Genomic DNA, 72,089 nt, shown 5'->3' with positions numbered 1-72,089 from the left:
TTTTTTTCTGATATTCACCTTAAACCTCCTATGTTCCAATTTGTATCCATTACTCCTTGTCCTATCACTGGTCATCACTGAAAAAAGCTTAACTCCATCTTCTTGACACTCACCCTTTACATATTTGTACACATTGATGAGGTCACCCCTCAGTCTCCTTTTCTCCAAACTAAAGAGACCCAGCTCCCTCAGCCTTTCCTTATAAGGGAGATGTTCCACTCCCTTAATCATCTTTGTGGCTCTGCGCTGGACTCTTTCCAGCAGTCCCCTGTCCTTCTTGAACTGAGGGGCCCAGAACTGGACACAATACTCCAGATGCGGCCTCACCAAGGCAGAATAGAGGGGGAGGAGAACCTCTCTTGACCTACTAACCACACCCTTTCTAATGCACCCAACACAAAGCAAGTATTTTGAAACATTTGAGCAGTCTCAGACCTCATATCCAGTTTACATTGTAAGTGGATAATTGACAGTTAATTCTTTTTATATTTCATAAAAGCTTATAAAAGTCCAATTTTGGCTAATAGGATGCATATAAAAGGTCATAACTACAATGGGACTATGCATACCTGTTATTATTAATGGGTGTTTCATGTAAGCTGTCTCATAGGTCTCTCCCAGAACACCAATCAGAATACAAAATTTCTCCACCACTGAGTACTATTTATATATCTTCAGATGTCTATTTTACTGGAATCTGAAACGCTTATGTAAGACCAGGTCAGTGCTCAGTGGTTAATAGGCTTCTACAGAAAAGAAAGCAGGCATCAACATTTGAATGAAATACTTTTTAAAAAGAACACTATTAGAATTTGCATGAGACTTTTTATATTTTCTCTGAATATTTGATAAGCTATTGTATACAGGACATCAGGCTCTGTGAGTCTCATGACCAGATTTCAGAGGAAGCTAGCTGTTCTGTCCATCTGCAAGGCAGTGGGCTCAGAAAGGATACTGCATTTCTGTGTCGGTATATATATATCTATTGAATGGAAAAGTTCACTTCCTGTGCTATAAAGTATAAGGGATTTTTATACTTTTTATAATAATTTTTATGTTGTGTGCCTCAAGTATGTGTAAATTTTACTCAGGTTCTACTCTGCAAGTATTTTTTTGTAGTTTTTTGTCCACAACTTTTCCACAGAAAACATGAACAGAGACATTAATATAAGTTTTTAACAGGACATCTTTTGCATATTTTTAATAAAGGGCTCAAGGATCATCTTTTTTCAAATTCATTATGGCTCTCAGTGTAACCTAGAGGAAGAAGTTCCTTAGACAGAATTTTAATATTTTGGAGTGTTAAGGACACAAGTGAAAGTAACAAAACTATTTGAAACCTTATCTGTTTTCTGTATGGTTTCTTACCATCCTGAACAAGAAAATCTTAAGATATTAAAACTTTTGTGATAGTTATTAAAGCTATTCTCAAAATAAACCAGTGATAAGGATGAACAACTTTTGTGTTATATCTTAAAACAATAACAGTTGCTACAGTAAACCTTGAAAATTGCATTTTAGTAGAAACACCAATTGAATTCAAGTTTAGTGCAGGTTGTGCATTGAGTGCAGGACAAAAAGTGAAAAATTTCTTAATTCTAATCTTGGCTTTTAAAATGTCTTTCTGTATGTCTTTTGATAAGTAACTCTGCCTCAGTAGATTTACATTTTCCTACTACCTTACAAGTTTCTTCTGAGTAATAATTAGCCACCATCTACAGAACATTTTAAAACTATAGGCTACTACATTTGTTTTTTCCTGGTAAAGCCACCTTTTCATTATATAGTATGATACCCAGCTGTATAACTGTATTTCCAGATCTGAACAAGAGATACATAATTTCCACTAAACAGTGAAATTAGCAATTTATCTAACCGATTCACCACTTGAAATGGCATTAACTCACTACAAACTCACTACTAACTGCAAACTCACTACAGAAAATATCCTTTATCGAATGCAATTTTTTGTTTTGTTCTTGAACAGATGTTTGATACTTCCATATATTACAGTTCCATGTGACACTGAGATCAATACTGTCATTTAATTACTCTACTACACTCATCACAAAACCTTCTCCAGACTTTGGGTTCTAAATATGTGTCAGATATTCTGTAATTAAATGTATGACTTTTATGCTGTTCTGTGATACTCCCTTACTATTGGTTTTGTAGTGCTCAATACAAGTTTTTGCCTACTACAAATGGGAAAAGGATATGTACTTTCTTTACTTTCCTTCCTGATTAAAAATATGCAAATTCCTCTTATTGAAAATAACACTGGCATAGAATCACAGAATCATAAAATGGTGAAGGCTGGAAGGTTCCAACCTCCCTGCCATGAGCAGGGACACCTCAAACTTGCCCAGGCTGCACAAAGCCTCATCCACCCTGGCCTTAAACACCTCCAGGGATGGGGCTTCCACAACCTATTCCAGCCCCTCACCCCCATCACAATGAAGAATTTCTTCTGATGTCTAACCTAAATCTACCCTATTTCAGTTTAAAACCATTATCCCTTGTCTTATCACTACCCTTTCTGGTGAAAAGCCCTTCCCCAGCTTTCCTGTAGGCCCCCTTCAGGCACTGGAAAGATAAGGTCTCCCTGGAGCCTTTTCTTCTCTAGGCTGAACAGCCCTAACTGTCTTTGCCTGTCTTCATAGCAGAGGTGCTCCAGGCCTCTCATCATCTTTGTGGCCCTTCTCTGGACCCTCTCCAACAACTCCATGTTTTTCCTGTGATGAGGGCTTCAGAGCTGTATGCTGCTGGCCACACTTCTTTTGATGCAGCTGAAGATGTGGTTGGCCCTCTGGGCTGCGAATGTACGCTGGTGGCTCATATCACCTGGGGTTATGTCATGTTTAGGACAACCAGCATCATTTATTGCTAAAAATAAACAGAGGCTGAGCAATTTAAAGGACAAAATATTTTACAAGGAAGTTGACCCATTCTTCCTCTGTGATTATTGCTTTTTAATTAAAGCCTCTAAGAGCTTGATCCTAAGCCATTGAAGTTAATGGGAATTTTACCATTAATGGTTATAGTAGAAATTGATAACTCTGAGGGAGCAAAGTACTGTTCTTTAAAATGCATTGGTGAGTAAAGTTGACTCTGGAATTTGTTTGCTATTGATGAATAATATTTATTAATTATGACAGTTTCCTGTAAAAGTATATTGAAAGATAAAGTTACCATTAAGAATAGGTAATTTAGGTTCACTGTTAATTTGGGGTTCACTTTGGCAGCAATGTTTTGCCAACTCTTTAGAAGTCAAACTCTGTGCAGCAAACAAGCACAAACAAATTCATATCCATTTCTCCCTGAGATAGACCACCACTCTAGCAATATAGTGTGTCACATCTCACAAGGTTCCCAGGGGAACCTTGGCTTCCCAGAGGAGGAGGCCCCAATTAAATAACACGTTCCACAAGGTGGGTAGGGCATATCGCACAAAGTGGGCATGGGTAGAGTTCCCCAGAGGTGGGGTCAACACAGAGATTTGGACTGGATGCCCTTGCTTTCTAACCTTCTTCTCAGAGAGGAGCCTAATTGTGGCTGGACCCAATCCTCCTCACTTAATTAATCTCTTTAAACAACCCATTAGGTGAGATTAACTTCTGGAATTCTCTGTGTGGTATTCTAAAAGTAAGACCATTACCCAAGAAGCTTATGCAAAACATTGCTTTCCTTAAATTGAATAAGATTATCAAGCTTTTAAAAAAAACACATAACAATCACTCTCAAAGCCACAAATTACAACTAACAGAACTTAGCAAAATTGCACTCTCAAAACACCAGGTTTACAACTGGAAAAAAACTTAGCACAAATAGAAATTATGTTACCTTTATGTGCTGAGAATAAGATTAGGAACAGAGAGAGAGAGGGAGAGAGGAAGAGAGACAGAGAGATGAAGAAAGAAGGGATAGGAAAGATATCACCATCCTTGGATGCAGTGATGATCTCAGCATGATGTTGTGGTCCTAGCATGGCAAGTGAGTGCCCAGAGCATCTTCAGGCTGCCTCTTTTATGGCACCTGGCCCCATCTTTCTGGGTGAGGTTTGGCCTACTTTGTTCAGACTCAGTGTTGGATTTGGGAATGTTCTGGAAATGAGTCAGTGGGGCACGGGGATCCAGGTGATCACTTGCCCTCCCTCTCCCAGCAATGACGTTTATTTGCAGGCATACACTCTGTCCTTAAACAGGACACTGGTCTTTCACAAGATGGCACTGTGCCTCCACAGGGCTTCTCTTGCTGGCAGATGTTCCTTATCAAGTAAGGACAGCGTCCCATTTATCAGGGTGGCTGCCAAAGGAGGGGCTCCCCTTCCAAGGGCAGGGTCCAGGTGGCCTATCAAATGAGGATCCCACCCGAGCACAATGTCCAGTTTTTCAGGGCAGCTGTTTGAGACAATTGTTCATTTCAGGACTCTACATAGTGACTTCAGGGCAATACTTTAGAGCAGGAGGAAGACAGACATAAGCCAAGACAGGAGTATGCTGACAATAGCCTGAAAATCCTTCCTAACAAAAAGCTCAGGAAACGTCAACTTGTTTTTGTCTGTTCTGATTTCTAAGTTTCTCAGAATCACAAAATTCTGAATTTCTAATTATCACAAAAATGTTATTTGTAAAATGAAATGTGGAGGTCCTTTTTCACTTGAAAGATACCTAATACCAATGACAGACCAAGTCAGCTACAGCTTTGTCTAGGTGAGTCTTGAAAAACTCCAGGGATTGATTCCCCAGCCTGTCTCGACAACAATTTCATCACCCTCTGGTAATGAGCTTGTTGCTAATGTCCACTTGGAACCTTCCAAGCAATAATTTGTGTTTGCCTTCTCTTGCCTGCTACTACTGAGAGAAGTTTTTTCTCTGTCATCACTCCTCAGATATTTGTAAGCACCTATTAGATGACCCTGTACCCTCCCTATCTGTCAGTCTAAAGAAGACTATTCCACCCATCCTGTCTCCATCAGACATATACTCTAGATTCTTGAACAACTTGCTATCACTCCAATGGGAACCTTTCCAGTTTGCATTTCTCTTCAGTTGGGGCCCTACAACCAAGCACATTATTCCTGGCGCAGCCTCACTAACACTGACTAAAGGAGGATGATAGCTTCTCAAGATCTGCTGAACACAACCCCTCTAAAGTACCACAGTCTGTGGTTAGTGTTATTTGTGGTGAGAGCACACTGTTCATTCATATTCAGCTTTGGATGAACCAAAACCACCCCCAACTACTAATGCCAGTAGTAACACTCAGCAAGCTGGTGCATAGGCTAAAGTGAAGCATGATGCAAAACCTCCCCAATTTCTCTTTTCAGACTGTGTGAGGTTTCTGTTGTGTCAGTCCTAAAGTTTATAAAGGTCACTGTATTTTTCCCTGTTATTCCTTCCAAATTACAAGCAGTTTAAGGACCACAGACTAAACAGAGGAAAGTAAGAAAGTTTTGCTGATTAACATGGCCTGGCTGAAATATCTTTAGAGGCTGTCCTAAAAGCTGTTTTTCAAAAGATAAATGTCACTTATATTCTGTGGTTAAAATTTCCCCAGATTTGCAGCTTTCTTTACTAGCTACTTAAAGCCTTTGAAGAATGCTCAGCATGAGACCTTGGAAAGTCCTTTTAGCACTTTCTGGAATTTTGAACTCTGTTTTTTCCTTTTAAGACTGACTGCAAAAGGGCTTACTCTCAGAGTGCAGTTGGGAGGTGTGAATCTGAGTAACTCAAACAGTTGCAGAGGGTGTATGAGACAAAGTGGTTGTAAAATCAGTGAAAATAAAAGACAGTACATTTGTAAAGAATGTAACTGGAACAACTTAAAATACAAGAGAGTATGGGGAGTATTCTATTACAAAATAAAAAATGAAAGCCATTGGATCTAGGCTTTGTAATTCAGACTATTAAATGTTCAAAGGAAACAGAGTGTTAAAAAGAAATGAGGTGACTTAGAGTCTTATGCTTGATTTAAACTCAGACTACTAAAGCTAGAGAGAAAAATAAGACCACATTTTAGTGAAAAGGAATATGCCAGTTTGAAGCCAAGAGCATTTAATAAAACTTCTTGAAAGAGAAATCTATCAGACTGCAGAAAAAAACCTCCCAAAGGTAATAAATGCCAGAAACCCCAGTACATCAACATATTAACTGATCCCAAACTGATCAAAACATTTGTGAATTAACAATAAGGATCAATCCTGAATGGACAGAGAGGCAGACTAGATAACCTAATAGGTCTTGTCTTTCTGTGAATTTATAGCAAATTAAATAAAGCACTGGGACATGGTCCCAGCACTCAGAAAATAGCATGTGAGGGAATCAAGCCACTAACCTTGAAAGGAGAGAACAATAGAGAATAAAATGTCCTAGGAAGTTTGTAAATACAAAGTTTCAACAACTAATATATGCTAAGCTCATTATAGGAGAAAATAACATTGAATATTGGCACCACGGATGTGCAGATATGGGATAAATATTTTCAAAACATTATGCAATTTCACTAGAGAGCAGGGGTATCACTAGGAAATGTGTATGGAATGAGGGGGAGCACTTTGGATTAGACAACAGACTACTTTATGAGAAATAGAGCTTAAAAGAAGTTTTGAAAACAGCATTTTATTTTTTTCATGTGAAAATGTTATCTATGATGTACTGTTATTTATATTAATACAGCACTCATTTGAGGTATCCTGACATAACTATGAAAAAGGTTTTATGAGAGCATTGTCATCATGTAAAACTAATACTGTGTACTATTTTATTAAAGATAGGTTTAGGTCCAAAGGTCTGGAAAATATATAAGAAACAGAAGGAGGTAAAGGAAGTAAAAATGAAAGATTAAGCTTTACAAAACCATTTTGTCTCCTTTGGGCAGTGGAGAGGGAAGAGGACTGTGATTTCCAAATATTTAACTTCAGAATGTTCTGAATACTGGAATCTTTCTCTCAATTTCTAACAACAGTTTTTCAGTCCTGAAATCTTGTGCCAGTAGCTGACATCAAACACCTCATTAAAACAAAATAATTTAAAAATATCTTAAAAATCAGCCAGTTGTGAGGTGTAGACTATGCAGAAAGTTCTATGCAGTTACCATAGTATCCACTCACTTATTTTCCAATAATTAATTATTTATTGGGGGTCAAAAGTTAGATAAATTTTTTCTCAACTTAGTTTTGAGGAGTTTTGTGTTTGTTTGTTTGTTTTGTCTTTTGTTTTTTTGCTTCCCCCCCCCAATTTTGTATTTTATTTTGTATTTTGCCCAGAATAAGTAGTACTGCAAAATAAATATTGGCATAGGGCTGCCATTTTTTCCCCTATACACTGACAAGCAGATTATTTTAGCTTTAAAATTCATAATCTGTTTCAGTCTTTCCATATAATTCAGGATATTGAAAAGAAATCTCGGCAAATATTGACACTGCTAATGTCTGCTGCCTTGGGAAACAGAGGATACCAGTTCTACATAATACATACAATTTTTATTCAGGATTCAATACCTGCTCCCACTCATGCCAACAAAGAACATATTTAAAATTTCAGCTACTTGTTTTGATGTTATGTCATGGTTTGCTGCACATTTGATAGGATGAACCAGAGACAGGTTATTAAATGTCACAAATGTGAAGGCATCAGAAAAACAAGTTCTGTACCTGCTTTCTCCAACATATTTAATTCATTGAAGAAAGTATTTGAAATCAGCCATAAATAGTTTATATCCCTGAGAAACAGCAATGGTTTTGAGACTGTGGAGGGGTGCTGCAGAAAACCTGAGACACTTAGAAAGATTTATTCAGAAATGTAAATTGTGAATAATAGGGCATTCCAAACTACACTGCTGAAGTTTTTTTACATACAATTCTGAAACTGGATTTCTAATTTCTCATTGTCAGTCTGGTTCTATTCTGTTTCTTATTTGCAAGACAATCTATCAGTCACAGACTTTTAGGACTAAATAAGGTCCTGTTAACACTAAAGAGATAGAGCATTAAGTGGAACACCAGGAATTTCCTATTTGGACTTGTCTTTTAAATGAGACTTATGTAGACATCAATACACCTTGGCAGTACAGGGTGACACACTCACTGAGCTGCACAATTAGTAGACTATACCCAGATGGTTAAATGAAAATTAGTGCTTATGTTCATATTATTTTATTACAAAAACGACAGATTACAAACCTAAATCTACGTGGAAGACACATTAAGAAAAGCTGTTAATTTATGGACCTTCAATTTAGGGTAACATTCTAGCAATACATTCTCTGTTCCAGCAGCAGCCTTGGTGCCATGCTTCTTTTTTTCTTTCCTTGCTTTCCTTGGTAGGGACATCATATATTCTTAAATTACTGTATCTGCTCCTTGAATGAGAGCTCTGCTTCTTCCCCACACTTCTGAACAACACAGCACTTAGCTTTTTTCATGTCCAAAGTCACCACAGATGTGCTGTTGTTTTAACTGAAGTGACAAAAGTGAAACAATCTAAACTGTTCTAATTTCTTCACCCTCTCCCTTTTGTCACTACACTTCAGAAGTGAATTTACGAAGTACTGCACTGCATTTTTAATGTGCACTTCAAATTCTAGAAAGCTGTTCAACTGAAGCCTTTTCAGATTCTTTTAAGAGTGACTGTGTTGTCTCAAGGTATATGTGGAAGTCTAAACTATTTTCCCAATTCCATCTCCTAGAAATTGTGCAGTGGGGATTACCTGACCAGCGTTCTTTAATTTACATCCTGCAATTAAAATGTGTTTTAATTTTTCATCTATAAGCCAACCAAAGTGTTGATTTCAGTGCCTAAAGCCTCCCAAAGTGTACTGGAAACATGATTCACTTTGACAGCCTGATTTATTTTAGTGTTATAAATATATATGAAACAGAGAATAAAGACCATCTAAAAGACAAATTACAAGAAATCACCCTTTTTGGTAGTGGTAGCCTGCATAGACCAACAAGTAGATGCCATTACCTGGCAATTAGCAGAGCCTGGACAATCTCATGAGTTTCTTAATTATATTTTTACATTGATTTCTATGAATAAGGTTCTATGAGACATACCCCCAGAGCAAAAAAAACCCTTATGTACCATGAAATTTCCAGCATAGCAGCTCTGCCTCTCTTTTCACAAATAATTAGCTGAAAACAGTGAGAGCTGCAAGTATATCTATGGTTCTCTGAAAATTCTGGGCACTTTTAAGCAGTCTACTTGTATATTCAAGAATGGACAAAATGCAGGGGGTCTTAACAGTACTAAACTAAATCTTTAGTGTCTACATATGTATGAAAATGACTGGATCACCAGGAACATTTTCTTCAACTGCTAAGTTAATTCAGGTAAAGTTTCTTCTCTGTAGACTTGCAATTTTCTCCTTTTTACCTAAAAAGTAAAACCTAGCAAGCTCTATAGTATAGGTCAGAAGTTGTAAGAATAACAAGGCTTTCAAAGACTTTCAGTGGCTGATAGCTTTTCAAATCAACTTTCTGCAAAATGATCTTTCAAAATTAAATTATTATAACTTCAAAATTTACTGTTTCTATATTGTATTTATGTAGTAAGCTGTTTAATGAGATTATGCTTATTCTTGGTTTAAGTCTTATGTCTGATTAGTGGTATTGTTAAAAATCTCCACTGTGTATGATCAAACTCCTTCTCAATACCAGTGTCAGTACCATATTTTTTTAAACATAGACCATAAAAATGTCTTTCAGATGTGAAATTGTCTGTCTAAGCTAGAAAGCAGTGAGAGTTGCTCCAGGATACAACACAATAAAAAGAAGAAATCCTGAACTATGAGATACCAGTAAGTCTCAGAGGAGATTCAAACTGGGAACTTGCTCCTTCTGTTAGACAGGGAAATAAGTAATTTTGCTTTCAACATTTTTTATCAGAAAAACACTTAATATTTAAATTTAGGAGCATTAGAAAAAAGACACACTACTAACTGAAGATTTTAGTAAAATCTGGAGAAGGCCTTTCAGCATGAGAGACATTTTATAGCATATCTTTTCTCCTAATGTGCAGTCATTTACAACTACATATTGCAGTTCTGATTTGTTAGCAGTTTGTAAACACCCTGTAGAATGTAAAATAGTGAACCAAACTGTAATCTAGTGAACAGTTGGATCCAGTCAGGGTTTTTAAAATTAAGTAAAAGACATTACTGTCAAAAGTGGAATATAAAAGGTTTTTAAACTTTTTCATGCAATGTAACATCTCCTTTAGCAGACGTCTAAGCATAATCAAGGTGAGACTTAGTCAAACTGCTAGTGGGCTAGAGGAAGCTGTATATTTGCTGATCACTAAGCAGGTATACAGCATCATAAAAGCCCTATATGCCTTTAATATTGAGCCTCATGAATCTACCTGATTTAACCATTTATCGGTTTGCTGTGTCACCCTGTCCTTCTTTAGCTTGTGTCATCAATAGATTAAATACAATTATTTGACTATGAATAAATTGGGTGTTAACCTCCTCCCACAGTGAAATACTCTGGAAAAGTTGTCACAGAAAGTAATCCCTAACGTGACCTGAAACTCTTCCTTCTTGTTAATTTTAATTAACTAAGATGCCAATCAGATTCTCAGTGCAAGATTGTTTGGGGTTTTTTCCTAGCCACTATCACTGTTTTTGTAGATCTTTATTTTAATCTATGTATTAGTATCTTTGCCTAGCTGCCTCTTTGTTTATGTGTATGTGCATTTTCCTTACTGGTTACCCAAGCAACCTGCAAAACTGTGGAAGATCAACAATGCCATCTGCAGGTATAAGATAATTCCTGATCTGGAGACAAGTTTAGCTTTAGCTTTTTTGTTTCCCTTTCTTTGAATAGGCTGTTTCTTCTAGAGCGAAGACAAATGATGCTCATACCTCAACAAGTTTTGGTCAGACCAAAATTGTGTAGGTCTGTTTTGCCGGACAGGATCTATATAAGTTTTTTGCTTAGATCCATTTATTATTAGCCTATACCTGAATGTTTCTTTGAACCTTATTCAGGTTGCTTAAAAATATCGAACCTGCAAAATGAAACATGGGAGCCTGTTAAAGACTATCTTTCCTGCTTCCTAGCATTTTCAGTTTTTCATCAAGTTTGTGAGCAGAGCTAAGACTGATTTTCTCATTATTTGTCACTTTCTCTTATTTTCAAGTGGAGCTAGTAGCAAACCCTAGAAGGGTAAACATGCTTTAGTTATTCTCTATTGCTTATATTTTCTTGTTTTCCTGGCATCCATTCTGTGCAGAATTTCAGGCATGGAGGTTGAGGTATAAATCTCACAGAGTTGTAAGTAGTGTGATAGAGTGAGTGGACTACTGTTAATATGTGATTCAGAGTATATCATCTTCATCTGTTCCAATGTTCAGTTAGTAAAAGCTAACTTTCTGCTCCCTATTGAAGACAACGATGACTCAGAATCACAATAAAGTGAAATTTAAAACTGTGAGGAAAGGTGTATACTAGTCATATAAGTGACAGGCTCTCTATGAACATCTTACAAAATGAAAATAACTCCTACCATCAGTAGAGTGAAAGAAATTCACCAGTGTTCTTTTTAAAAATTAAAAGATTTTTTCATCTAGGTCAGCATGTTATTAGAATGATGTAAAAATTAGGGTCAGAAACAAGAAACTTCTGAATAATCTTCTGATTCTTTGACTGACTCAGTGGCCTTGGCAAAAATAAATGTTTTTGTGCTCATTCTCTGCATCTGCAAAATTAGAATACTAGTGCTTACCTCTCACATGAGGATTGTGAGCTCTTAATTAGATAATGCTAGTAAACTGTTTTGAGTCTACAAGTAGCAAAAAATTATTCTTAAAAGAGCACTCAGTTATAAATCTACTTAGACAATGTAAAATGAAGAGTCTTTTAGAAAGGTTCTAAGATCAAGTGCTTTTGTGAGTGAAACTGTTAATATCCTTCAGTAAGCCAAATCAGGTGAAAGGTTTGGCTCAGAAAGGAGACATTTACCCAAGTACAATCCATTCAGGAATCTCCTCAAAATCTAAAAAAAAAGCAATTTGATCCTTTCAAAAGAACTGACTTTCCCCCACTCCCCAGTTTATTAATATTAAATAGAAATCATATTGCAAGTGGACTTATTTCAAACTCCCCCCCCCCAAATTTGACTATACATAACTTCCTAACATTAATAACTTCAGAATACTTTAAGAATGGACATTTTGGTTTACATTGATTTTAAACTGTTGCAAAACAGAAGGATGTTTTGCAACAATACCTAAATGAGGCTTGTGATAGGAGGGGTGTCAGATAAACATGGATACACACACAGAAATTAATAAGCTGCTTTTTCTGACTTCAGAAAACTGCGTTAGATTTTAAAATGCAATGGCGAGAAGTTTCTTGGTATTTCTGTTCTTTCGTAATATTTGCAGTTAATATAGCTTGAATTGTGTTCCTGACTTTCACATAAATGCTGTTCCTCAAGAAAGCTAAAAAGATGCCAACATTTCCAAATTATTTGTTTGAAGTACTGATATTAATACAAGTGAAACAGGTGGACTTCGAGGTGTTTATTAAAATTTCTTTGAACCGATTTTCATTTTGCCTGTGTTAATATCAGGCATCTTGCCTAAGGGTTTAAAACAACTGTCTGAAGCAAACTGAAACCACTTTTCCCCTTTACTTCATATACATAAATACCCCCTCTCCAACCAATACTGTTTCTGGGGTGTAGCATGGAATACTGTCCTCCTCTGATTCATAGGTATTGCTGAGTACCTCAACCTGCTTTGTGAGAGATCAGTGCCACAGCAGGGTGCCTTCTATATTCCTAAGGATGAAAATATACATTATAACTGAAATCCAGTATTTGGGAAAAATGTTTTTTTCTTGTCCCAGTAGATACAGCATCCTCTGAAATCTGCCTTTGAAGGAGTACTTCATGTAAAGGAAGGGTAACAATATTTACCTATCCTATTTCTGTACTATTTCCTCGAGCTCAGGATATTTCAGTTGGACAACAAATCAGCTTAGGAAAAGATTTGCTCACTTAATTTTCTACCATTGGGTAATAATTTTCATACTACCAAATAACTCTCATGGCGGCTATTGTCATAAGAATGACTATTACTCCACAGTCAGATTTGAAAAATAAAGCTTTATTCATTTGTAATCTGACTTCAAAACTTTCTTCAAATCTTAACCCTAGTTCCTATATAGTTCTCCTGGTTGTATGACCTTTCCATTTGGATGGAATCTACAAAAAATCAAACAAGAATTGGCTCAATATCTGTCTTAACCTACTTAGCTGAAAATTACAAATAAAAGCTTCATGTAACATATACTTTTTTCACTTTAAGAGATGTATGGATTATTATTAGTGTCATTATTATTAACTGCAGCAGTTAGATGCTATCATTATTTTACTATCTTGTAATCTTTTTGGATTTATACCTATTAAGCTTCATTGACTCCTCCTCCTCCTTCCCTCAATTGCAACACTTTAAAGACAAGAGTGAGCCCACCTACAATTCTAGGTTAATAAGCCAGTTCTTTGTAACTTAAGAGAGCATTGCAAAAAGCCTCATTATCTTCTACATACTAATCTGTCATACTGCCAGTCTTCAGTAGTCAACCTGAAAAAGCATAATTTCTAGTTGAGTTTTTTCAAAGCAGGTTTCAGGTTGTTAAAAAAAAAAAAAAGTACAGTTTCTCACATAAATTACACTTTTTCATTCCTTTTATGGTCATTTTACCTTTATGTACAATGGATTCAGATCTGCTAAACCAAGTTGGATGGAAGGGATAGATTCTAATAGGGTATTAATTGTTATAGAAAACATTTACCTGTATGCAAGCAGTAGAAAACAGAGAGTCAAGACACTTCTAACCTAGTTTTATATTTGTTAATAATGTTTTTGTTATCAAGAAATAGTCCTCATGTTTTTTTTTTCTCCATAATTTCTTCTTTTATACAGATCCTGGAAAAAAAAACAACAAAACACTCAGCCCAAACAAACATACATTGTCTCATTTGATATACTAATCTTTAAACTAAGTGCGTATGTGGAAAAAACTGATTATCTGAGTCCTCTGTTCTTGCTTCAGCTCATAAGTCAAACTATTAACTTCTTTGAGCACATTTCAAAATAGCACAGGAGTGCAATTCACAGGGAATCATCCATGGAGCAGAACCAGGGCGATGCAGAACTGTTTTTATGTAAAGGAAAGCTGGTAAGCTGATGTGTTTCTTTTATTCTTTTCCTATTTTTTGTTTTGCTTCTCTGGTGTCATGAAATAGCCTGGAAAGTGAGGGACAATTTTCAACAATGCTTCCTCACTTGTTTTTCAGCTAGTGAAAAACAGTCAATTTCTTTCTCTGTGAAACTGCTTTACACTTTGCAGAAATGAAACGTGTGAATCACAGCATATGAAGGAGATGCTGATTAAAGTATAAATTTTGCTTGCTGCAACATTTTTTTTTTCCTTGCAGACTATGTCTTATCTTTGTCATCATCATATTCTGATTCATACTGGAAAAAGCTTGGAAGAAAAATGTGGGTGTGTTTAAAACTGGAAAAATACAGATAATAAAACATAATTTCAAAGGCAAAGAAAAGACATGGACATTTGTCCATGAAGGATCACAGAATTCTTTCATGAAACTCAAACTGAACTTATTATATCTTTGCAAAAGCTGTAGAAGCCAAATACTTCTGAGGGACCTACTGTGCATGGACATCTGAGTAAAGACAGTAATTCTAGCATGTCCCAGATGCACTGATTTAACTGAGCATACACAGAATTATTACATTGCTAGTAGGGTTGGCTAAAATTAATCAGAGTTTGTAAATATGATAAATAATTGTTACTTGATACTTACTTGTCCAGGAACTCTGGACACTGATCTTTCAGATATGTCGAAATCAAATAGCACTGTGTGAAATGGTATTATTTGCCAGTGTGTAACGAACTTTAATAATATTCATTTAATGAGCTTCTTCCTTGGGGGAAAAGAGAAAGAGGAAAGGGAAACAAAGACTTCCTTAAATAAGCCAATGCATTTGCTTACCTGAAATAAGTGCTGTTAGGAATTCACAGGTCATACAGAGATTTGACACCTAAGCTAATACCCAAGGCTACTTTTACACCTTTTTGGGGAAAACAGGCACCTCTAGAACATAAAATGTATTGTTTTACAACAGATGCCTAAAACACATTGGTTTAATAGAATTTAAAAAAAGGTAAAATTACTTCTGACTGTAAAATGTTTACATGGGTCAGAGATGCCCACATTGCAATGTCTATAGCTAGACAAGAAGAATCCCACCCAAATTAAGTATGTACTGATTGCTCTTAGTCTCCAAAGCTTTAGTGCCTTACAGATTTTGTGCAGTCATGCACTGTCTATTGTCTAAAATGATACGTTAGTGTTTATAGTCCTTATAATTAGCAAACATGCTGGGTAATTTTCCAAAGTCAAAACCTAAGGTAACATGGAACACAGGTATCAAATATCATCAAGAGCAAATTTAACTTTTTTTTTTTTTTTTTTAATATGAACAATGAATAGGAAAGCAAGTTTTAAAATAGATTTTAATGCTTCAGTATTTTATATTCTGTCACGCCCTATACTGTTAGACCAAAGAATCACAGAATCATCATGGTTGGAAAGGACCTCTACGATCACTGAATCCAATCCGTGCTGCTGAGGTGGGTATTCTGTATATTAATAAAACATTTGTTTTAATTTGCTTTGATATAAATCCCATTTTTTCAGGTGGGTATCTATGAATTAGTTTTATCTTCTACTTATGAAATACCTGGTATTTTCCAAGTCTAGTACAGTAGACAAAGAACATTTTTTATTTTTCTGAAGCAGTCAATTTACTTCCTGTTAAAGCTAACAAGATAATCAATTTGGCAGTCTCACAGGAGCATTTTGGAACTGAGCATCAGGCTTATCACTTTAAAACTAGAGGTCAAGTTTTACCCTCAACTACAGTCAACCACATTTTAATCAGTGAGCTTACACTCATGCACTCAGCAGCAGGAACTCTTAAGAACACTTGATTTTCTAAAGGTCATGGTCTAAATCCAACAATGAATCTCAGATTTTGTGACACTTTTTACTGTAGTGCCAAAAAGTTAAGCACCAAGATTCATCACACTGACTTTCTAATTTCTTCTGCTGAAAGTAAATATAGAGGTCCAAGTTGGGTATGATACAGCTAATTTAGTGTCTTAGGTAAGTGGTCCCTGCTTCTCTCACACCTGTTCATCTTTCTCCTGACTCCAAGAACAAAGCTAAAGAAAGAGTATGAGCGAATTTCTTGTTGTCCTGAAAAACAGATAAACTACAATCAGCTCTACTAAGTGGATACCTCCTTGTGGAATTGATGTTCAAGAGGTGATACATGAGACAGGCAGTGGGGATTGCACACGGTAGCTTGCAGTGTAGGGTGTATAATGTGGAGTTTTCACTCCTTGTAGGTATAAGCTGTTTCAGCAATGCCAAAAGACACATTTTGATCTAAATAATTTCATCCTTATATACAGAAATATGAGTTTTGAGCTTCTTCAAGAAGATGTAATAAGAAGAAAGGTGAAAAAGGGCAGCTGGGAAATAATTAAGCTCTCCATGATGCACCATTCTGCACTCTGTATCTTACATGGATAAGTAGTAAGACACTTCTTGAGACATATATATTTTAAAAGAGGCATTGGTCTCATAAAGAAACTTCACTGAAAGCAGATGTATTATTCTATTCTGTTCTATTCTATTAATTTCATTTAATTTCATTTAATTTCATTCCATTCTATTCAATTCCATTCCATTCCAGTATCTGAAGGGGGCCTACAAGAAAGCTGGGGAGGGACTTTTTTATCAGGGTATGCAGTGACAGGATGAGGGGTAATGGTTTTAAACTGGAAGAGGGTAGATTTAGGTTAGACATCAGGAAGAAATTATTTAGAGTCATAGAATCATTAAGGTTGGAAGGGACCTTAAAGATCATCAAGTTCCAACCCCCCTGCCGTGAGCAGGGAACCCTACCACTAGATCAGGTTACACAAAATCTCATCCAACCTGGCCTTAAAAACCTTCAGGGATGGGGCATCAACAACCTCCTTGGGCAACTCATTCCAGTTCCTCACCACCCTTATAGTAAAGAATTTCTTCCTAATATCTAACCTAAATCTCCCCTCAGTTAAAAACCATTACCCCTTGTCCTATCACTATCTTCTCTGATGAAAAGCCCCTCCCCAGCTTTCCTGTAGGCCCCTTTCAAGTACTGGAAGGCCGCTATAAGGTCTCCCTGGAGCCTTCATTTCTCTAGGCTGAACAGCCCCAACTCTCTCAGCCTGTCTTTATAGCAGAGGTGCTCCAGGCCTTTGATCATCTTGGTGGTCCTTCTCTGGACTCTCTCCAACAGGTCTATACCTTTCTTTACTGTTAGGGTAGTGACACACTGGCACAGGTTACCAAAGGATGTTGTGGATGTCCCCTTCCTGAAGGTGTTCACGGCCAGGTTGGACAGGGCTTTGGGCAACCTGGTCTAGTGAAAGGTCTCCCTGCCCTTGCAGGGGGGTTGAACTAGATGATCTCCTAGGTCCCTTTCAACCCAAGCTATTCTATGATTCTATGATTCTATTATTCTATTCTTTTATTGTTGTGGAGTTTTTTGGATTTTTTTTCAGTTTGGGAATGATACTTCATTGTTAAAATGGAACAAAGGGAAAGGATTTAGAAAAGTTAAAACAATTTGCTGAAGTTAATGTCAATCTCCTGAATACAGGGGGATAAAATCCGTTTCACAGGCCTGATTCTGATGGGAGCTGAAATTTGTGTGTCTGGCCTGCAAATGTTGTCGCAAACAGTAACAGTATTTGACAAATGGCCTAATCACTAGAGTGTAGATCAACACATTTTTCTTTGCTGTAATAAAGTGTCTTTCCTTAGAAAGCATAGGGATTTATACTTTTCCAAATTTATATAAAATCTCAGATACAAGCTAACCTCTTTTTAGTTTAAAAAAGCTGAAATATTTCACAAGACAAATATCCATACTTTTTTAACAATAGGTCTATACAGGTCACACACTACTTTCAAAGGTTTAAGCATTTATAGTTTCTTGTCTCTCTTGGGACATCAGTCTTGATTAAAAACAAATTTAGACTCCCTTCAATCAAAAAACATGCACAGGACAATCAATATCAAAAGCCAGCCTATTACAAAAAAGCTTGCATAAAGCTTAATATCAGCCTTTCTCAGGTGGCAGTTGGGATACCAACTGTATAGAGAGTCCAGAGAGCACTCATGCCAGATTATGAACATTCATGCTCCAGCATAATGCATGTAAAGTGGAAAAAGAAAACAAGCTTTCTGGAATAGGCAATTTCCATCATTAAAAAAGAAACTCGGCTAGGACTTTTCACATACCTATTTACAATCCACAGGACATTTGGCAACACCTAGTAAAATTACTAGTGCACCATTAATGAATCTGAGCACTGATGCAGACTTCTGTGTGAAGTTGAGGGAAGACACTTTATATGGTAGCTTTTTGGTTTATTAGTATTTTAAAAGTCTGAAATACTATTTGTTTCAGAGGAAGTTAAAATTAACTACAAAAATTAGGTTGTGCCAGTTATCCTTGTGAGTGTCTGAGTAGATGTTTCAAAAATTAATGTATTTTATTGTTAATTTATTTTCAAATATATACAATTAGTATGTTATGAGATTTTTTAATTATTATTTTTAATCCAGAGCATTGGAATTTAAAAAAAAAAAAAAATCTCGGATCAAAATGTTCTAATTAAACTGACAAAGAAATTCTTGGCTTATTTTGGTAGTGGAATGCTAATTGCCAAATAAAATTTTATGGACTGAAATTCATATAACAATATAGTATTTCTTCAGTATGCAGCTTTCTATGATGTAGACCCATGAGTGATAGCACAAACTGTAGCTACATTTCCCCAATCATACAATGTAAGTGACACCTCTTTGTAAAATATGCTTTGCATTTCAAACAATTGCCTTATATTTCAAATTTCTCTGTGGTTAATGCATAATGAAACTTGCTCATCTATTTGTGTTTATTCATGAAATAAATACGATTTTGCTTATAACCCAATGTAACCTGTGCAAATAGGACTGAATGTGTTTCCTGTAATTTCATTACTCTGTGAAGGGCAGGCATCCTTTACACTGGAAAATAATAGTGATAGTCATAATTAATAATAATAAATATAACAACGGACACCCAATTTATTTCAGAAAATGCTACAGTATTCTTGTTTTATAAATTACCATTGAGATGGCTTACATTTATTTGAGTATGATGTTCTCTTACCAAAAGGAAAACAGGTAATCTTTTAGTAATACATGCACATACATACATGTGTATATGTAAAGAGAAGACAGAAATGTATGAAAAGAGCATGAATAGCACATTTTTCTTCTCTTTTAAAGTACAACAGTGGGAAGGGGAATATATAAACACACTATAATTTGATTTTATGTAGCTGACTCTTGAATAAAGTTATATGAATTTTTCATAGCCTTCAAGTTTGTTAAGAAACTAAAAGTCTAATTAAGTTAACTAAAATTATGGTAGGGAATGTTTCATGTAGAATTTAGCTAAAACAAAAACTATAATTGAATAAAAAAACAAATCACAGAATTACATATTTTTCACTAAATCATCCATAGAGGTTGCAATATTTTTAGGGAATGTCTAGAACTTAAAAAGGAGCTTCACTTGATTTAGGGTTTTTAATTCACATCATGGCAAGACATTTGCTTTAGTGCAATTATCTTATGAATTGTATCTGGATTATAGTCACTTTCTTTACTTTTCATTATTCTCTTGCACAGAATCTCTAGCTTTCATTATGTGGATTCAGTATAAATCCAAGGTCAAATTTACATTACAAGAGCTTCACTGAAAGGCTACATAACTATGTAATATTTCAGCACCTATCTTTTGAATCTTTTGAAATCTATGAAGCATGGTGAAGTATGGCAAACAGATAAGATGTATCTCATGTATTTGTTTTCAAATTTGAATTTCAATAGAATTGCAAAAGAACAATATCCACATGGTAGATACGATATCTGAAAAAAGATTTACTGCCTAATCTTGGAAAGATTTTAAGCGGCATAATGCATAGGTTGCAAAATATCCTTAAATTCAAAGGATCCAAGTGTTTGGGTTTATTACAGTAGTTCAAAGTGGAAGAAGATTTTTAGGCTTCCTGTCCTCTAAATTATTGCTTGGCTGTTTGGTTGTTTTTCTATCTAATGGTGCGACACTGACTACAAAATTCAATAATGTGATAATTTACTATTAAGCTAATAATTACATTGTGAACTGTTATGAGATATGGATATTAATAGTTTTTCCCATGTTTAAAAAATAAAAGTGTCCCCCACACAGTCCTCAAGAATTCATACATGGTGTTTTTGAATGCCTACTCATTACTTAGAAGAATCACCAAATTGTTCTGCTTTAAGAAGACCTTTAAGATCAACGAGTCCAACCGTAACCTTACTCTAGCAACCATTAACCTAACCCTACCAAGTCCAGTGCTTAAACCATGTTCTAAGCACCACATCCATACATCTTTTAAATACCTCCAGGGCAGCCTATTTCAGTGTTAATCACCCTTTCAGTGAAGAAGTTTCTTCTAATATCTAATCTAACCCTCCCCTGGAGCAACTTGAGAGTATTTTCTCTTGTCCTATCACTTGTTACTAGGAAGAAGAGACCAACCAGCCTTGTTACAACCTCTTCTTGGGTAGTCGTAGAGAGTAATAAGGTCTCCCCTCAGCCTCATTTTCTTAGAACTTAGAAGTTGAAAAGCTAAGCAAATAAATTACAACAATCTGTTTGTGAGTAAATCCTGTTTTATTTCAATTTATTCAGTCAGATCAGCTGCTGATCTTCCTCTGCTTATATGTTAGTTCAGTACAGTATTCAGAAATAATCATATGAGAAACAAATAAGAAATAAACAGAGAAGGGTTTTGTCAACATCCACTTGCATAAAGGTAGGTGAGTGCTTACTAAACTTGCAAAACTGACCAAGATTTTGCCATAAAGCATCAAAGGAAAGGTTCAAAGTGTCTGACTTTCAGAATGAATTTGCAGTCCTTAGATGTTTAATCAGGCTAATTACATTAATTTGAGAGCTTTTATTTAAAATATTATTATTAATTTCTATCTACATTTCCTTTATTCCAAAATCTGTCATATGTTAAAGATTAAATGTGAACAGAACAATATTACTCCATTTCTTTTTGCTACAAAATGAATAAATAATGCTTCTGACAATGGTCCTAAATATTAACTTGCAAACGCACTAGCAGTGTTTTCCAGCAATGCTTGACTGAGCGATCATTTTATGATTCATTATTTACCAACTTTCTGCATACTGGAAATGAGCTTGCAGTATCAAAGTAATTTTTATTTGTGTTAACAGCAGACAGAAACCCAAGGTTGCATCTTCACCAGACTGTAGCATGACTTGCAGATCGTGTCACTTCTCCAAGCCACGTCTCATCTCTGAAAGAGAGATAATAGTTCCCTTTCTTTCAGACCTGATGTATATTATATTGGGTTCCTGTTGGGTTTCTTCACTTCTACAAAATTCAGCTACAAGTTTCTACAAATGAAATACTAGTGTTTCAAAAAATAATAATTTTACATAGTTACTTTAACTTATTGGTATACTGAACACCTTAAATAGCACTGTGAATCAAAACTTTGTATTGACATCAAATATATTTGCATAAATTCTGTCCACACACATTACAGAGACAAATCAGTTTCCACAAAGAAGTTGTGTTTTTTTTCCTTAACCACCATGTAAACATGGCTCAAGTGGGTCGTTCGGGGATCACAGTATGTAAAAAACAAAACAGAACATGATTAGATCAGTACGTGTATTTACACAAGTATGCTACAAAATAAATACCACCTCAGTTAGACTCTATTTACATCTTAATTTTTAATTTTCTATTTATTTATTAATTTCAAATATCTAACATTTATTTTTTCTTTTATTTTCTTCCTTAGGAAGATAAACAGCATATTCCAGTATTTCAAAACATAAAAAAGTAGGAGACCTTGGTAACTGCAGACAGATCCCAGGTCTAATATGACTTCGTACCTCTTTAACATTTCAAAAGTTTGTTGGCTGTAACTGCAGGACAGGATGAGCCCTGTGGGTGGCACTTGACTGGTGCCAGTCCTTGGTATAGCACAGAAGGATACAGGAAGGACAAGAAAAGTCAAATGAATTGCCAGTGCAGGTGTTTACTTAACTTCCTTAACTTCAATACTTCCATCTTAAACATATGTATTGGATTTTCTCCTAATATTGTTACTTGAATATATTATATTATTTCAGACTTTCAGTGGTTATAAATCTGCTGATTTTCAATCTTGATATAAATTGTGTGCATTTTAAAATCTGTATTTCTTTTGCTTATTAGCCCCTTGTATTTTGGGCTTATATCTTTTTTCTAACTTTTATTTGACATTGATTTCTGTGATACACTTTCAGAGAGCAGTCACACATTATCTAAGTCTATGGTTTGCCTAGCTCTCTTGTTCTATTTCATAAGCTAGTCTTTGCTTTTTTGTTCATTGTAATAGCCCTTCTGTAGATGTGCTGTTGACAGACTTAATGATGGCTCAAGTGATGATGTAGCTGTCCCTTCCCTCCCCTTCCCTCCCCCTTCCCCTTGTCCTTCTATTTTCCCTTCCCCCTTTTGAAAATTATTGTACTTTCATTGTGCAGAAAATAATTTATTTCATGAACTAATATGATCCATACAAAATTGCATAGCAGTTGTTTGTTTTTTTTTTCTTCTTACAACAACTAAAATTATTAAACAATTCTTCTGAAAATTTTAAAAGCCATCGTCATTTTACAATAATATGAAATCCAAAAATGTCACAAAGCATTGACTGATTGACCTTGTCCTCATAAAATTTCCTTCACATAGTCCTTGGACATACATAGCGAGGCTTCATTGAGTGAGAAAAGATAAAGATTACAAAAGAAAATGACCTGACACAGGGAATCTTTTTCCCATGAAAAATTGGAAGTACTTTTTTGGTAAGAGATAGATAGAACAAATTATTTTTCATGCAGTTGGCTTGTGAGAGAGAAGGAAAAAAATAGTTTAATGTGATGGAATAAGATGGGGAAAGACAGCAGTACTGACTGATTACAATAAAGTCCAGTGAAAAATGCAATAGAGAAAGCCATGAAGAGCATACAATGACTGCATGATAAAAAAATTTACCATGATGGAGCCAGTACAATTTAAATAACTCATTTTAATTATAGAATTACTGAAAGAAAGGCAGCAAAAATAACATGTTCCGGGAAAGACTTCAGAAAGCAAAAGTGAAGCAACTCCAACGACATATATTAGAATATATGTAGAAAGGAAGCTGTGATTATTTGCAAGAATTCAGTAATCATTACTGAGACAAAAAAAAAAAAACAAAAAAAACATGGACTCACTTAAAGTAATGCAGTGTAAGTCAAAAAGAAGGAAAAAAATATCTTATAGCATTTACCATCTGTTTCTAAACAAATGATAAAACAAGCAGACTGCAAGGGAAATATTAGATGATGCACCTTTAGAGAAGAGTTAAAAGTTGCAAGGTCTGGAAAAAATAAAAGCCATAAAGAACCACAGAGAAGCAGGATGTTATATTTTACTAAGTGAGAAACAGTTTAACAAAACTGGTCCTTCAGCTTTATAAACAAATTTAAGATAATTTAAAAGGCTCTCTGGTCCCCCCCTGTCATGTATCCATTTCCATGAGCAAGAAAGTCTGAGTACTGCTCTCCCACTCTACAAAACTATGTATTCAGTATCTATGCTGTATATCCGATTTTTATACACATATTAGTTTTTCCTGCTCCTTGGCTGAGATGGATAACATTTCTAAAGCAAAACAGTAAAAATTATAGAAGTTCATGAGAAAAAATGTGAACAGTATTGGGGATACCACATCCTCTCTCCCTCTGTGACCAAGCGTACCAGCTATAACGTCGAATACAGGACCCAAAATGGGAGACAGACACCAATACCACAAACAGAATGAAACGAATGAAACAAATGAAACAATAAACCAAGAAGCTCAATGAAGTAAAGGCTTCCAAAGCTACCCACTGGAGAAACATGATTCTATGCAGTTAACTGGAAGTCATTGTGTACATAGAGATGACAAGGGATGTAAAAATTTAACAGGGAAGTTTCAGTAATAATATAAGGTATGTTTCACTGAACACAAAAAGGATGTTCTTTTAATTGTAGATTACAATACTGAGATTATTTTTTTTTTCCTGAAAGCATAGTACAAAATTGCTACTGTGTTGATGTGCAAATGTGTTTTTTCAACCAATGCAGGAGGTTCAAAAATGTTCATAGAATTAGAGAAGGCCTTCTCTACCTCATTCAGCTGTTCACGGTATTTGTGCTGCGCTTGCTGCTTTGCTAATGGAGCCTGTGCAAATAACTCAAATGAGATGCATTTCTCAATCCATTTCCATGAGAATCTCATTGCTTTTACTATGGAACATTTCTGATTGCTGTGCATTGTTATTATTACATTAAATTCACTTCATTGCATTTTATTTACTGGATTTCTACTCGAATGAGAAACTGAAGCACAGAGAGTTTATCTCAGGACATAATCCAAATGTGTGCTGACTCCCTTCTGTTCCCACTGAGTTTAGATAGGGTTAAAATCATTTGGCATCACTTGGGCAGAATGCATTCCTTCAAGATAGTTGTTGCATTATTAAATTTTACAGCCCTTAAATGTATCAGCCTCACTGCCCCAAGAACAGTGGAAGTCTTTGGAGTCTCTTCTAGGGCTTCAAATGGAGGGAGGAGCATAATCTGGGGTTCCAGTATATATTTCTAACAGAATGAGGACCAAAGAACATTTGTGTGCTGGGTCCCACAGCATGAAACTCAAATCAAGAAACAGGAAATAGTTAATGTGCACTAGAAATAAGAGTCCCTTAGATTTCAGTGAAAGACCATTTGTTTGAGAAGCAATAGGTGGAATTATTTTTTTACTGTTTCTTCTTGTTTCACCACCTGTGGTCTGGGCCTGTATATTAGGAATGTGGCTGTAATAGCTTTCTGTATAACAGATTTACATGCATACTTGACAGTCCGCGTGATATAATAAAAAAACCCCTCTCCTCTAAAAGAAGAAGATGACCAAATTATTTCTGTCTTTATTATATTTCTAAGAGGATCTGCAAAATTAATAGTAAACTCCTCAGACAAATACTTTTTGCCTTCATTGTAGATTCCGATAAATATTACATTAAACTACTCTGTAAGGCCTAAAATGAGTATCTTAGCCATGGAACCTTAATTGTCTTAGCTCATGCTATGCTAGACCTCCCTACTGTGCTGAACAAGTCTTTGGCTGAAATAATAATCAACTCCATTAAAAAAATTTGAATAATGCTAAGTATGTCCTGGTTCTAATTACGTTGATGCAGATGCAGAGAGAGCTTGTGGCAACTAGAAATCTCAAAAAAAAACAAAAAAAAAACCAACCAAACAAACAAAAAAAACCCCTCTCCACTTTATTGATTTATAATGTAGTATTAAATCAACCCCTTCAACTTGATTATTTCTTTTCCTCTCAGAGGAATCCACCCTTTCTTGGAATGTATACTAAAACTCTCTTCAATATCAAGGTGTGTATCTATCGTTTAACAAGAAAACAAAAAAATCCATCATAGCTATCATGCTTGTTATTACTTGCACATTTATTATTTATCAGCCTGCCACTGTAACTCCAATAACATGTGGAACAGATTATAACACTGCACATAAAATGTATTTCACTGGAAAAGTTGTTCTTTTCAAACAGAAATGTTTCCCAGAGGCAAGAGATATTTATTGAAACTATTTGGCCTTTAATGTTGATGACCTATTTTCTGAACCAAACTCTAGTGACTATCTAGCAAACAAATCCAGCCAGTCAGTACTTCTCAATATTTCCTTTCTTTTCTACAGAAAGATATCTGGACATGCAAAAGTGTTCTTCCCTCCTGCCTTGAAATTTTCCAAGTTACTCTTCTTAGCAATTCTCCTCTGTTTGCATAGATCACCATGTCACAGTGCAGAAATGGTATCTCTATTGCAGCAGCTTTGCATAAAACGTGAGAAACAGCCTTCTTGTTACTTACCTCTAAGAGGGTGCAGCAAAAAATGACTGCTATGGAAAAAGAAACTTGTTATAAGACTGCAAACTGCAATTAATCCCCAAATGACCTCCAATGTGACTTTCCAAAAAGACTACTATTACCAGCACCTCCCTGGGTGCAGTAACCCCTCTCAAACTGGAACTCTACCCACATGAGTGTTACTCCATGACTGGTTATCAGTGACCCACTGATAGCTCTCTGGGCTAATACAGTATTTTCAAATGTAGGGCTGAATTTAGTAATTTAGTCATTATTACATTTGTAATAGGAATATCTTCCCCACCCTCCACCCCAATCCTCCAGGATCAAAACCTGAACATCCTAGGATTTCAAAGAAATTTAACTGCTGTTTCAAAGTACCATATTTTCCTATTCACTGTAATGTGACTCAGATTCCCTAACAGATTTCAAGCTGTAAATATACAGCTACTAAAAAAAGATATACAAACTTTGCTACTATATACAAAAGGGAGTGCAGATGATTTTGAAAGATAATAGACCCTGTACCATTAAGATGTGCTAAGGCTTTCCAGTTTCAAATGAGAACATTAGAGTCTGTGGCTTCTGTGCACTCCAGACTCTTTGGTTTCTTACAGTAAATCTCCAGAATACAAAACATCTCATCCTTGCCAAGCTTTTTTTGCATCTAGGGGTGCATATGGCAATGTAAACATTCACATAAAACAAGAAAAATAGTCTTGGAATGCTCTGGTTTCAACTCTGTATGGAAGTCTTCCTTGAGTGACAAGAGCAATGTATTAATGAGGAAGAAATGAAAATGAACAAACCAAGGAAGTGAAATGGTTGTTTTCCTTCTCTAATAGAACTGGCTATTAATATGAGACAATTAATTAATGAATACTTACTACCTTCTTCGACAATCAGCAGCAAACATAAAAAGGAGAGAGACACGGAGGCTAATAATAGCAATTGGATGCATAAATAACTGTATCATTCCAGATTAAATCACAGAAGAAAGCATTTGCCTTATATTCAAGAAAGACAGAACTTGCCCCAAGGCAGATCTATGCAATGAGATTATTAAATGCAAAGATAGACCAAAAGTTTCCTTTAATGGTTTTCTGTAGTGGACTTTGTAACAAGTGTAGTTGTGTACACTGAAGACTTCTATACCTGAGCTGCTCATCTTAAACTTAATTTCAAGTAAATAGAGAAAAAAATACGCACTTCTTGAATGTAATTTATTTCATATCAAAATAGGCATGTAAAGCAGATAAAATGTATCTAAATATAACTGTCTCTATTGAGGAACAACTTTATAAAGGGAGCATATAGTGACTAGCTAAGAGAATGTTTACAGTATGAATGATTAAAAGTAGGTGAAAGGAAATACTATACTAGGGTTTGGGTAAGTGATATCCAGGTTTCAAAAGAAATGAGAAATCTACCATTTTCTTATTGTAGATGTCATATAAAGCATTGTAGCTATCACGTGAATGTTAAAATATCTGCAGACTTCCCCAGAAACCATGCTACTACACTACAGATGACACAGAAACAGTTGTTTACAAAGAAGTGACAGTTTGAATTTGCTTGTTTAATTTTATTTTTCAAGTCTGTTGTGTACACAGGCATCTATTACTTGTTTATAACTTTTTTATAACTCATTTTTTCTTGGTTCTTGTTAGTCTTGGTTAGACTTCCTGGTTCAACAGACCACAGAACCAACATTGTACTGAGTATCAGGGTTATTTACTGCAGAGGAAAATGCAGAAATTTAGCCTCAATGTGAATTATCCACCTTTTTACCAACTGTGTGTCACAAAGCATGGAAAAAAACAGTCATCTCCAGAAATGCTTATAAACTCATTTAGAATCAAAATGAAACAATATATATTTTCACAAGTAAAAAACATTCAGCCTGAGGCAGAGAAATAATTTGCAAAATTTTATTTCAAATGCTTCCAAATTTCACATAATTATAACATGAAAAATTTGTCAGAAGTTGGAGCAATACACCACATTTAGCTAAACTGATCTCTTCCTCTAGTAAGTCGAACTGAATAGTACTCAAATGGAGAACAGGTAGCAAGAAGGAAAAGAAAAGGAGCAGGAGCAGTAGCCAGTCACTACACTCAAAGCTGTGCTTCTCACTACAGTTGCAGTATCTCTCCAAATAGTTCTCTTAATAAACTCCCTCCTCCTAGGAGCACCAGAATTTTCCTGTTATTTATTATCTAGTATGGCAGAACTTATGAAACATTACTTTAATATCAAGTATTAGGGTTTCTTACAGCAAGTTGTCCAGTGAAAAACAACTAAATATACTCTCTCTTGGAATCTCTAGGCTCACTTGCAAGATCAGTGTAATTAGCTTCTACTGCTGAAAAATGGATCCTAGATGATCTGTCAGGTTCTGCCTTGTACATCTTAGTGATACACATTTGACCAGACAAAAATTGGATCGGATCATAGCATGTTTTTCCTCTAGTCTTTAAGAGCTAAGTTTCAAACAGATGTCACGATAAAAACATAGTCATCATCATGACTGTGAGCAGCAAATGAAGACTACACACCTCCAAATAGCAGAAGTATTCTGCAAATCAATATACCAATATAGATATATCATGAAACAAAATTGCCAAAGAGAGAGAGAAGACCCAAACAGGGAAGAATTACTTCTAAACTAAATCCATGAAGAAACACAAAACATAAAATAAAAATGACTTTCTGTGCTGAAATTTTTCTGACCACATGTGTGTAGATTTTTCAAAGAAAATACATAACTGTCTTGCATTCTGGGGACTCCTGGTGAGTCAGCAAATGACAGAATGCTTGAGAGAAACAGCATTGTCCAAAAAATGAAATCAGGGAGTAAAGAAAATATCAATTGTTTTCCCTAAAATCGTCAGAAATGTGTTTGCTATGAGAAACAGCTTATTACATTTTTCCAAAATAAATTAATAAATTTTTAAAATCTCAACAGGTCTCAGGAAGGAAAACAGTTCTGAAATAAACAATGCAGCTGGGAGGGTCATGGCCCCAGGCATGATTCCTCTGTTTTGTTTCCACACAGTTGTAAATTATTATTAATTCTTCATGACTTATTACAGTCTTCTTTTTCTCTGAAACAGTATTGATTGACTTGTTTTTACTTCAGACTGCATTTTTCTCTGCACTGTTTATATACTTTTACAAATGTGCCTTCATGACAGCCGTAGGCTGGGGTGACACATGAGGATCAAAGTGGAGACCTCATGTATTCAAACCTTGAACTAAAAATCCATGACTTTACAGCTAAGGACTCTAACAACCCATTCTCTGTGGATCAGTAGAGAGGGGAACCTATAATACCTATTCTCTACTGAGTTTTTTATAACTCAAAAGTCTTTTCTGCAAAGTTTCTAGAAGATATATTTTCTGAACAGCGTATAAATGATGGTAGAAATTGATAAGGTCATGTCACTCTAAAAAATCTCCCACTGGGATACTAGTCTCTTTTTCTGTGACAGAAATCTTTTAAGTCTCAAACTAAATCTAAATTTCTCACTTAAAAATGCACAAGAAATATGTTAAATTTGCCATGTGACAGGAAGGGTAGTATCGGTTTTAGGTTAAAGCTAGTTTTCTAGCCTATGAAATTTAGTTTGTCTGCAGTAATTGCTTTTAAACTCATTGAATATATCTTAGAGGCTAAGCAGAAGCTTTGCTGCACTGCACTTTATTTGTCATTTTATCATGATGTGTATCTGTCTATGTTGCTAAAAATACAGAGCCAGGCATCATTATATGGCCCTGAAACCAAGCAGCAGAAAATGATCATGACCACACCAAAGCATTTGGACCTTGACTAGATGTAAGTTTAAAATACAACTCCTATATCTTGATTTTCCATTCTAAGTGCCTAATTAATATGAGGACTGTGTTCATATAACATGAAATCACAGCTATGTGTGCTTCAATTTGGGACAAGGACAGATGTCTGATAACATAAAACTTGTTTTGTTGGAAGATTGTTAAAGTTCTGGCACAATCTTTTCCATATTACCTGTAGGCAGAGTTCTGTCCTAAACCAGCTCTGGACATTATCTCAGTGTGGTGATAGACAGTGGCCAACACCATATTATCAGTAATAGTGCCATCAGTTAAGCAGTGTAAATGATCACCAGTTCAATGCTGAATTTGCCTGCTACCTCTGTTTTTTGTTTTGTTTTAAACACATAACCACTATCCAACACTGCAGGGACAGCAGTATGCAGATACCCTTGTCTGATCCTAGAAGTGGTATGGTGGCATCCACACCTCACTGGGTTCAGACTGTATGGTCTGTCTTTCAGCTTGGCTAATCAGCCTTTGCATATGGCAAAAAACTCTGTCAGAGCTCTCTGAGTCCTGGCTTGGGGATGTCTGCACAGTTCTTACAAGTATTAGGTAGCCTTGTTCTAAAACTTTCTACTATGGAAAAGGACTAGCTCTGTACATACTGTATTTGCCCAGAATGGTTTTAATTCCTATATTTTCTTTACTTCGTTTTCTCATTTAACAAAAAGGGGTTTCATATAAGTTATTCCCATTGGTAATGGGGCAAAAAGAACAATTCCTCATTCCATTTAATTTCAATTATATATAGGAGCGTGACCTTGTGAGTGATTATCTCGTAGCATAGCATGCATACATATTATTCTTCTTATGATGTGTATAGAAAAAGAAAGATTTCTTTTTCAAAATTAGTTGTACAAACTGTCAATTGTTTATGTAACTAATTGATCATTTATGAGTTTTGTGTCCTGCTGTGCATTTTAGCAGTGTTTTCCAGTAAAACTTCACTATGCTGATATACCATACTTCAACACACATGAATATAGAATATATAATATTAATTACTTTGAAACAGAAAGTTTCCAGTGTTGTATTTATGGTTGGAAGAAATAAAAGGGAAAACTACACAATATGAAGAATCAAAGACAACTGTTCTATGCAAGGTATAAAGGAAAAAAATAATTTCAACATTTAATAATTCATCACTAACAGCACTGTAAAGCATAGAGCCATTGGAGGTTATTGTACACTATCCTGACAGATAGGAGAGCAGATTGATAGAAAGATGGATACACAGATAATGTGCAAACACAAGGTAGTAGAATTAAGCCTATCTTTATTAGCTCTTGGTAGTTTCTAGCTGACAGATTTTGACAGTCATAGAACCACAGAAAGGTTTGGGTTAGAAAGGATCTTAAAGAACATGTAATTCCAACCCTCCTGCATGGGCAGGGACATTGCCTGCTAGACCAGGTTGCTCAAAGCTCCATCCAACCTGGGCTTAAACACTAACAGGGAGGGGATATCCACAACTTCTCTGGGCAACCTGTTCCAATGTCTCACCACCCTCACACTAAAGAATTCCTTCCTAATGTCTAACCTAAATGTACTCTCTTCCAATTTAAAGCCGTTACCCCTTGTCCTATCACTACATGCCCTTGTAAAAAGTCCCTCCCCAGCTCTCCTGTAGGCCCCCTTCAGGTACTGGAAGACTGGCATGAGGTCACCTTGGCACCTTCTCTTCTCTAGGCTGAGCATCCCCTACTCTCTCAGCCTGTCTTCATAGGATCGGTGCTTCAGCCCTCTGATAATTTTGTGGCCCTCCTCTGGACTTGCTCCAACAGTTGCATGTCCTTGCTGTGATAAGGGCTCCAGAACCAGACACAGTACTCCAGGTGGACTGGGGTGAGGTGTTGTGAGAGAGGAGTAGATGAGGGAGAATCACCTCCCTTGACAGGACAATACATACACACATGCGTACCTAATCACGTACATATGCAGAATCCTTTCATCACTTCAAACAAGAAGCACCACAATCCAAACTAAATACTAGTTACAGTTGCTCTGAAAATAATGTAATTATTGTATTCAGTCAGACCACTTGAAAGAAAAGACTAGGTAGTATCTGTGGAGCAGAGAGGTGACAGCAGAAGAAGGTGACCAGCAGTTAACCTCTGCAGAATAAAAATGAGAAGAGTACCCTTATCAATTCCTGTTATACTTAGCACAAGTGCAATGGGAAAGGCCAGTCAATTCTTTTCCTGAATGATGAATAAAAAAATCCTCTCTTTCATTCATGCTATATCAGTGGTCTCACAAAGAACTATTGCTGCTTACAGTCCTTACTGCTCTCGTATCATTATAACAGCTGAAACACTGCTACTTCTATTGATGATTTTATCCATGCATCATAAAATTAAAATTATTGCTCTATTGAGCAATATGAGCAATTAAGCAATATGAATTATTGTGATTGTGCCCCTGTACACAGCATTGGTGAGGCCACACCTTGAGTACTGTGTTCAGTTCTGGTCTCCTCTCTATAAGAAGGAACATGTCCAGAGGAGAGCTACCAAGCTGGTGAGGGGTCTAGAGAAAAACTCGTACAAGGAGCAGCTGAGGGAATTGAGGTTGTTTAGTGTCCTGGTTTAAATATGAAAGGTGAATCCCAAAAAACAGAGAACAGAATTGCTCTCTGTTACCCCCCTCCACCCTCCCAAGGGAAGATAGAAAGGGAATAAGGAGAGACTTAAGATTTGGAAATTGAACTAGAAACAAATTTACTACAACATGAGGTAAAAGGCTAAAATGTGGGGGGAAGAACAAGTAAGTATGTATATACAAAACCGATCTCGATGATCACAGGGATATGGGAAAGGTGGGGCCGGTCCAGGGGAGAAGTCCACGGCTCCTCATACCACCCGATGCAGTTGGATTCTGGAGCGAGCACGTGGGAAACCAAAGGAACCACCAACAGCCTCGGCAGGGAAAAAGGAGCAGGAAGGGAGAGGGGCCCAGCTTCCAGCTCTCCTGGCTTTTATAGATTGTGACAGGAAGTGGGCAGGAATACTGACCCTTCCAGTCTTTCAGGGTCCTAAGGTGTCCAACACCATGCCAGGATCTCCCAAAATGTAACATTTTGTCTGAAGAAAAGGAGGCTGAGGGGACATCTCATTGCCCTCTACAACTATCTGAAAGGATGTTGTAGTGAGGTGGATGCTGGCCTCTTCTCCCAAGTAAATAATGACAGGACCAAAAGAAATAGCCTGAAATCATGGCAGGGAAGGTTCAGATTGGATATTAAGGATTTCTTTACTGAAAGAGTGGTCAGGCACTGAAACAGCCTTCCCAGGGAGGTGGTTGACTCACCATCCCTGGAGGTATTCAGTAAATTTACAGATGTGGCATTTCAGGGCATGGTCTAGGGGCTGAGCTTGTGGGGTTTTTTGTGGGTGGCTGTGGTTTGGGTTTTTGTTGTTGTTGATGATTTCAGAGGTCCTTTCCAACCATGACGATTAAGTGATTCTGTGACCGTTTAACCATAGAATCGCAGAACACTTTTGGTTCAAAAAGACCTTTTATATCATCAAGTCCAGCTCTTAGCCTAGCACTTCCAAGTCCACCACTAATCATGTCCCTAAGCACCACATCGACACATCTTCTAAACACCTCCAGGGATGATGATTCAACCACTTTCCTGGGCAGCCTGTTCCAGTGCCCAACTACCCTTTCAGTAAAGATTTTTTTCCTAATATCCAATGTAAACTTTTCTTTGTTCAACTTGAGGCCACTTCCTCTTGTCCTGTTGCTTGTTACTAGAGAGAACAGACCAACCCCCAGCTCGACTACAACTTCCTTTCAGGTAGTTGTAGAGAACGAAAGGAGGTCTCCACTCAGCCTCCTTTTCTCCAGACTAAACAATCCCAGTTCCCTCAGCCAGTTCTCCTAAGTCTTGCGCTCCAAGCCCTCCACCTGCTTTGTTGCCCTTCTTTGGACATGTTCCAGCACCTCAATGTCTTTCTTGTAGTGGGAGGCCAAAACTGAACAGAGGATTCAAGGTACAGCTTCACCAGTGCTGAGTACATGGGGACAAACACATGCCTAGTCCTGCTGGCCACAGTATTTCTGATATGGGCCAGGATGCCATTGTCCTTCTTGCTCATCTGGGCACGTTGCTGGCTCACATTCAGCTGGTTGTTGATGCACAAGCCTTGGTCCCTTTCCACCAAGCTCCACCTTTCCAGATGCTCTTTCCCAAACAAGTTGAGGAATATGTAATAGGACCAAGAATAACTTAAATGGCTAGACGTGTTTTCAGTGGAACTACAACCTCTTTAAAAAAAAAAGACACTGTCATTTATTACATAATATGCATATTAATTCTCACAAAATGCCTCAGATAGGCATTTATGAAGTATTTACAGACTGCATACATACAAAAAACAAAAAAGACCCTGATACATATGTAATTGAAATTAAAATTTATGTTTTTTCATAAACACATAGCCAAGAATTTTTTAATTGGTTCTTAATATTAGCCTTCTAGGCCTCTATTAAGGCACTTAATTAGAGTAGCTAATTGACTTTCTAAAGAGCCAGACAGTTAAAACCCCACTGAATGAGAAATTCTATGCTGTCAATCCTTTAAAAAATGTGGTTTAAGTTAGCACATATATTTGATGGAAGGATTTAATTCACCTTGTCAGAATAACATATAGTTTTATATAAATATGTAAACTAATACACATGTAGGGGAAAAAAACCCACCATATATATAAAGAAAAATACATCTGACAATAGGAATCATAATTATTTAAGAGAAGCATTATTAGAATGTAACACAGAATTCCAAATGATAAAATGAAAGACTGAGTAGAAAGTGCATGCAGTACATAATTTATTCTGAGTAAATACAAACAAAATGACTGTACGATATCATATCATCATCTGTTCTGTGTAGAACACATTCCCCATTAAAGAAAATAATCATAAATATACCCTATAGTATTTTGAAGAATAATTTTATAGGACTAATTTGTCATCCTACTTCATCTGTGAACTGGATACGTTGGTTGTCAGCTGTATTTTTTTTCTGAGGGCAGCTGCAGCAACTTAGAGTAGCCATCCTGAGGTTGTCAGGACTTAAGTCTGTTATCTCAGAAACTTTCAACGTGTATCACAGTTATGAAAAATTGTGCTGTATTAGACTGCAGTAACTTTTATGATAATTGTATCACTATACTTTCATATTTCATTTTGTGAGGTGAAGGAGAAATAACTGTTTAAACTGGGAAATATTAGTTTAGGGACAAGGACTGAAACTGCCAGGGCAGAATTTAGCATAGCTATCACATCTGAATCAAAAGGCTTTACTTTACAGACAATAGAGAGGATCTTTCAAGGTACATACCAACTCACTCATTTTAAACATGTTCTTCAGGACTATATGAATTTTAGCATGTAAAACAGAGAAATGGTAGACATGGTAGCAAAGCTATAGGGAGAAAGAGTAACTTTACTACAACTACATAAACTACTCAGCCAAAAAAATTATGAACCTTACATATATATTTTTAATTCACCTTTTAACATCCATAGGCCTCACTTCAACAGAAATGCAAGAAATTTCAGCCCTGCCTTTGTCTCTCCACTTTAAAATACAGACCATTAAACAAGATAATTAAGGAAATCCTGATCTGACATGCATACTGAATTACACGACAGCATTTGAGAATCTCCATCACCAGCATAGGTTTATAAAAAGTTGTGTCATAGTTTTGTAAGTAAAAAAAACAACCAACCCAAAATAATATCTGTCCAACCAAAATAATTCTTTATTTTAATTTGATGAGAGTTCAAGTTTACTATAATGTTATTTTATTTCTTATCAATAATTTAATAATAATCATATGTTAACATGTTGGGTTTTTTGTTGTTTCCCGATTTGCTCTCTGAAAAAAATAATCCATTAAATTCAAGTTACTCAGTGTTTCCTTTGTGCAGTGTTACCTTAGTTTGGAGGAAGGGCAGGTATTTTGGGAGAATCATACTTCTTCCTGTCACCACAGCTAATGAAGCACAGGAAACCATTGACTGTTGCTTGATCATGCATACAGAACAAGCAACTGTTAGGAGGCACATTCTTCTTCTGAGATGAAGCCATCTGCAGCCAATCCCAGCAGGTTTTCCTTCAGGGCTGTAAGTGCATGATAAGAATTCAGATTGTTTCTACTTTCTATATCATCTTCGGAGAGCTTCATTCAGTACAAGTGGGAAAATCTAAACAAACACTTACAGATGTCTAATTTTCCTAGGAAGTTTTCTATGTATTTTGCAAGCAACCTTTTGAACATCCAAGATATTGTTAAAAAAATAAAAAAATTAAAAAATCAGAAATTAAACAGAAAGACTTTATCAAATCCTGAACATCCAGAGCAAGCAATCAAGAGAGGCAAGACCCACATCTGTCAACACTTGATTTTAATTATTTGTTTGATAGGTATTTCTGGACAAACAGACTCAGTCATTACCAGATGTAGCATGTCTGTGTTAATAATCTGAGATAATTGACTCTCCCTTTTGCCTTTTGCCAATTACCACACATCCAAACTGAGTCCCTTTCCCATCTCTCTCTCTTTTCATATTCACTAGAAGGTTAGAGAATTATAAACCAAAAGATTAGGAAGGATAAGGAATGTCATTAAAATGTGATTGCAATCAAGATTAGGTGCCAGTGATTACCTGCTGTGAGAAAGCAGAAACAGTCTGAGAACTTTCCTGTCTTTATACAGTACTGTTGAGTGCTGTTCTAAAATCTTTCTCCTTTTAGTATGTCAAGAACACCCCAAGATTTGTAAAAACAAAATAAAAACAAAACAAACAACTTGGTTAAATCTAGGAGTTAGACAACACGATCAAAGTATTTTCTCAAAAATTGAGACAAGGGAAGGAACAGAGCAATTTGCTTATGCATTCTGTGCATGTTTAACATTCAGTTTATTCAGAACAGTATTTTAACTATTATTTTCTGATATTGGTAATTAGCATGTAATACTGATTTACAAATCTGTCTGTAATTATACCATTCTAGCTAAAGAAATTGAATTTGCAAAGGCTAACTAGCACAAAAGCCTCAATTATCAGTTGATTATAATCATTCGGCAGCATGACAAGTGAGTTGTCATCAGCCCAGTAGTTGTGAGGAAAATTAATGCAGCAAATAATACCAAGCAGGAGTTATTTTAGTCAGTGCAGGAAAAGAGAAATCTTTATTTGGGAAGTTCAATGAAGTAAATCCAATTCCTTTAAGATGGACTGAATTTATGAGCTAAGATATTTTTATAATAAAAGGCACAGTTTTCAAGGTCTCTGGCTGTTTCTTTAACAAGATAAACAGTTTTATTTGCTAAATTAATACTAAAAACTTTTCACTTTCATCACAAACCAGGTACACTTGAAACAATTCCTACTATCAATTTTACTGTGATTTAAATATTGTTACCTGAGCAGACATGTCCTATTTTAGAAAGGTATTATGATTACAGATGTGGGCTGGGACAGAGATACTTTTGACTACCAGCTTTAGTCAGATTTTAGACTAGATTTCGAACATCTCATTTTAGGCATTTAATTTAAGTGCCTCAGTTAGGAACACAGTCACTTTAGGACTCCTCTAATGGTCGGTGGAGGGTGATTTCAGACCTTTGTAAGGTGAGTCAGGGATTTTTTGGGCTAAATTGCCCACTAGACATGCAAATCTCTGTCTTGATTGATTAGAGGGATTCTATCTTAAGTAAGATTGTTCAAGTAACTGCCTAACTTAAGCATTTCTGCATGCATATGGCCAAGCCATTTGTGTCTTCTACAAACAGAATTCAGGTGAAATGCTCTATACTGTATCAGAGAGGCTGAACAATCCTGTACATTTTGTGGAGGAGGATAGTCAAGGGTGAGATTGCTAGTAGTGAGTGAAGGCAGTGAGACTGCACTGGCAGCTCAGCAGCAGGCAAGGACCCAGGCTTAAACTAAAATGACAGAGAGAGCAAGATCAAGCAACAATGGGGAAGCTCCACTTCATTCCTTACACCTGCATCCATGCATGATGTTAAATGATGGTAAACTAGTGACTATTTTATAGCTGTCAAGAACATATGACACCTGGGTAGTTGTCGACAGAAGAAATAATGTGAGTTGGACTGAGACCAAAGACTATACATAGTACAAGTCTGACAACTTCTTTCAAACTGAAATTCAGAACTGCAAACTTTCTTTTGGATTGAGGCTTTCATGCCTTCTTGCATCTTTCATTTTGCAGCTGAGAAGGAGATGTCCCGTTCATGCTGACTTGGGTGTTGAGAGGGATCTTTGGTCTTCCTCTCCCTGTGGAAATGTTAACCATTACAATTATGTTCTGTAATATCTGAACTATGGGTCTACATACCCAAAAGCAGGAGTTAGAAATATAATCCTGTTTTCTGTTGTGATTTTTTGTTTGTCTCTTTCTATATTAAATTGCATATACTTCCAATAGAAAGAATTGGTATTCATTAATGCAAAACTGTTAGCCTTATGCCTAGGGAATTTTTGAGTTTTAGATTTTTAATTTGGACTTCCTACAGTTGATGTGGCTCTTAGTGCATGATTTGATGTGGTCTGACCATGCTTATTATGTTAGCTGATTTACACTTAACAATGGTTTTGATGCTGAGCAGCTCGGTATTGTCAGGATTTATATATACATGCCTAGAAGTAGAAACAGAAATTAATATATTTTACTATCGTGCAGCTATTCTAACTAGCCAACTTATAACTACTTTATAGTGGTATCTGCTACGATACCCACACTAGTAGGTATCCATCTTTGAGATGCATTTCTTAAAAGTGCAAGTTTTATGACTCATTAAACAATCTTTGATGGATAAACTTGTCTCTGCAAAGGCCAGGTCTTTATAAAAAGCCGTTTTGCTACAGCGCTAACCTGGAGGTCACAAGCTCCATACAGTGAACTTTGATCCGCCTGTTAAAACTTACACAGTTGGTATTTTTAATATAAAATGTGCATGAAACCTCAGTGTATTTCTTCTCCCAATATTTTTATGAAGTACTAACCATCAGTATTCATTGTATTTATAGAAACTTAAGGCAATAATCATGCTCCTTTGTTTGAGAGGCGTGAATATGCAGCAGTGTTTCACAAAATGCTATGCCTTGATATGCCCAGGTCAGATGCAGCCCAACCCCAAGCCCTTTTGCCAAGAAGGGATTTCCTCCTCCAGAAAATGGGCTTTACAGGCAATGGAGCCTTCTTTGGGTAGGGATATAGCTGTGCTGAGAGGCACTACTGATCTGACAGCTGCCACTGAAACTAAAATATGACCAGTTTTTGTGGCAGAAATAGGGAATTACAACTGTTTCTCTTAAATCCTGGCTAATTCCATTTAGTCGTGTTTACCACATTGTATGTGGTGAAAACATTGAAAGAAAATAAAATTATTTTTGTACAGAGTGTATCTTCCCAAATTAATTATAAGTAAGGTGAGAAGCTCTTAGAATGCTCTCATCAGAGCCAGTGGACAAATATCACAGATTCCAACAGTTTTTTAATGAAGCTGCCTGACAACAGATTGTCCCATCCTAGAGCAAGAACTTGTGATCTACTGTCACAGACAAGAGTGGGAGGTCTTAAGGTTGCTTAAAGAATCACTGACAAAGATATAAGGGAAAGGTGATTTTAATTGTATTGGAACGAGTGCTGTTTAGCATCTTTGCAGGTGACATGTATGGTGGGGTTGAGTGCACTCAGCAAGTTTGATGACAATACCAGGCTGTGTGGTGCACTTGACAAACCAGAGGGAAAGGAGGCTATCCAGAGGGGTCTTGACTGGCTTGATAGGTAGACCTGTGCAAACAGCTTGAAGTTCAATAATGCCAAGTGCAAGGGCCTCCACCTGGGTTGGCGCAATCCCAAGCACAAATACAGGTGGGCAGAGAATGGGTTGAGATCAGCCCTGAGTAAAAGGACTTGGGGTTGCTAGTTGATGAAAAGCTCAATGTGATCTGGCAATGTGTGCTTACAGCCCAGAAAGTCAGCTGTATCCTGGTCTGCATCAAAAGATGCATGGCTAGCAGCAGGTTGAGGGAGGTGATTCTCCCCCTATACTCCCTAATGAGAAGCCACCTGGAGTACTGTGTTGAGTTCTGGAGTCTCCAACACAAGAAGGACCTGGAGTTGTTGGAGTGAGTCTGAGTTTTAACAGTAGTTTACATTTTCAGCTGTAGGAAATAGCTGGCAAATACTTCCCTAGTAGTAGATTTTCTGTTTGAAAATCTGAATTATTATTTCTGCTAATTTAAAAAGTTCAAAACTATTATTCTATCTCTTGTAAATGTAGAAGTGTTGCTTCTAGCTCCAGCTTCAAATAGGAAGATTAAATGAAATTAATGCAGAAATATTCAGGTCTTCCACAAAAGGACAGATACTGCTGATAGTAAGGTAGACTGTTTTAAGCTACAAGGTGTATTAAAAGAAAAGAAAAAAAAAAAGGTACTTTTTTTTTTTTCATTATAATTAATTTTGGGACCTGAGAGTTTGTGGGAGATAAAGCTTGTGAGATTTTCAACGTTACAACTGAAACATTTGTTTCATGCTAATATGATCTCATCTCAGAAGGGCATGGATTTATCAAGCAGCACTTCAAGGAGTGGGATTTTACTCTTAATAATACAGAAACTTACATAAAGTAGTTATTTATTTTGCTGTTTTTACTGGATAATTAATAATTTTACACGTATTATCTTATTTGTGGAAAAGGACAAGCATTTCTACTTCATTGAAAGCCTTCTGTCTTGCATCATTTGTAAGAAAGGCCGTTTTCCTTCATCGTAATTATCAAAAATTTTTTTGGCCTTCTGAACAGAAAAACAACTGTAATAGCTGTTATGAGAGAGCATGAAGAACAATCTCTTATTCCTGCTAGAATCCCACTAGACAGCGACATATCTTTTTGGAAAGTGAGGTACTCTCCTGAGGAAGTGGTTCTGGATGCTGCTTTTTGATCTTATGCTAATTCTAAGATTATTAATTTATTCCCAGTATAGATATTAATTCTTATTTTTCAGCACCTTTTTATTGTTTTGTTGTGGGTTTTCTTTTGCTTTGTTTTTTTTCTCCTCAAAATATTGCAATTCATAATTCCCATGGACCATACTTACATCTTAAAATCATCAGTCATCTAGGATATTCCAATGACAAACAGGTTATGAAAGAGCAAAGATTTTCTTAAAAAGAGTATCAGGAAAAAGACAGATTCTGTATATTTAGATAAAAAAGCAATGTATGGATAAATAAGATTTCAAATTATTTAAGATTTTTTCTTCCTTTCTAAAGCTAGATATCCTTTCACCAAAACCGAAACAAAACAACCAAAAAAACCTCCCTTAGTTAATTTTGGTAAAATGCAATTTACTTTTACCTTAATAATAGAACTACTGTGTTATAAATTTATGGCTCAAAATGAATCCCAATCTATTCAATGTAAAACATTTCCTAGATCAAGCAGTACAAGTAAGTCTCCAATTTTTAAATTACCTTACATTATCACTTCTGTTATTTAAAAATTGTATGGTTGTTTTATTCTTTATCTATGTATTTGTTAAATTTGTTAACAATCATATGTAATATACCAACTATGACAATAGATTTTACTTTAGAACACTTTCTGTCTAAATGAGAATAAGTGAAAACCCACACATTGGTGGTTCTGCAGAAGCGCAAATCCTGTATGCTGAGATAAAATTTATTGTGTATAAAGATCCAGCAAACCTTCAATAGGAGTGCACAGCAAAGATGTCACTGAATAACAACTGCATTGTCTTCTCCTGGGCTATTTTTCTGTGCTTCTTCATCCTGATGTTGTTGTAGAGGGTGCTAAATATCATCATACTTTGTTAAAAAAAAGAGAATGAACGAACAACAACATCAAAAACCACAAACCCCCAAAACAGAACACCAAGTTGTAATTTTATTTTTATTTTTTATTGTTTAAAATGTAACCCTTGTCTACCAAGTGTAACTTGGTCGCTAATTTGAATATGGTCTCAGCCAGCACCAAAGCACTCTGTATTTCATTTACTCAAAACAGTACCAGCAAACTACATTTGTCTTAACATACAGCTTTTTAAATTTCCTTAGTCAGAAATTGCTTCCAGCTGATAAATAAAGTCTCCGTGCACTATCCTATAATAAACTTGGATGAACCACTGAAATGATTAGTATAACACTGATAGTAATATTCACTTTGTATGAATCAGATCAGCTACTCCACTGCCAAACAAAAAAAAAACAACAAAAAAAAATTAATTGCTAGCACTCTTCAGAAAACATTGTAACTCTTGCTTAATTCAAATGTGTCTGTTCCAGCTTTTGACTATTGGATTGTCTTAAAACTTTGTCCTTCCTACTTTACCTACTCTGATGAACACATCTTCTTTGATGAAGGAAATGGACCGAGCTCCAAGTTTTCACAATACAGATCAACAGGTTTAGTAGCCCTTTTTGATTTCAAACTACTCAGGTTTTTTGTAGCCTAGCCCAGCACCATCCAATCTATGAGACAGCTACTTCAGCTGATATAGATTATATTTGATTTAGTGGTTATCTTTCGTTTTGAGTAGCAGTGAGCAAATCAGATGAAAAGGAAGGCTTTCAGGTCAAATTCATCTCAGGTATAATTCTGCTGAATATAGGAGCTATAATGAGAATTCATGTTGTCCCCTGTTGCTTCAGACAGACTAGCATGTTGCACATGCTGCCAACTGGAGGTTTTGTGACTACATGGAACCCACTGTGGGTATGAGTAGAAGTTTAATGGAGTATATACATGTAAGAAATGAGAACCTTGATTTTCCTGGGCAGGAGAATCAAGATCATGCAGAATGGCTTAAATATGGCCTAGCAGTTTACAACCAAAACCAATAAAAATTCTTAAAAGGGTATAAAAGGTAGTATGGTAGTATGTAAAACACTTGGCCGATACTCTGGCATTATGAATTGTATATTATTCTGGTGTAGTAACTTGATATCTGCATGTGTAAACATCCAAAATTAAGAATAATCACTGAAAGTTTTTATTATATCTAGTAATATTAAGTGACAATTAAGAGCATTATGATTGAAACTCCTGTGGGAGAAAAAATCCTAAACCACCACAGCTGCAAAGACTTTAGTTTAGGATGCAGACAAGACTGCACTGATGACAGAATTTACCAAATATAGTAGTCAATGTACCATATGAAGTTTATAAGTGCAGACACAAAGTTCACATGATTGAGTGATGACTTTGCTATAACAAAGAAGTCTGTCAAATACTAGATGGAGATTTCAGTATTTGTGAGACTGATGGGAAAAATATGCTATTGCCTCTATAAGCAATTGTGATTGGTTAAATTCTCACTTGCAATAACTTTAATTTTATACAGTTTCTCATAGAAAGGACATAGGAAAAGAACGAGGTCTGAGATCTCAGAAAGAAATCCAGGACATGAAATACCACATATTACAAGCTGTATGTACATACCACTTCAAATATCAAGATGTATTGATATATCTTACTGTATCCTAGGACACTTAAGTTGGAAAGGGAAGGACTTTATGTGTCTAGATTCCACAAAGAAATTGAACTAAATTCTTCCAGGCAAACCTGGACACAGTGCAGAACCAGACAACCTTCAAACCTAGACATCTTCATTTGCAAGTTCTTTTTTAGTACCTTGTGTTGTAAACAGTTACTACATGAATGACAATGAGCAACAAATATGGACCAAACTCAACATTGTCACAATTTTATCAAAATTAATGCTTAAGATGAGGAAGGAAATCTATAGAGGATTCTGTAATGGCACCTAGCTCACAGCCGGGGATTTTATAATTAAAACTACTTTCTGCTTAGAATAAGGAACAAGAACAAAAACTTGAGGTTGGGTTAGCAAGTGTAAGATATTTATTTAATACACCCTTTAACAAGTTATTTATATTGGCCAATATATCTTTCCTTGGCAACTTCATGAACAAATGAAAATAAGATTTGCCTTCTTCAAGTAGAAGGCTAAAGGGCAGAGGCTGAATATCAGGAGTTTTGCTGAGGTAAATTAGTTTTTATTCTCCTGTTACCACCCTCTTTGTATCTTGGCAGTGAAATATAATGCTTCAGATGTGATGCATCAGCAAAGCACAGAATGTGGATATGTTGGTTAAATGCAAAATTCTTCATTGGAGCTTCAATCAGAAAAAAAATATTGTAAAAGAAAAGGTACAAATTAGCTCATATAGCTAGAAACACTTGAAAGCATTGAGGGGAAAAAAAAAAAAAAAAAAAAAGACACTGCAAAGGAATCCTTTTTAGGATTCCTAAAATACAGCCCTGTATATTACCTTTTAAAATTTTTCAAACACAGCAGGAAAAACCCATTAGAAGAAAAGGACATGAAACATATGGAGAAGTCACAAGACTAGTTAGAAGGTCATGTGTGGTTTGGGGTTTATTTTTTTGCCCAAATTGCTACAGACTGCGCTAATTCTATCATGCCTTAAGATGCTTGCAGCGTTTCAGTCATGGCATAACTACTTCTCAAAAGATATGTCAAGGTGTTGTGTGGTTGCATACTGCACAAGCTAAGAAAATGCTTTCCTGTAATTCTGATTTCCTAATATTGCTGTCAGAAGCCTTTGGAGGTGCTTTTTTTGTTGGTTGATTTGTTGGTGATGGTTGTGGGGAAGGGTTTTTGTGTGTGTGTTCTTTTTTGTGATGCACAAATTGCTCTTCAAGAATTAAAATAAAATTTGCTTGATGTTTAGGGCTTGGTGTTTATATTCCTATATGCAAGGTTACTTGTCACCATAATTTCAGAAATGTACATTAGGGAAAAGTTCTCCACTATTTGTAAATATGTCCAAGTCTGAAATTGTCTACACTCACTCTGCCTAGTGAAGCAAAACAGTACTCCATCACTTGCAGAGACACTTATTTTCTACTAGATACCAGCATAATCTAGAGACAATTATTTGTGTTATTGTCACTGTGACAGTTAAATTAGTTTCCATAAATATACAAAATGCAGAACCATAAAAAGATTTAAATCAGATTTACAAAAACTTCGTAGTTCATAAAATTATCATATCGTGGTGTGTAAAATAAAATAAAAAACCTCACAAGCTCCATCTCCTTCTCACCTTCCTAATAGTTTACATGTTTTCTATATGCATACGTATTTATAGATGTAAATATGTATGGATATAATTTCATGAATGGTACAAGATTGCCATCTACAGGCTATACTAGAAAAAGTATTTTAAAAGGCAAGAAATGGAACAATTTGTAATACATTTTTTTAAAGGAAATAAAATATTCTTTTTTTTTCCTAACATTTGCTAATGTGTGCTGCAATGTCTGACATATAATTTGGTAGCTGATATTTGAAATGAATGATTGTGTTTGACGTTTCTCAACATATACATCCAACTCTTACAAGTTCATTTTGTGCCTTCCTGTTTACAAAAATGCTTCTTCAAAAAATGCATTGAAATCCTTTTGCTATGCAATAGGAAAATTTCATTTTTGAGCTACTGGTTACTATAATATATTTTAAATTAAAAAAAAAACAAAAAACAAATAATCCAACAGTGTGGTGTCTGATCAACTAGCACAGGTCTTCAGACATATATACAGCAAGTTTTTGTTTGTTTTTTTTTTTTTTTTTCTTTTAAAATAAGCACTTATGTACATTGTCTGTATTTAACAATTCTTTTTATACAGTGTATTTTCTTTCTTTTTAGTGATTATGAATCCAGACATTCATTGCTTTTTTCTATTAAAAAAAAATAATAAATCAGCACCAGAAAAAACCCTTAGCTTGTATTTATTATATATGCTTTAAATCTTATTCATTCCAAAAAGGAAGAAGCCAGGAAATGCATGATCTGAATAAACGTGACCATTTGAGTTTAGTTTTGATCATACTCACTTGCTGAACTCCTGCAGAAAGTAATGAGCACTTTGTATTAAAAAAAATAGCAAGATTGTGCACAGTAATCAGCTACAAACTTCTAATAGCAACCATTATACTGCCCTAATAATAACTACATTTAAGCTGAGTAATAAAAAGCTAATAATAAACAATGGATTGCTTTATGTTCATCTTGTGTTTAATTATCAGAACAAGCATAATGCTGTGATACCTGTATTCATTTTTCTGGCTACAGTATTATGCATGTTATGCAACGCACAAGGAGGGTTGGGAGACCTGAGCTCATTCAACGTGAAGAAAAGAAGGCAAAGACAGACTCTAAATGTTCTCTTCAATTACCTATGATGTGGTTTTAGAGAAAATGAAACTAGACTCTTGGTTGTATTTTGTGATGAAAGATGAGACAGTGGGCACAACTTGCAGGAAATGGTGGTCCAATCAGATGAAAAGAGATTAAAAAAAAAAATCACTAAGGGTGGTGAAGCACTTAGAAGAGGCACACCAAAAAGGTTGCAGAGGTATTAAAACATGACTGGAACCTTGGCAATCTGATCTAACCTTAAAATTGGCCCTGATTTGAGAGTAACATCAGATCAGATTTCCGAAAGTGCTGTCTAGCCTAAATTTTTCTCAGATAAAAGGATTAGGAATTTTATGAATACTTTTCCCATCAAATTTTCCCAGTGAATGTATGTTGTTTCAGTGGGATTTGGATCAAGCAGTTACAGAGCAGATGCTAATGTAATTTGAACCTCACACCTGTGATTGTCAAGAATAAAGGAAAAGCGCAAACTCAGTGCTAAACAGAAATCCATTTCTGCCTTGTGGAGTTAATTAGCAATTGATTTAAACTAGCTGTAAACACATATTTGCTGTTAATTATTTTGAACAATGTTCTTCAGGGATCAGGTATGAAAATATAAGTTTAAAAAAACCCCTCAGAACAAAGAAAAGAGCCAACTTGATTGCTTTAAACTCTTCTTTACCCATATTCTGAAACTTTTAATGATACTAGACACACAAGAGAGCAAGTAAACAAAAATAAGACTTATCTAAGTTCACAAAATGGTTTGTGACATCAATTTATAGTGCAATTTATCATAAGATATGAATAGGAAATGGGAGTGGATAAACTGACAGCTTTAACTGATTACATGAAGTAAAAAATACAAGAAATGTATTTGCTATTAAGGCAAGGTGGAGTAGAAATGTGCATGTCTTCAAACGAAATTACAAGAAGAAAGTAATCATAGCAGAAGTAGTGCTACCAAAATGTTGTGAGTTTTACTATAAGTAAGGCACAAGGTGATGAAAAAAATTCAAAAATATACCAGAACAAAACCAAAACAAACAAAAATAAAAACAGACACTGAGAAGACAAAAATGAAAAGTTAATGCCATGCATTAACATTTGCTTTTTGAATAACTTTAAGAAAAGACAGAACCCACTGTCTAATGATAAAGATAGCAAAACTGCTTGAAGAATATTTTGTGTTTTGTTTAAACACCACTTTACAGAAGAGGAGATTACCCTGTGAATCTTATTTATTGCACAATAGGTTTATTTGAAAACAAACAAACAAACAAACAAAACACAAACGAAACCCACAAATAACTGAGACATGCTGTGACTAGGAAGGTGTTAGGCATAGGGGAATGTATCTACAGGCCACAAAGAGTCTTGCATCTGATAGGGAAACTGAGAGTAATTACTTCTGTTTGAAGAACTTCTTCCCTTCTCTAAATCCAGAACTGAAATTTAGACAGTGCAGCATGTCTTATCTCTAGGTTTCTAGCCAACCATTTTTACTGAAAGGGTGGAAAAACATGCAGTCCACTTGAATGACATGACTGTAATCAATATCAAAATGAGAAAATAAGATGACCAAAACTGCTATTTGTTTAGAATAAATATTGCACATAATGTGAGTTTTGTAGAAGCCACACAGTTATTTTGACTCTGCTAAAACTAGATAGATGCTGAATGACCTCAGAGCAGCTACAAACATAACTATAACATGTTCATTGCATGATCTTGAAGGAGAATTGAGTGTAAGTTCCAAGTGCTTCAATTTGATTAAATACATTAAAAAAAGAATTAAGGACTCAGAGGAACATCTTAAAACTTAGCATTCTACCTGTGAATATACAGCACTGTTAAAATGAATGCATTCAAAATATTATTTTTTTAAGTTATTGCTTTTACTCTCAGGAAGGTAATTTGGTATGCATTTAATTATTAATTTAATACATTTTTAAGGACAGAAAACTTTGTTTGGCACCTCACTCCCTTTGATCATCGGCAGCATAAAGATACTTAATTCTCTTTTTTATCTTAGATGATCTCAATAACAGACTAAATTGAAAGTTGACAACTTGCAGTGTTTTAAGATCAAACAAGAATACTACAAATAGAGGCTGCAGATAGAGCCTCATGCCGTTTAGGTTTTAGTCCCCTTACACCATCAGAGCATCACACATAATAGTCGTGGTTGGAAGGAGTCTCTGGAGATCTCCTAGTCCAACTGCCCTGCTCAAAGCAGAGCCAGCTAGAACAGGTCATCCAGGACAATGTCCAGTTAGGTTTTGATCACCTCCAAGGACTTAGACCACCCTGTCTGAACACACTCAGAGTAAAAAATGGGTTTTGTTATTGTTAAGTGGAATTTCCTCTCTTTCAAGTTGGACCCATTGCCACTTGTTGTCTTAGTGAGCACTACTCTGGCACATAAGGCACCGTCTTCTTTGAGTGACAGAGCAGTGGAACAGGCTGCCCAGAGAGGTTGTGGAGTCTCCTTTGCTGGAGACATTCAAAACCCGCCTGGACAAGTTCCTGTGTGATGTACTCTAGGTGACCCTGCTCTGGCAGGGGTGTTGGACTAGATGATCTTTCGAGGTCCCTTCCAACCCCTTGGATTCTGTGATTCTGTGATTCTTTACTACCTCCTATCAGGTATTTGTACAGATCGATTATATCCTTCCTGAGCCTTCTGTATTCAAGGATGAACAGCCCCAGCTCTCTCAGCGTTCCCATATAGGAGAGTTACTCCAAACCCTTACTCATCTTCACAGAATCACAGAATTGTTCTTACTGGAAAAGACCTTTAAGATCAACGAGTCCAACCATTCACCTAACTCTACTTGAGTCTGGTGATAAACAACACTCCTAAGCAGCACACCTACATGTCTTTTAAACACCTTCAGGGATGGTGATTCAACCACCTTCCTGGGCAGCCTTTTCCAGTGTTTAATAACCCTTTCAGTGAAGAAAGTCCTTCTAGTATCTAATCTAAACAGTCCCTGGCACAACTTGAGACCAGTTCCACCTGAACAATTGCTTGTTACTAGGGAGAAGAGATCAACCCCCACCTCGCTTCAACCTCCTTTCATGTAGCTGGAGAACGTTATCAGGTCTTCTCTCAGTATCCTTTTCTCCAGACTGAACAACCCCAGTTCCTTCAGCCAATCCTCGTAAGACTTGTTCTCCAGGTCCTTCACCAGCTTGGTTGCCCTTCTCTGGACTTGCTCCAGGACTTAGATGTCTTTCTTGTAGTGGGGAGCCCAAAACTGAATACAGCATTTGAGATGTAGCCTCACCAGTGCCAAATGCAGGGGGACAAAACCTTCCCACATCTTCATGGCTCATTGTTAGACTTGCTTCAGGAGGTCCATTTGTCCCATCATACTGGGGAGTCCAGGATTAAGCCCAGGACTCAAGTTGTGTCTCACCAGGTCAGAATAGAGGGGAAGGATAATTTCTCTTGCCCTCTTCTTAATACAGCCCAGAAAGCTGCTAGACTTCTTTGTTGCAAAAATGCACATTCTGCAAAATTCATGCTCGTTTTCAGAGCTGGTGAACATGTGGCAATGCAAATTACTGAAATATCTTTGTGTTCCCTAAAATTCTAAATGCCAAAATAAGCTGGCCCTGGGACAAATGTATCTTATTGGCTGCTCCTATACTTCCCGAGGTTCTACAGATGGTGATTTAAGCTGAATTTTGACCCTAGAGAATTCTCTACATAAGAACATGTCTGTGAATAGCTGGGTTATTTTGAACTTTGATTCTAGAAGTGAATGATGAATTGAATATCATTATTATAGTTCAAATGCCCTAGAAAAGCAACACAGAATTGTTCAAACATAAAATAGTCTGGTTTCTATTCAGTTAAATCAGTTCACTTTGATTGTAGTTCCCCCTGGTAGAAGAACTATGAAAAGTTTGCGGTTTTTTACAAGATTTAGTCTCACGGAATCCACTACATTCGTTGAGCTTGCTGCATATAAGGACATTTCACTCTTTGAGAGGAATATTTGTATATTTGCAATATACTTAGTGGACATCTAATTGGCAATAGAAATATTCCATTTAAATAATTGTCCAATATTTAAGTAAATACTGCATTTGTTTAAATGAATTACACAGCACAATAAGATCTAAAGTTATAAAATAAGGAACTCTGATTCTTTCAAAATAGTCTCTATTTCTATATAAATGTGGTTTCTTCCACAAAACAAGAGTAAGGAAATTGTGTGTCTTGTTCTCCTATTGCTAATCTCTTTCTGCTACTTTAATAAACTGTAGTGGAACTAAACTGAAGTATACTTACTTTGGTAAACAGAATAAAACCACATCTGCTATAAAAATATCAATCACCAGCCCCATATTCTCAAAGCCTTCTGCAAGCTGGTAATGAAGAGATATAAATGACTCGGCTCTGCCAATTTCTAGTAGTGCAGTAAGGGTGAAATACAGAGATCATAACATGTTCCTGTGTCACATATTTTGGTGGTGATTGGACTATCCAGTGAAAGATGGGACTTTATTCTTAGTACTTTAAAATATTAACAATAACTGTAAAACTAATATTGTTCTTTTCTATAATTGCTGCTATTCATCATATGGGTGAGAAATTCAGGAGCAAAATACAGCACTTTGTTTCCATGTAGGCTCCTTGATAAACTATCATACTACTGCTGAGTCTTTCTTACTTATTCAAGGAAATGATATAATAATGCTTGCATACATTTGAAGACAAGCTTATGGAAATAAGATTGTATTAATAGTTTTATGCCTTACAGCAGTCCTTCTGCCCACACTTCGAACACAAAGACTGTACTGAGATTACCACTGTTATCAGTGACACATTCCCTATAGTTAATACATTGATGTGATGTAGTACATCGACGTCTTAGATTACTTGCATTCTGTCATAGGTCTTGAAAAGTCAAAAACAAAGTACATCCAAATTTCAAAATTGAATAAAATTTACCATTTGATGCTCTATACTTGGAAGTTATGGCTTCATTGTACTCAACTTTTCCTTGCTTTTGCCACTTTGTTGAAATTTGTCAGGCCCTTTATTTTTGTGATTTTGCAATTGTTTACAAAGCATTAGCCAAATACTTTCCTTCTTTATGAATGGATGGATGATTTTTTTTCCTGCTTCACTCTCCAGTAAAATAAAATCATACTCATGTAACGTAAGTGTGATATTTATTCTTATCTTCATTAAGCTTTCAAAGCACAGAGTTAAAGGTTAGTGAGTGTTTCACTTTGTTGTGTGAGGAAAGCCAGAATGTGTATTTTCAAGAAAATCAAAGGACAGAAAAATTCAGAGCAGGCATATAATATAATTGTATCTTTTGTGAAATTAATTAGATAACAGAGTACATGTTGAATTCTTCAAATTTAAAAATACACAGCCATCTAATGTGTGCAGGTAAATATATGCTTTAAGGACCTTTTTAACACAATGAAGCAATGCCTGCAAGCTCTACTGAAACATTCATAAATTTAATGACTTTGCAACTTCACAGGTGGAACCCATGTCATCTAATGTATATCTCTTCAGCTGAGCTAGTTACTCTTGGTTTCCGGTATATTGCATGGAAAGAAATTAAGCTTTGAGATAAATAATCTAAAAACCATATAATCATAAAATCATAGAATGGTTTGGGGTAGGGGTGATCTATAAAGATTGTCTAGTCCAACCTCCTTCATGAGGTTTAACAAGGTCCTGCACATGGGTTTGAGAGACCTCCAGTATCAATACAGTCTGGGGGATAAAAAGATTGAGAGCAGCCCTGAGAAGAAGGACTTGGGGGTGGTGGGGTATGAAAAGCTGGACAAGAGCTAGCAATGTGCACTCACAGACTAGAAGGCTGATCATATCCTGAGCTGCATCCAAAGAAAAGTGGGCAGCAGGTTGAGGGAGGCAATTCTGCCCTCTACTCTGTTTTTGTGAGACCACACCTGGAGTACTATGTTCAGTTCTGCAGTCCTCATTACAGGAAAGACATGGATCTAGATATTAGTGTGGGTCTAGAGGAGGACAACAGAAATGGCCAGAGGGCTGGAACGCCTCTTCTACGAGAAAAGGTTGAAAAAGTTGAAACTGCAGCTTGGAGAAGAGAAGACTCTGAGGAGACCTTATTGCAACTTTTCAGTACTTCAGTCTTATAAGAAAGATGTAGATAAACTTTTTAGTAATTCATGTCACTATAGAACAAGGAGTAATGGTTTTAAACTAAAGGAGGGTAGGTTTAAGCTAGATAAAAGGAAGGAATTTTTACACTGAAAATGGTGGAACACTGGTACAGGTTCCCCAGAGAGTTAGTAGATCTAAGTATTAGTGTTCATCCCTGGAACACTCAAGGTCAAGTTAGACAGGATTCTGGGCAACCTGATCTAGTTGAAGGTGTCCCTGCATTTTGATCCAAATGTATACAGCAATTCTATTTTATATTGTGGATATTGCACAGATGACATCAAGTATCTTCAAATGAGTGAATTTGGTATTAAACATTAAAACTTCCTTGTAGGGAATACCTAAAAGAACTCTGTCAATTAATATTGGACTACAACATGGATAAAGTCTGAGAAATCAACACATAAAAAAATGACATATGTTAATATATAAGAAAGAAGATAAAAATGTTAATTGCTTCCTTTTAAAAAGATGGCCTTTCAAAAGACTAAATATGTGGGCTGAGGTCCATTTAGTGGTTTCAAAAAAAAATTGATATGTTTTCCCAAAACAGTAAAATTATTAAAAACAACAACAAAAACTTTAACATATAAATGTATATATATTGAATAAGTTGTTTAGTTTATTTTATATTAATCAGCAAACATTATATTTCATTTAAGACTGTTGAAACCGAAGTCTATTGGTGTAGGTGCATAAATATAATTCATTAATATATCATGAAGAACATGAATGAAGAACAGTCCAGTGGTATACTGTTGCAATATGATTTTTTTTGTTTCTGATTGTGATCAGTTTGTAGTGCCAAGTTGTAACACTTCTCATTATCTTTGTCATTATCATCCTTATTTTATCTATTATCTATCTTATTATAATCTTTATTACACTTGGGTGAGAAAACAGAAAACAACTCAAGATCATAAATTTAATCCAGTGCAGTCCTGAGGCCTTCTTCACTATAAATCTGTGCTTAAAGAGAATCATAGACTCACGGAATCATAGAATCAGAATCATAGAATGGTTAAGGTTGGAAGGCACCTTAAAGATCATCTGGTTCCAACCTCCCTGCTCTGAGCAGGGACACCTCCTACTAAATCAAGTTGCACAAAGCCTCATCCAACCTGGCCTTAATCATCTCCAGGGAGGGGGCTTCCACAAGCTCTCTAGGTAACCTATTCCAGCACCTTACTATTAAGAGATAAGTGTATCTTCTATCACATTCAAATTAAACCACCTTTACTTGGGTTCTCTTGTGAGCTCTTGACAAGGTTTAAAAAGATACCTCAGGTAATACTGAATTGTTAACCATTCATGCTTATTCTGTAATCGACACAAAAAAAAGATTTGCTTAAAATGTGCTCAAATGGCTCTTAACTAATCTTTGTCTCACTGTATATTTTCTTCTTTGGGATTGTCAGGTTTTCAAGTAGGCTGGGAAGGAACAACAAAAACATATAAACATTTTACTTTTAAATTGTTCTGAATAATATTCAGTTTGAACAGTTGATTTTATTCTACAAGAGGCACTTAAAGTAGCAATCTGAATATAAAAGTTAGCTTTTCTGTCAAATGTCTTCATAGTTAGGTGAATTATGGCTTTAGTTCAAATGTCAATGAATAAATTGCAGTTAAAATCGTACCTTAGACATTAATAATGTGAGGGTGTTTTCTATTGCAATATATTTTTATTTTCTCTGTAGCGTGACATTTCATGCTAGATTTTCATACTGATAATTGTTGATGCATAGAATTCTGATAATCACTTGAAGGGTATCAGAACAATACAGAGTAGAAAAATCAAATTGAAGTACGAAATTGAAATGTCTGTAGGAAAACTAGCAATATATTTTTTTCATTCATGGAGATGCTATGGCAAGAAAGAGAGAAAAAGGTATTGTGGGGCGAGTGTCTGGACACTGATTCTGAGATAACATTTTCCTCTAAAATTCTACTGTGGACATTGACACTAGAATAGAAAGAGACAATGACTCTGTCCTAGTGGAGATCAGTAATGCATGGCATTTCTCCAGGGGTTAATTAATATATTGATTAATATCTTAATATCTTTGGCAGCAACATGGACAGTGGGGTTGAGTGCACCCTCAGCAAGTCTGACGACAATACTAGGCTGTGTGGTGCAGCTGACACACCAGAGGGAAGGAATGCCATCCTGAGGGACCTTGGCTGGCACTGAGAGGTCAACCTATGCAAACCTATGATGTTCAATAAGGCCAATTGCAAAGGCCTGCACCTGGGTCAGAGCAATCCCAAGTGCAAAAAAATAGAGGCTGGGGGAAAAAAAACAGATTGAGAGCAGCCCTGAGGAAAAGGACTTGGAGGTGCTGGTTGAAGAAAAGCTCAACATGAGCCAGCAATGTGTACTTACAGCCCAGAAGGCCAACCGTATCCAGGGCTTCCTCAAAAGAAATGTGGCCAGCAGCGGGTTGAGGGAGGTGACTCTCTGCTTCTGCTTCTCTCTCCTGAGACCCCATCTGGAGCATTGTGTTCAGTTCTGAGACCCCAGCGCAAGAAGAGCATGAAGCTGGGGTCTAGGACAACAGCTTTCTGCAGGAAATTTTACTGTGGACATCTTGCTTCCGGACAACTTACCACTGGGACATGTTTACACCAGGACATCTCTACATTGAGACAGCTCTACGCTGGAACAGCCCTCTGCAGGGGCAACTCTCTGGATTGACAGGTGAGGAGTGGCACAGCCCTGTGTCATCTGCCAATCTGTAGACATTTGTCCTGGCATAGAGATGTCCCAGTGTAGAGATGTCCCGCTGATAAGTTGTGCAGTAGAGAGTTGTCCCCAGAGGGAGTTGGCTTTAACAGTGAATTTTCCCCAGGACTGCTGGCAGCAGAGAGCTGTCCCTTTCTGTGAAGCTGTTGGAGCGAGTCCAGAAGAGGGCCACAAAGATGATGAGAGGACTGGAACACCTCTCCTATAAAGTCAGGCTGAGAGAGTTGGGGTTGTTCACCCTGGAGAAGAGAAGGCTCAGGAGACCTTATAATGGCCTTCCAGAGCCTGAAGAGGTCCTACAGGAAAGCTGGGTTTTGTTGCCTTCAAATATACTGGATCAGACATAAATATTCTAAATTATGGTAATAGCATTCAATTTCGATTCTTCTCCTCTAACACTCATCTTAAATCTGGAAGAAACCCAAAAGAAGACTCAAATTGAAGCTAGTATTTATGAAAGTGAAAAGTTTATAGTTGGTCTTATGAAGTACCTCTAAGGAAAATTATACTAGCATGATGCAAATTATTAAGCCTATTTGATTTAGTTTCTTACTTTCTCATGCCCTTAAATAAAAAACATTATAAAGATCTAGAAAAATGTCAAATATCATCTTTCCACACAAGAAATTTGATATTTTTATGGTTACAAATATTTATTTTCTTTAAATTCATTGGTATTGTGAGGTGAAGTGTGTGTATAGTTGTATGTTTATATTTTCCAGTGTTTTATGTAATCTGAAGGTTATTTTTCCCTGGTTAGAATAGAAGTGCATTATCATGTAGGAGAATGTTTATAACTCTTTGGATCACTAGAAAGTATTCTGGTTCGGAGACTAATTTTGCATTTTTCTGCTCAAGACAGTTAAACTTTCCTTGTTTTGAGGTGGTTTTTTTGGTTGATTGGGTTTTGTTTGGCCTTTTCCTGGTTGTTGTGGGTTGTTTAGTTTAGTTTTTCCTTTTAATTGCATTTAATGACATTTAATTGTAATAATACTATTTGGGTCAATAATTTTCAAGATCTGGTAAATGAGTTTTTGCAGCTATGAAAAAAGTGCTTTATTATTCATTTATATCTGTATACTTCTAATTTCAAGAGTTGCCATAAAATTGTATCATTGTTTCTCTTATCAATATATCATCAGACATGGTAACAGATTAATTATCACACTACATTTTCAGGAAAAATTTAAGTCCATTCTTCCTCTTTACCCCATTTTTTGAGTAGGAAGTTGAGGTACAAATCCAGTAGAAAGCCAACAGAAGTCTCCAGCAGGGCATTTTATTTTTCTACTTCCTCAATAATAAAACATGGGTTTTTTTTATAGACTTGAGCATATAAAAAATAAAATATAAAATATATCTTTAAAAACCACATGGCAATAAAATCAGAAGTTGCTTCAGCACAGAAGAGAAGTAGTGAAACTATTACTCCAGGGACATTTCAGAATCTGTTAAGCATAAGCAAAGTACTCCATAGATTTACATTTTTCACCTGGTCTTCATATAATTATAAAGATGAATGATTCAAAAATAGTATTCAAATTTATGTTAAGCCCTGAATTTCACTCTAGATCTTTGTTTTCCTAGATAGACAAAATGTAAAACTATTACAAGTTATCAGATTTTGCACCATTTTCATAGAATCATAGAACGGGTAGGTTTAGAAGGCACCTTAAAGATCATCTAGATCCACCCACCCTGTATTGGCAGGGACTCCCACTAGATCAAGTTGCCCAGAGCCCCATCCAACCTGACCTCAAACACTCCCAGGGATGGGGCTTCCCAGCTTCCCTAAGCAACCTGTTCCAGTGTCTCACCACCCTCATAGTGAAGAATTTCCTTCTATAAAGAAGTCTGAAAGGACTATCTAATATGCTTTCTGATGAGACCATTGCTGTTAGAAGAGCAGTATGGCTGGAGAAGGCAGAACTCTTGCAAATTGTTTTACATGTCATTCATTTGAAAGCATTTTGTCACACTTTGGACACATATTCAACAATATTGGACAATATTCAAGGCTCTGCCAGTTTGAAACATCTCATAACTTTCTCTCACTTGCTGTCTTTATTAAAGGAAGTAAAGCTTCGGAAAGAATCAATGGGTCTGTATCTTGCTTGCTGGCAGATTTTGTTTTTTCAAAAATGACCATGAAAGCTATCTGAAAATGGGACACAGATAAAGAGAACGGAGTTCTCTACTGGTTCATTTGCAAGTTATTTCCTTTTAAAAATTTATATTTAAAAAAAAATCCATTCTTTGTAACAGCATATGTAAATGTAGGCATGGAAATACACAGGTAGAGGTGCAAACTGAACATATTAATTTAAGCAAGAGAATGAAATTGAGTGTGGTAATGTCTGCAAATAACAATAAAATATCCTGAATAAATCTGCTTGATTGTTGGCAATTCAGATAACAACTATTCTATTTATTCTGAAGGTGTTGCTTAGTGACACCCAAAGAAAGAAAAAATATATTCTTCACTACTCTCAGATGGTTTCAAAATGTTAACTATGTTTTCCTCACCCACCTTTTCTGCAGAATTCCAAGTCATAATTCTGAGAAAATAAAATGTCATGTATTTCATAGTACTGTATAATTGATGGAATAATTTTCAATCCCTTTATTTTTCTCCAGGTAAAACTTGAAGCAAGGGAAGCTAGATAATGGAGGCACCACTGCCTGAGTCTCTATGAAAAATGCTGACCTGTTGCCCATAGAGCTGTTTGCTTGATTAAAAATCTACTCTTTTAAAACACAGTTTTTCAAAGTGTTTCATGCTTTTGCTCAATAGTAAATCTGCATTTTACTCAGTATTTCTGAAATCTGCAGGTCCCCCCCAAAATAGTGCTGTTCTACAGCTGTCTCCTAACAACTCCAATTACTAATATTTCAGCATAAAGTAATCCAGGAGCAATATGCATAGGCATCTCACATTGCATCCCTGTCATTTCATGAGCACAGGTTTATTGTTGTCTAGCACAGAGAACAGGTATAAGGACTTAGCAAAAAGAAGACACATGTGTGAAAAAAAGCTTAGAGAAGCAGGAGCCCATCAATGAAATTATTATTTAGCTTATCCCTGTTAATGTGCCTGCTTCAGACAGCAGATTCCAGACACTTTAATTCTGTTATATGAAGCACATGACCATTTTGGCTAAGAGTTCTTAATTTCTGAAGATAATTAACAGAGGATGGAAATTTTTGTACACTGAAAGGCTAGAAAATGTAATACAGATTTATCTCTATGAAATATCTTAACAGCACTCTGGGGACTGATAAACTACACAAAAAAAATAATATTACTTCAAAAGCTTTTCTGAGTTAAAATGTATTCAGCGTGCCATTTCTGTGCATCTTAGAAACCAGGAAAGAATGGTGAAAGGGGTTTCTTGAAATTCTAATTTGTAAATAGAATATTATGCTATGCATGGGTGTATAAAATTGAGATCTGGCTATAAAAGATTCAAGAATAAAGCATAAAAAGGTAACTGCAGACCTCTGACAAGAAACAAACAATTTTATAAAGGTGGTCATTAAATAAACATTTTGCTACTGAATATTAAAGGCCTAGTTCTGTTTTAGAAAAATTTAAAATAACAGTAGAAGTAAAACAGCAGATATAACCCAATATATTTATTTTCCATTTAAATCTAATAAAAGTAATTTAGAATGAGCACTCAGGAATGCTTTCACTGCAAGCTTATTTTGAAAATAGCAATTTACATGAATGTATTTGTCATTTTACAGTAAAATCAACTTTCAAAATGATTAGTGCATTTTTTTCTATTAAAAAAATTATTAAAAAAAAAAAAAACGAGAAAGAAAAAAAGAAGACTCTTCCCTTGGAAACACGGAATCATGGAATTGTCATAGTTAGAAGGGACCTCTGGAGATCATCCAGTCCAGCTCCCCTGGAACACAGGATTGCCTAGAGCACATTACTCAGGACTGCATCCAGGCAGGTCTTTAATATCTCCAGAGAAGGAGACTCCACAACATCCATGGGCAGCCTGTCCCAGTGCTCTGTCACCCTCCCTGTAAAGATTTTTTTCCTCATATTTGAATGGAACTTCCAATGTTCCAGCTTGTGCCCATTGTCCCTCGTCCTGTCACTGGGAACTACTGAAAAAGAGTCTGGCTCCATCCTCCTTGCACCCATCCTTGAGATACTTGTAGACATTAATAAGGTCTCCCCTCAGCCTTCTCTTTTCAAAGCTAAAGAGTCTCAGCTCTTTCAGCCTTTCCTCATGAGAGAGACCAGAATCCAGCATAGCTCTTGTGTTTGCGCTTTAGAGTCCCCCTTTTGTTCCACCATTTTCACCTATTGTTCCTATACTAAGAATCCTAACTAGGACTTAAACACTGTTATCTCCTAGCAGCAGTATACATCTGGTCTGCACTGGGATATATGAATACACCCAGCAAATTATAATCACATCTAATCATATTACAGCTGGTGTCATGGATGATGTCAAAGGCCAAATAAACTGTCTCAAGTGTATATGATCATGTATTTCTGAAAATACCTTGGTTTTAATCTAAACATTATTTTTATAGACATAAACAGTGGATAAATTTTTTTTAAAGAAACCTTTGCTGAGCATAATAACTTAGTAGTGTATACAAATAATCTGAAGACCAGACTGTCTTGGCTCATGAAGTTGTTAATTTAGGCCAAATTTTGTTTTGCTCCGAGTAAAGCTTAGCATTAAATTTTAATGGATGGCATGTTTTTCAGTTTTGCAAATAAGCCTATTTCCAATTTGAGCCAAGTATCTGCTATGGGTAAAATCAATAGTCCCTCAAATTGACAGAAAAATTAGCAAAGCTTATTAAACTTCATGCATGACTCACTATTTCAGTGACATCAAAAGAAAGATGAATAAATAATCTTGTTCCTCTTTGAATGGTATCAACATGAACAAAATGTGATTGAGACAGAAATTAGTAAAAAGTCGCCACTATTAATAATGTCATGTTTGGGCCCAACACGACAACAAAGGAAAGAGCCCCATGGCCACTCACTCAATTCCCCCCACACACACACACTCTAGGATGAGGAGGACAAAGCTCATGGGTCGAGACAAAGGACAAGGAGAGTTCTTCACCGATTAAGGTCCTGGGCAAAACAGACTCTACTTGGGGAAAAAATAATAATTCAATTTCACACTAATCAAACACACACAGGAAACAGACAACACAAAGAGCAGAGCTTGCATATGTTACCCCCACTCCTCCCTTCTTCCTGGGCCCAAATTACTTTGTTCCTGGTTTCTCTCCCTCCTTCCCCCCAGCGGCACAGGGGGGCAGGGGATGGAGTTTAGAGTCAGTTCACAGGCTGGTGGTTCTTGCTGCGCCATCCTCCTCAGGAAGAAGGATTCCTTACAGTCCTTCCCTGCTTCCCCATGGGCTCCCTCCCATGGGAGAGAGTTCTCCACGAACCTCTCCTTCATGAGTCCTTCCCACAACAGTCTGGAGCTGCTCCAGCCTGGGCTTCTCATAGTCATGGGCTGCTTCAGGAACAAAATCCCCTGGCGCTGGGGTCTTCCAAAGCTGCGTAATCAGAGTAAACTGGCAGAAAATCCTCTGGCCACAAAATCCAAGTCCAGTGGCCAAGTTCACCCCTCCTGGCACCTTCAGGGAATGTTCCACCACGTTCCTCCACAAGTGCAGGGGGACAGTGTGTCATCTCACCATGGGCTGCAGGGAGACTTCTGCTAGGGCACCTTCTTCCCCTTCTTCCTCACCAACCACCAGCACTGCTCTCCTTCTCCAGCACAGCCTTTCTCCCCACAAGGGCCTCTCTGCTCAGGTCTTATATCAGTTCTTTCGTATGTTAGTCGCCGAGGCCCATCTATTGTCCAATGGCTCCTTGGCTTGGTTTTGGAGCTGGGGGAGCTTCTCAGCTTCTTACAGGAGCCACTCCTGTGGCCCTTCCCCTGCTACCAAAAAACCCACCAAACCAAACCAGAACAAATAATAACAACCCAGTTACTATGTGTTTGCTTTAAAACGGTGCTACTAATATCATCTGTTCTTTGTATTCATTAGCACTGCTTCATCTTGCAGCTGAGTTTTGCATTAAAATTTTGCTGATGTCTTGTCTAACCTGAAGTCTTACATGCATTTTCTAAGCTATAAAAATAGTAGAGTTCTTGGTTTTATTTAGAAATGCGTATACTTTTAATCAGAAAAGACAATTATTTCACTTCCTGCTGTTCACTTGAGTCTGTGATAAAATGCCTATCTGTTTGTATTTCCATAAACTCTGCACAACAAAAACTGTAGACTCTAGCAACGACTTCTGTCAAGTGAAGAAACAGAGCTGCATACATACATACATGTGTAAATATTTGCACCAGTTTTGAAAATGCCATATGCCTCTAACAGCTGTTAACACATGCACTCACTTTCTTCTTATTGTAAATTTAAATATCATACTCACATTAAATATCATTGAAAACTCCATGACTATATCTGAAAGGAAGAAGCTGGCAGATCATGCTGTAAATATTTAAACAATCAGCAACACCAAATGTCTTAAATTCAATGTATCACAAGAATCCTTCCTAATAGTTTTTCATGGTTTAAGTGTTAGTGCTGCACAGCTTTAAAACACCACCACTGTACCAGCTAATTATAGTCTGATAATTGATAAAAACATTCTGAATTAACTGCAAGGCTTAATTTCTTACTTCAGACTACTCAGTTTTTATTGATGCTACTTTACTGCCCCAGCAAAAATTATTTCTCTTTAGACTCCAGTGAGTAGAGAACAACAGCACCTCAATGTTTTTTCTTGTCTGCTTGGATCTTTGCTTTTACTTCCCTGACTGAATCAATGTGCTTTAAAACAGCAGAATTAATTCTCTGATTTCAATACTATTGTTTTATCTTTCCAACACACATGGGTATTTGATTCTTTATTCTTTGCTTCTATTCCTGTCTTCTCTCTCCTTTTGCTTTTTCACTTTTTCTTTCTTTTTTTTTTTTTTTTTTTTTATTACTTAGAAACCAATTCTGTTTAGTTGATGAAGTATCCACTGTGGGCGGCTCTCTCTGTGTACTTTGACCACATAAGCATATAAAACATCTTGTAGAGGAAGCTTCTGTCACTTGGTGTTATGAATGCTAACTGGTTCCTTCACCCATGCGTATGTGGAATTTGAGTAGTTTAGCAGTAGCTGTTGCCACCCACTTGCTGATACAGATGTGTGCTGGAGCAGTACTTTCTGTTAACCATTAGAGAGGTAATCTTTACCACGAATACAGGTGAAACCTTCAAGTGAGATTTCTCAAGCATATCCCATAGAACTACATCACTCCTTCTGTTCAATAATTTATACTAAGGGATGCACGTTCTATACTTTAATGACAGAGTACTAATGAAATTCATTACTCATTCTGGTTGTCTACGTAAAGTGCACACAAAATTTAACTTTTTGGGGTACTGCCATTGAGGATCAAATGAAATCTAGTCATACACCAGGTCATGTGTAAGGGCAGAAGGTGTTATCTTCCTCTGAATTTGAAGTGGCAATGGCAGTTTCTAATGCTAAGCTAGACAACATAGAATCAAAAGAAAACAGGTTTTTCAAATGTCTGAAACAGCTTATGAAACATAATGAGAACCTTTCCTTTTTTGATATTAAATGCAGCAGAGGAATGAAGAGCTCATAGGTTATGTACTTCAAATAAGAAGAGCCTGACTTTCTCAGAGAAAGTAAAACACTAAGATCACAAGTGGAAAATTAAAAAAAAAAAACCACCTAAAATGAAACAAACAGACATTTAAACTCTGAAGTTTGTTTGTCTTAGAAGAAGATTCTCATGAATGCACTTCCTTTTGTTAATACTTAAAAAAAAAAAAAAAAAAAAAAAAAAGTAAGTTTAGTATAGGAGATCTATCATCATCACTTGGGCTGAAGAGAGCCCAGGTCAGCTGAAACTAAATAGAATGAAAAACAGGTGGCATCTTTAAAATTCTGGCTATTTAGTAGCATTGTTTGTTCTCATCAACATAAGGAGATTCATGGAAAACATCAAAAATTTTAAATACTGTGAATGCTTGTGCAAATCCTAGCTTAATGTTATGCAGCCAGAAAACATTAAGGTAAAGAGAACTCTTTTCCTGTTTCTCTCTTTGATTTCAGAGGTTACATCTGTGCCTTTTCACACTCTTCTGCAGTGATAGTACATTCTCACTTTTTCATTATTAACAAGGTATAGAATACACACAGCTCTTTTTAACCATCTCAAACATGTAGATTTTTATCCTTTCTCTGGAGACTCTGCACAGTATTTTGCAAATATAAAAAAGTAGTACTCTGCATGCGTGTATATACTCAACAGGGCAAACTTTAAATGTTTGGGTGGTTTGGTTATCAAAATAACCACTTTTATCCTGATATGAAAGTTTATTTTCTTAAACTAGAGAAGTAATTTAAGACCCATGCTCTCCAGGATACACAGCAAATGTGTATTTCCTTTGCCTACAAGACACATTCTTTGTTTTCCCAATCTCAGTAGGAATTTGTTAAACTTCAGATCTTCTCAAATCCTAACACTTACCTGGAGTCCTTAACTATTATGTGATCTGAGAATCAAAGAACACATGACAACCAGATATTAAGCAAAAGGAGCACTGTTACACTTTCGCCCTGGCAAATGAGTAAACTCTGTACTTGTGAAGGGGCATTGGTTTTCTTTCATATTCTTAGCAATTATTTTTTTAATTGTTGAAAAGCCAGCATGTACTTTGACATAACTCATCATAAAACCATGCTAGCTACTTTGTTTGTAGTACAATTATACAAGAGAGTAGTTTTGTAGATCATATGCAACAGTGACAAATGATTTTTCTTAAAGGTAACACAGAAAGGCAAAATAACCCCCCAGCCATTGTAGTTTAAGCAAATGCATAGAATATATGTATTACCATCAATTGCAGACTGAAAAAAAAATAAAAATCAAATGTTAAAAAGTCCTGCTGAATTTGGCCTCCCTTAAGTTTAGTTTTGCACATTAGCTTTTCCCACTTTGTTCTTTGCTAACATGCTGCTTTGTAATAAACAATAGTGTACAGCTTTTTGTACTTTTGTATACTACTTCCTAATATTCTACCTCCCAAACAAGTGAGTGACTTTGACAAACATTCTAAGTAATTTTGTTGCCTAGCTGTAATGTACAAATTTACATCTCTGAGAACTGCTGCAAGTAAACCACATGCTGATTCTCTCACCTTCTTATTATCAAAATGTGACTAGAAGAAAGCCTCAAAATGCATAATAACATAACTAGAACTAGACTGTATTCACTCAAATGTTCTAAAGGAATTCAGATACAAACTAGCCAAACTATCGACTCTTGCCTCTAGCCTCTCATTCAGAACTGTCCTGATGCATAAAAAAGGAAGGGGTCAAACATGAGGTTTTAGAAGAGGTTCTGGTTGGCATACAGAGCAACGCAGATGAGTGTAAAATTTGCCTGAATTTGTAGAAATTATATTAAAGAAAATAATTCATAAACACACAATTTTAACAATAAAGGCAATGTTTTTTTTTAAAAAACAAGCAAACTAAAACAACAAAAAATCCACAACAAACCCAACCTATATGGATTTTATAACTCAGTTGATTGAGAGATTCAGTTCACGTGTTACTGGGAAAGATGAAGTTGAGTCATTTCACTGTGATTTCTAAAAGGTACTCAGCAAGGTCTTTCACTAACATTTGTTATAGAATTTACAGTGCCATGTAATAACAGGGAGTCCATACATTGATAGATAACTAGTAAAAGGATAAGAAAGAAGGATTGGGCAGGGTAATAGAGAAATAAAAATCTTTCTCATTTGAGAGAATTTGCTGTGATTATTGCTAAGGAGTTGTTGTTAAATAATTTGCAAAAAAAAAGATCAGATAGGGATAAAATTAGATTTTCTTCAGCACAAAAACTCAGATGACTAATTTGTTCAGTATGATATGCAGTCTCACAGAAAAGCTATTCAGAATTTTGTATGTGTATGTTCATTGGCATACTGTAAGAGTATGCATAATGTCATTGTAAAATAGCCAGATGACTAACAAACAGAAATTAATGGGAGAGATGCAGAACCGGTAGTGAATTCAAAGATGGAGACTGGGATTGATTTGGAAGAGAGAGGGCCATGTTCAGCTGCAGAGAGCTTAGGTGATGGTACAGTAGAAATACAGATTTTGATTCAGATGTTATACTAAGGAAAAGAGGTAAAGGTTTTAAACTAAAAGAGGGTAGATTTATAATAAATATAAGGAAGAAATATTTATATATTTTTTTACAATGAGAGGGGTGGAACACTGGAACAAGTTGCCCAGAGGGTTGTAGGTGACCCATCCCTGGAAACATTTAAGGACAGGTTAGACTGGGCTCTGAGCAACCTTATCTAGTTGAAGATGTCTGCTCATGGCAGGGCATTGTACTAGGTGACCCTTAAAGGTCCCTTCCAACCCAAACCATTTTATGACTCCATGAAGACATTTGCTCCTTTGTCATAAAATGTATTAGCATTAGGAGACTGCTTATGAGCACCCTCCTAATATTTCATAATCATTGAAATAATTCAATTTTGTACTACAATTCTGATAAAGAGATGCTAACTCGTGAATTCCTTTTATCACAAAACCAGATTTTCCATTCTTCTAAAAGTCCCTTGAGGGGTTAGAATTATGCCACTGACTGAAGACTTCAATTTAATTAATGACAAAAAAGCAAAACATTTCAAAATTTTACCTGTGATGCTTTAGAGACCATCAGATACTCTTTTCCCAGTTATACTTATTTTAGAATAATTAATTTGGGCCACACTTATATTCATCAGAGTTAAGGCCCGAGAATGCCTGTGTTTTGGCATCTAAATCACATATTGAAGTTAATCATACTAGATCTTCTCCAAGGAAAATTGCAGATACACATCTGAACCTATGTAAATTAAAAAAAACAAAAACAAAAACAAAAACAAAAAACCCACAGGAGCTTAGTCCATGGACATGGATATCATTGTACCATGAGCCTGCAATATGATGCACTATATTCATGACAACAGCAAGATGTAATCTAAGACATTTTTATGTTTCTGCTTAAATCTACATCATGATTTCACATGTGTATGGTCATACCTTGGGAATTGCAAGAGTGAAACAAGATAATGCAGCTGAAACATGCAGGGACTTTAGAAATATCTGAGAAATAACAAAATGTGGTTCAGAATAGAAGATGTAAGTTAATACATCTTGGAGAAAACATTCTCAAATACAATTCAAAGGGAGGGAGAGCCTTGGAAAGCTGTAATACAGAAAAAGATTTAGGGATGATGGATAGTAGACAGTAAATTAGATATTGAGCTTGCAATGTAATAGCAAGGCACAAAAAGACTGCCCAAGCTTAGGCTGCACATACAGGAAAAGCTTGTCATAATTTGTATGAGCACTGTTGAAACCAGCACAAAAATAGCAGGCACATTTTTGAGTTTTGGCTACTGAAATGTCATGGGAGTCAAAATAAAGATGAGGAAAATCACACAAAAAAAAACCTGGAAATGCCTTATTGATATAAATGCCAAGTGATGAAAACTTTTGCTATTGTCATGAATACTTACTCAAAATTAAATGATACTGGGGAGGGGTCCCAGGGGTGTCTCCTGTAAGAAGATTCTGAAAAGCTTGCTGACTCCAGAAAATGCCTCTGGCCAAGGCCAAACAATCCGAGAGAAAGGATGTCACTCTGCAGTTAACATATGAAAGAAGAGAGGACAAACAGATATAAGACCTGAGAGCAGAGGAGAAAAGGAGATAGAGAGCAGAGGTGAGAGCAGTATCCAAGCAGCAATAAGAAGGCCAGTGAGCAAGGAGGGGGAGGAGGTGCCCCAGCAGAGGTTCCTCTGAAGCCCATGGTGACATGAAAAGCTGTCACCCTGCGGCCCATTGAGGAGCATGCTGGAGTACCCCGTGAAGGACCATGGTGGAGAACATGTGGACCTGTAGGTTGTGGAGGACCCTGCACCAGAGGAAGTGACTATTCCTGAAGCAGCTTTTGACTCTGGGGGAAGCCGGAATGAACTGCACCTCTTGGGAGGGACTCACATTGGAGAGGTTTGTGAAGGATTCCCTCCCATATGAACAACCCTGCAGGGAAACAGGGGAAGACTGAGGAATTCTCCCAGGAGAGGAAGAAGCAGCAGCAAACAATATGTGGTGAAGTGGCCATAAACCCCATTCCCTGTCACCCTGTGCTGTTACAGGGAAGGAGGTAGAGAAATCAGAAACAAAGTAATTTGGGCCTGTGAAGAAGGGAGGGGTGGGGTAAAGTATTTAAGCTCTGTTCTTTTTTTTCTCTTTGTCCTGTTGGCATCTGATTAATGATAAATCAAATTGATTTTTTTTTCCCGAAGTTGAACCTCTTTTGCCCATGACCATAATTGGTGAGCGAGCCCTTCTTGTTTTTATTTCAACTCACAAGTTTCTAGTTGTTTTTTGTCCTCCTCATCCCATAGTGTAGGGAGGGGAGTGTGAGTGAGGAGCCACATGGTTCTTTGTGGTTTGTTAGGCCCAAACCACAACAGAGACATAGAGAAATAAAATAATTATGAAGAGATAGGTAGTAAGGAAATGGTGAGTAGCTGTTGAAAGTTATTCTTGGAAAAAAAATAGCTTACAAGTTTCTGTTCACATATAATACATGCAGAATGCAGTCTGCTGGAATTTATTATTCGTTCCCTAAATACTTCAAAGATAAATGTTTGTATGTTTCTCCCCTTGGAGAAAGATGGAGACATCCCTAGAGGATGATTTTTCTCATGCTTAATTAGATATCCATGATAGGTCAGATTACTCACTTCCAGGAAGTGACTGTGTTGTAGGTGACTACAGTTCGCAGCTCAGTTAGACACCCCAGTTGCTATGTTTAAAATAAATGAGATTAATACCACGCAAGGTAGCCAAATAATGGTTTGTAGAAATACTTGATGAAAATATATTAATTTAAACCTTATCAAAACTTAAATGGAAAACTTTATCATTAAAATGTTGTACTTGTAGTTTTGCTAGATTTTAGTTTAATTTAAATGCTGTTCTTTCATCCTAATACTTCCCTGTAATTTTTTTTTTTCCTGTTCTATATCTACTTCATATTTACAATTAAGGATCACCTGGGTTGGGATCCTGTTTCAAGTACTATGTGCAAGCTTCATTATTTCATTATCAGTGTTTTAAAAATACATAAGAAGATATCCTCATGAATTTATAAAAGTGCAAGAAAAATATAATCTAGATAATGAGACAAACGTATGTCTTGGTGAAGATCACCTGAAATCTTTTCTCCAAGAGAAATGGCAGAAGATTTACCTGTGTGAAAAGCACTTTGTAGTACATGATAGGGGCTACTGTGAATTGTGCAGAAAGGTCTAAGCAGATGAAAGGTTACAGCTTGCTTTCGATAGATATGTATATATTACCAAGACACTATTGCTTATTTTATGCCTCAAATATTATGTTAGTACCTCTTCATCTGGATATCATAGCACATTATGTAACATAGCACATTACAGAAAGTCAGAAAAGTTTGAGAAATAAATATAGAGGGCTTTAAAAACATTGACTGTTAAACACCCCATACTCACTTCTCTTAGAGAACACAAAAAGTTTCCCATGAATTTGTACTGAGTATCTAAATCTCTCTATCAGCTTTCCTCTAGAGAAGCTGCAGTCCCATGTATTGCAGGTTGAAAGTACACATATAGATTGTTAAAACAAAGCTGGAACTATGAACTCGCTAAGGTTTCATCATTTCACCACAAGCTAAACTTTGATTTTAATAACACTTTAGGAATGTATTGCTTCATCCATAGAGTCTGATACTGTGTATTAGCTGAGATACTCTATATAGCAACTAATTTTGCTAGATAATTTTTAAGCCAAATCACTCACTGATCATAAATGTTGACAAATTTCTAGTATAGATAGAAAAATAATTGGAAGCTTAATTACAAACACGGTGACTTTCAATGTACTATTTATTTGTGATAATTTGATCTCAAATGCCTGAATACTCTGACTCTTATTCCCGCCTTACAGGAATTAAAAATAGCATAAACCACATCAAATTCAATAAACTGTAGTAAATCACAGAATAACGTAATGGTTAATGTTGAAAGTGCCCTCTGGAAGTCATCCTCTCCAATCCTTCTGCTTGGTCAGGAATACCTAAAACTGCCCAGGACTACATCCAGAAAACTTCGGAATACTTCTAACAAGGGACACTCCACAGCCTCCATAGGGAACCAGCAACCGTACTCAGTCACCCTCACAATGAAAAAGTTCTCCTTGATAAACTAAAATTTCACTGTATCTGCAAAACTCCCAGAATAAATTAAATGTACATCCTCAATCTTAGGCATATCTATCTCTCAGTTACATGCACCTGTGCTGGATCAATTAACTTGCCTAATTCTTAGCAACAATAAATGACCCACAAGTGTTCTCCATTAATTAAAATACTATCAGCCTTTTCCGAGTGCACTTCTAGTGTATTTTGTCTACAGCAGTTTTGAGGGCAGTTCCTCTTGGATGGAACTCTGGGTGTCAATTTGCTTTTTAAGATCAGCATCTCTCCCTGCAAACTACTGCTGGAATTTATTCTTTTTAATTTATTTTTTTTTTCCCCTGAAGCAAAGCTTTTGTTTATTAGCTACTATGAGGACTGTATGCAGTTAAGCACAATCAAATCTTGTACTGCAGCATTTCTCATTTTAAATGAAAGGTTGTTTTTGCTGCTGCTGTTTAATTCTGGTTGTAAAGCCAGACAGGACCTCTCTTTAATGACTTTATTTGACATAAGTCTATCCAGAAAATAATTTCCTTGCATGGGTGTAATGCATTGGCTACTACAGAATAGTAATTCTTTTAGATGTTAGAAAAGCATATTTAAATCATACTTATGTGCTTGTGACCTTTCTAATGCAATGATTTAAGAGAGTTGTGCAGATTGAGTACTTTATTCTACACTCCATGAAATGTCCCTGCTTAAAAAGCACCCTGGCCACTCTCAATGGTTTTATTTAATGATGCAATACAACTTTTTTGGAAGAGCCATTTTAAAAAAGCCATACTGCTAAGTATGGCTTCATAAATTATTATCCAAGAATTGTTGGGACGATACCTTGTTTGGTGAGCTACTGGTGTCAGTACCACCGAATTATCCATGGAAATGAACTCAACAAAGTTTAATTTTTATTTTTCCCTTCCAGCATCGAAATTCAGTATAAATTCATGCTGGCAGCCCTTTTAGAATTTTATGCAGAAATATTTTTCATTGCCTCACTGATTATTTCAAAGAGGCAGAAAAATCTATCATTACTACCCCGCTTCTTTCCTAATTAGCAATTTTAAAGCAGTCGGTTATGCAATATGTGCAGGTATGTGGTAGACATTATTATAATACGCCAGCAGCATCAAGTTATGAAAAATTGAGCAGAATTCTGGAAATAATGACATGAGAAGCACATTAATAAAATCAACGTATATGTAAATAAGTATTAATAGGAAGAATGTTATGGAAACATAGAACTTTTTATTCTATTTTAAAATTAGTAATTTTATTGACCTGTTTCATGATAATTCCCAGAGATCTCAATCCAATGTGTTATTGACATCAAGGGAAAATTCAGTGGAAGCATCTTGCATAGAGATTTTCTGAAATCCCTCCCTCTCTGTTGTCATGACAACAAAACCATTCTTCCTGGAGAGCATATTTTCTCTAGTTTTCTATTCTGAGAAAAATAATTTCACAGCTTCATTGTTGCAAATATTGGAAGGGGGGTTAGGTGGAGACTAGAAAACAACCCAAAAACCAATGCATTCTAAGTAGACTTTCTGAATCATCAATGAACAAAGGAAGGATGGCATAGGATTGGAAGCTGGTAGTCACTTCCTACAATAGTTTTTAGTTTCTGTACAAATTGCCATTTGTATGAAATCTTCTAATAATGTGTACAAAAGATACAAAAAGTGGCACTCACTTTTTGTAACTTTTGAAAGAAAGTAACTTTCATGCATTTTTTATGAACCATAATTCTTGCAGTGTACTTGTATGTAAAAGACTTAAGTATGCTACCCAATTCAAGTGTCTTAGGCTACTTAGCATATGCAAGGCCTCCCCGGATCTAGTTGCTAGCCACTGAACTTCAGTTTAAGTTCTCCTAGTACCGAAATTATGTGAAATAGCATTTCTTTAATTGGTCAAGGCATAGCTAGCACAAACCAATAGAATTACATTTCTCTTAACATGCAATTAGATTACAAAGGTGGCTAGGATTTAAAAAAAAAAAAAAAAGTCTCCATTATTCTGGCACAAAAAATGAGAAGAATACATATCAAGAAGCACAGAATACTTTCAATAATAGGAGTGTAAGTTCCTACTCCTTATTTTTTAGCTGCTGAGACATTTCAGTGTAACTAGGCCTTTACTTCAAAATAGAAATGACCCTGCATAAAGGGAATGACATTCGGAAATCTGTATTAGCAAGTAACACAAAGGGAGCCTTATATGGAGGCAATCCAATTTTTAAAGATGGTCTAGTATTCCTTTCAAGCATCTGAAATGCAAATTTACTATCAGCTTTGTATCCTACACTGACAACCATTTCTATTTTTCTTCACTGACCCTTTTACTTAAATTTTGTAGCTGAATCAGAAATAAAGAAGAAAAATATAATGTCTTTTCCTTGTGGTTAAATGTCTGAAATCAGCAGTTTCCTTATAGATGATTAAGTCTCATAGGAAGAATACTAG

Source organism: Apus apus, chromosome 1, assembly GCF_020740795.1.
Source record: "Apus apus isolate bApuApu2 chromosome 1, bApuApu2.pri.cur, whole genome shotgun sequence".
NCBI classification, from domain to species: Eukaryota; Metazoa; Chordata; class Aves; order Apodiformes; family Apodidae; genus Apus; species Apus apus.
This window is presented reverse-complemented; position numbering follows the sequence as displayed.